The 60,948-nt window shown below is 40.9% G+C and overlaps 1 protein-coding gene across 1 annotated transcript; it reads right to left on the bottom strand.

Annotated features, from left to right (window-relative positions):
• Window positions 1-200: 200 nt before the first annotated feature.
• On the bottom strand, window positions 201-57,160 carry slc7a14.S (solute carrier family 7 member 14 S homeolog). The gene is made up of 8 exons (XM_018242233.2): window positions 57,061-57,160; window positions 26,057-26,528; window positions 19,996-20,232; window positions 18,766-18,980; window positions 17,817-17,963; window positions 15,894-16,102; window positions 14,737-15,614; window positions 201-5,902 (listed from the first exon to the last, which is right to left on the bottom strand). The coding sequence occupies exons 2-8, from the start codon at window positions 26,358-26,360 to the stop codon at window positions 5,586-5,588; spliced, it is 2,307 nt and encodes a 768-aa protein (XP_018097722.1). The 5' UTR covers window positions 26,361-26,528; window positions 57,061-57,160; the 3' UTR covers window positions 201-5,585.
• Between the last annotated feature and the right edge of the window lie 3,788 nt (window positions 57,161-60,948).

Below are 60,948 nucleotides of genomic sequence, written 5' to 3'. Positions count from 1 at the left end.
TTGGGTGAGATCTGTTGTGAGAATGAGAACAACTGGGGATTATGAAATAATAACATTTGCTCCAGTTCTAGTAACCCAGAACATACTATTTTTGTTTATCAGCTTGAAAGCAAAGACAGGTTACTAGACCAACAGCACATATTGTGCCTTCTATTGCACCCAAAGACCTTCCACCACAAAAGAAAAATAAACAATATCAGTGAAGTTCTTCATTTTAATCAGTTCACATTCTTATGTGTGCCAGGTTTAATTTAATTGAGATGCAATGACTGACTTAGTATCTATGGAAAATCCCAGCTCCCATATGTGAATGCAGTTTAAGGGCTAAAGGAAAATATATTTTAAATATCCTACAATAGTACAGTGCGTTTGGGCTATCTATTTCATTAATCTATTGAAAATACCGTACCATGCCAACCAATATGGCTGCACACACAGTAATATCTTTACTAATTCATTTGTGCAGTGAAAGAACATGATGTGCACACAATCAGTTTACCATTATAATTTACTGTCATTTTAAGAGAGATAATTACTTTTTAAAAGGGTATATAGAGAAAGATTATTTTCAGGTTTTACAAAAAAAAAGACTGGCTGAACAAGTGCTACTAAAGGTAAACTCTATTTTATCTGTAAAAAATCCTAATGTTGATACGTTTATGGTGCCGCTGCTGTTGATACATTACAAACAAAAACAAAGCAGCAGCATCCTCAACCCCTATATACAGAATAAGTGCAAACATACAACACAAGAACATCAAGGACACTTGATAAGGGTTGCCCATAATTATAGTAAACTGTATAGTTTAGTAAATTAATTAGTAAAATTATTCTAAATATAAAATTCATGCTATTTATAAAAAAAGGGTAGGGTTGTTCCTTTAACTGCCTATAGGTTCTTAGTCATGTTGGTCACATAGATCTGCTTATTTGCTGCATCTTTCCCTTGCATCTAACATAATCTGGGAATACACAAACTGGTAGGCACTAGTGATGGGTGAATTTGTCCCATTTTGCTTCACTGAAACATTCGCGAAATGCATTGAAATCAATGGGCGTCAAAATTATTTGGACAGCATTAATTTTCGACAATTGTTATACGTGCGCCTATTTTGGCCAAATGCATTAAAGACAATGGGCATCAGAATAATTTTGACGTGTGACAAAGTTGATGCACGCAACAATTCTGACGCGCGGCCACATTTTTTCAAGGCGGCGTATTTTTTTTTTACGCCGAATTTTCGCGGCAGTTTCGCCCGTGGCAAAATGCAGAAATTTGCAGCAAATTGACACCTGGCGAATTTATTCGCCCATCACTAGTAGGAACATGTATGGACATATGTAAAGTATATTTGGTATTGCACTGCATCAGTTCCTTTTTAGATGTAGAAATGCAAATACATGTTCACTTTACTCTTTTGAACTGATCACATGCAAACAAGTCTTTCCACTGTAGTCTCCTCTTAGTACAGCAGATAATCAACAAGCCCGTGCTCATCCATTAATAAACATTATTTGGAATAATTTCGCTTATAGATTGTACTTATCAAATGCCCCCCCTCCAAACTACTCTCTACACAAATCAATAGCAGACAAAAACATGATACACTATGCAACAGCTCTTCTTATTGTAGGAGCCTAGTAGATCAATTTAGAAGATCTCATTATAAAAATCTTTGCATTCTTATTCCCCAGACCAAGGACAAGTTGCACAAATCACCCTTAAAATGGCTTTGCCTTAATAAGAGTCCAGTCTATTTGCATTGGAACCAAAACAAATGAGCCTAGCCTACAGGATAATGAATATCTGTTGAGGGCCATTTCTATAGACTGATGCTTGTCACACATGGGTAGACCATGATCATTCAGATCTATCATAGGGTCACTGCTTGAGTAAAATCATTGGCAAAACTGGTAAGTGAAGGAGCTCATCTGGTCTCCCACACAAAGACAAAATCACTATGGGACCCTTGAAAAATGACTGAAACACAGGCCATTGTGATCAACAGAGATACATATACTCACATGCCCAGGTTTGTTCAGATCAAAGTATTGGGTCCAAACAAGGAACAACTTGCACCGATATTGCTGGAAATAGCAGTTTTTTTAAATAACTTCCAACAACCCAATAATGACCACCCCACACGAATAAAGGCAAAAACACAACTCGACATGCAAACATTATACTTTCTGACCAGTAAAAATACATCTCCAGCTGCAGAATTGTTTAGTCTTGCTGAATGACTAAAAAGCATAAACTTGGTAACGGAACAGCAGAGTATTTTGTAAAATTCTTGAAGGGCTTAAGCAAAATGTTTCTATTTGAAGATGTAAATGATAAAAAGCTTCAGTAAGTTGCAAGATGTGTATTTTCCAGATAATTCAGCCCAGCAAGTTCTTTATTACGTGACGCAGAGAGACTATTCCTGCACAGCTCTGTGCTGACATGAGTTATTAGCAGACGTGATTTATTAGCTGAGCTTCAGTGATATCATCTATGGTTCCTTTGGGGGATGTCTGCATTCCTGTGGCATCCAGCCTATCCTTTCTAAGCAGCCCAAGATGAGATGCAGAAATCTGTAGCCAAACATATTATCTAGAAGGATGATTTCTAACAGTATCTGTGCATCCCAGCGGCTTTCAAAATAAATAGCTTTATATCTCTTACTCCAAGAAATAGATAATAGCAAAATGCTACCTAGAACAACAATATTTACAGTGCAGCTATTACATTTCCCTGTTTCAAGACATCATAGCATGATCAATTCCAAGGCAGGGATTTACAGCCTTCCATTGCAGTTAAACTTCAACTCTCAGAATCCATTGAAGGGTGTTGGGGGGTAGGGCAGCTCAGCAGTATGAAGAGAACCATAGGTTTATGCCCTATGGCCTAGGCAATTTGGCACATGGAGGATTTTAAATGTTATAGGATATTTCTACAAACACAAGCAGAATTACAGCAGCCGCACAGCTTAATTTTCCATTTGGTTAACACACACACATGTTCTTTATCTAGGATTAAAAGGCGTTTTTCATGTGCTGATTGTGTTTGTATATGCTATCTAATTTTATATTAAAGGGGACATATCAAAAAATATAAATTGGGATTTGCTTTCCCCATTTAAAAATAAACCTGTTTGCAATATAATTTAATTAGAAATTCTCAGCTATTTTTATAGAAAAGAGGTTTTTTTTTACTGTTTAAGACAGGAGAATCAGCAGCAAACAAAGGGAGAGCTTTTTATTTTATTTCATACAATATGCCCCCTTTTTTTAGTATCTGTGTGTATTTAATGTATGAATGCCATAGTTCTGGCATTGTATTTCTCTGCATAGGACACCATAAGAAAAAAGTCTCTACTAAAGCTACTAGCTTTTTTGAAAAAGATCCTTTAGGAACATTGTCCCAGTAACAACTGGTCTAGATGGAGATGAAAAAAAGGCAATTTTTGAGGGATTCTTCAAGCTATAGTAGATGAAAAGTCTGATGCTGCCACCCCTACCCCACCCCCATCCTTGTGGGATTTGGAAAAATGCTCCTTTTTGCCAATTTATTTAAATGGCCCTGATTTTGCATAAAAGGAAACAGCTTGATGAATTGTCAGAAATAGATTGTAATCATCCATTGCTGTCTTTGGGATAAGTAGGTAACATTTTTAAATTGAAGTACCATATATACATTAGATTGTAATGCAGTCTAACACCTAAATGCATGCGTTTACCCTACTGCAATTGGAATCGTCTGCTGTTTTCTTTGTAAAATGAGTGAAAAAGTCCCAGGCATCTTCGGATTTGCTGTTCCTTCATGCAGCATGGTGCAAATGAGTGTTAGAATGATAAGAACAAGAGCACATGGGATTCTAAATGATGAAACAGGGAGAAAAGTGTTGCACATTCAGGGGCATATGCTACATCTCCTCTGTGAAGTTATGTTGACTGAAGGCAGTAGGAAAACCACAGCTGTGGAGCTTGTGACTTGTTCTGTATGGATTCCCAGGAGATTGCGGATGTTTTTCTGATAATAAGAAAAAAACTGCCAATTGAATCAGAAATATAGTTTTTGTTGTCGCTAAAGGAAAATATCATCAGTCACAATTTCAGAGGCTCTGGAACATTACAAAATATTAATTTGTCAATATGCAGGAAAATATTCTATTTATAAAAATTTTATATATTTTTCTACTCTTTTCATGGCACCCTGCCACTGTCTTAGGGTATAATAATATGTGTCAGAGCCACAATTTCTAATTCAACATGCAGCTCTCCAGCTGTTACTGACCAATAACTCCCAGCAGTCCCTGTGGTTGATGAAAGCTGTAGTGGCACAACAGCTGGAGACTATAAATAGTACAAAATATTTCTTTCACCATCTTGCTTTAGTCACTATAAAAACGTGCAGCTTCTTCCAAGAAGGTAGAGAAAACTTTGGGTTGCAACAAATGTCTATAATTTAGGCCTGCATGCAACGGCTACTACAAAGACTTTTGCACCCTGCTAAAGACAGCACTAATTTGTTCCTGTGCCCACTCAAATGTTAAGACACTCTTGGTAGTAAATACTTCCATAGAGACATGGGCACCTTCTTTGGATCAACTGGAAGAGGCACATAATGTAAGGTTCATCACATTTGGAAACTGATTTTTGTGATGCCAATAGTGACACTGGGAAATGACTCTTAGCAAGACCGTGAATAATAATAAGAAGTTATAAATATGGGGAATTATTTACAATGAGTAATACAGTCTGAAACTAGCGACACACACACACACAGTCCCTTATCCTGAATTACATGTGTTTTAAATGAAACCTTGTATGCCCCTAGTTATAATAGATTATCCTCATGTTTTAGTGTATCCTGTCACCCAGACTATGAACACATGAAACAGAAAGCAGGAATGTAAGTGCTGGGCATCTAAATATGGTTGCTTGAAATACTTCTTTTAGTGAGAGTTCAAGACTTGTAAAGGATCTCAGCCATTGACCTTAACCTAAGCCATTTATATACAGTGTACAATGTTGTTGAGTGAGAGCTATCTTTATGTGTTCATAGGGCAAGACAGTTGCAAGAGGACACGTTGCCTTTGGCAGTACACACCTAAACGCATTTTGTAAAATTCACATAAATAAAATAGTTTCCTACCATGACAAAATTAGAGATCCATAAAACAGCTTGTGCTGTTTTTGAAAGTGAGAAAAACCATTTGCTCGCAGTCCTCATTTACTAGACATAGTCTATGCACAATGAGGAATGCAAAACTAAAATAATCACTAATTTCAACTACAAGCCATCGCCTGCAACCTAGCGGTCTTCCATGATGTAAAGATTAAGACACTATGCACGTATAAATATATGTGTTTCACAAAATGCTCTTTTTGGGACTGATAGTGAAGGGTAAATGTTAGGGTTATCCTTTAACGTGTATTCGAGGACAGGAAGTGGGGCACAAAACAAGATGGAAAACAGATTGAACACTTGCTTACAACTTAATAACATAAGCAGCAACGTTTGTGAGAAGAACGAGCAAAATTCTATTGATGAAGCTGTTATATTCATAGAGATGGAGCACATTATAATAGGTTTGGATTTATTCTGCACCATAGTCTAACTCGTCGTTGGCAATCAGTGCATCAGAATCCTGTTTGTGCTTCCGTTTACTTTTGGGCCTACTGTTCATCTGGCTGTTGCCTTCTGTCTCTGGGTCCTGCTGATAGTAGCTGTCTTTTGTTTCCCTGCCACCCCAGTCTTGGAAGTTTTCTTCTGAAGGATAGGACAACCCATCATCCACAGAGAAGGTGTCATCAACATCGTAGCGCTGATATGTGCTCTGATGGAGAACCTCTTCTCTGGCGCTGATTTCTAAGGTGCTGTTCCACATGCCGTAGCCAAAATAAATCAACAGGCCTGTGAGATACAGAAAAGAGATCAGAGTGCTAAGGGAATACAAATCAGTTAATTACTAATGACTGCAATAACTATTTGATCTGTTTCATGGCTTTAAAAATTACTATGATTAAATATTATTTAGTGATAGAATACATACAGGCAAACTTGATCTGTAAAAAGAAGCACTTACAACATTGAAACGGTTACATACACCAGGAAAATGTCAGTTGTGAGATAAACAGGAATATCTTATTTGGCAGAATAATATTTTTATTCTTTAACACATTTACACAATACTTTAAAGAGATTATAATTAATATCAGTATCAATCTAGTCCAGCTTATAGTCTAAAGTCCCTATCACATTCACATACACACTATACTGAATTTGATCAGGAGCCAATGCACCTGCCTGTATGTTGAAGTGTCGGAAGAAACCCACAAAAGCACAGGGAGAATAAACAAACTCTTGTGAATGGTTTCTTCTGGATTGTGTTCAAACTGTACACAAAGAATTTAAAATGTTATATTATTATTATTATTATTAACCATTAGCTCAGGTGCATACTAGGTCTATTTCTATGCCTCTAAGCATGTGTTTAGTTTTAAAAGAATTATCTGGAACACCAATGCCTAACATACCCCCCACTAGGTGTACTTTATTTGTAGTGCCACTATAAGTTATTATAAGTGTTGAAAATACTCTTCTCAGATTATATACTGTAGTTAAATTGGCTTGGAAAAAAAGTCCATCAAGGTCAACAAACATTTGAGAGTTCTCAAACATATCTATATATCCATATATATACCAATACCTATGCTAAATAACTCTATGATCTATGATCACAGTAGTCTAGTATATGAAACTTGTTCAGGAAATTGTCCAAACAACTTTAAAGGCATAAGTAGAATCTACCAACACCACAATCTCACTGACCTCACTGTGAAGAACCACCTATGCTGCATAAAATGAAAGCTATGTTCCTCTAATCTAAAGGGGTGACCTCTGTTGCACTGAACATTTTATGGGGACGAACAGGGTGTTTGCAGTTGGGGCTTGATGGATTTGTGGCTGGAGCAGTGCGGGCACATTTGCAGCTGCAAGAAGTTACGTGTGGGGGGGGTTTATTTGGGTCGGGCCTGGTGGAGGTTTGCGGCTTGGCCCCAGTCCGACGCTGGGTTAAAAGATCCCCTGCTATTTGTCAATAATGCCCTCTACTGTGTTTGTAAAGAATAATTATGTCCCCTCTTAAGCAATATTTCTCCAGAGAAATTAATCATCATTGTTTGAATAATCCATTCCTATTGCCAGTTTAGTTACACTACTCTGAACTCCCTCCAGCTCATAAATATCCTTCTAAAGTACTGAAGCCCAAAACTGTACTGCATAGTCAATGTATAACCTTACCTGGGACCTATGAAAAAGCAAAATTAAGGTGATCCCTTGATTTGCCGTTTTTATGCAAGAAAGTTCTTTATTTGCTTTTGTACCCCGTGTTTGACACTTCCTAGAGTAACACAGCCCTAACTTGCATTTACAGTATTTTTACCAAAGTGCATAACCTTCAACATTGAAACTAATGTTTCAGTTTACTACTTAGTTTTCCAGTTTAGTCAAATTACTCTGCAGTGGCAGTATCCTGAATAGTTTTGCACAGTTTATTATTATCAGCAAAAATGGAGACAGTACTTTCAATGCCCACCTCAAGGTCTTTAATAAACAAGCATACTGCCAAGTACAGACCCCTACAATACTTCACTAATAACATTGGTCCAATTAGAATCTATTCTTGAGCTACTTCTCTGTCCAAGGACAAATACTGTGTTCCAGGCCAGTATTCCTTAATTTACGGTAACCTTTTTTGTGCGGTACAGTAGCAAATGCTTTAGCAAAGTCTAAGTAGATCACTTCCACTGCCATTCCAGAGTATAGGTTCCTGCTCACCTCCTTATAGCTTAACTTATTTATTCTGGCAAGATCTACTGTATTATACATAAAACCATGTTGGCACAAATTCATAGTTTTTTTATTTGAAATGTTGCGCAAAGCACCGTCAGCATACCTCCCAACATTTTGCAAATAGAAAGAGGGACAAAAAGATTGTGACCATGCCCATTCTGTGGCCACACCCCTTAATTACCATATTAATTTTATAAAATTTGGCAGGTTATGAAAGTTTGAACATATATATTTGGTTTCTATGTGCTATTACAGTTTTGCTAATGAAAGTGAATTGCCATTTAAGCTGTAGGTCACAGTTTCCCCAAGAGACTTGCTTATCTTAAATTGTTACACTTGTTTCTTTGCTTATCTTAAATTGTTACAAACTGATCAAAGTGCACCTGCCACATATTCCTGGCTCTCTGCCAAAAGCCAATTAGTTTCGGAAGCATTGTATCATTTTCTGGCTGTTTGGTGCAGGAGATCAAAGAGAAAGTCAGGACATTTCAGTAACAATCCGGGACTGCGGTTTGACTGAAAAATGGGACAGTTGGGAGGTATGCGTCAGTCCTTCTTGCCTTTCGTTCTGAATTGAGAGCTGCTGCACCTTTTGTCATGTCCCATTAAGTGAACCCTGGAGCCACTCAGGGTTCCCTCAGCACCCTATATCAATCACCTCAGTGCAGTTGGGAAATAAAGAATTTGGGTGCAGGGGTCACTTGCATGTTGAACACTGTAAATGAGGCAAGGCAGACTTCTCAAATATTCATCACAACTGCGCATGATTTGCAAAGAAGCACAAGCACAGATATCTTCTTTTTAACCAAATCAGATGCAGCTGAGTTGAGTTACACACAACTGATTTAATGCCCACATTGCACATGACGGCGCATGAATGTTGTGATAAACAGTGCATTATGGGCAAAAAACATGGCAATTGCATGCGTAATTGTGCTTTACTCATTGTGTCAGGGTAAGTAAATGCACCCTCTATTCACCTTCCATTCATGAATAGTTATATAATTACAACTAGGTATATTAGCATTAATTAGCATCCCTCACTTGTGTAGACAGATGAAAAATAACAGTTAAAAATTTCTGCTTTTTCCTTGAGCTTATCAATGACCTCCCTGTGATAATATTGGTCAAACCCCTTCTTACCTCATTTTTTTTACTATTTACATATTAAAAAGAAAACATTTTCTTTTTGCTGCCATAGCCTTTTCCATCTCTATTTCAGCTTCTCCAATGGCTTTTTTCGTATGCTTTACTAGGCTCATTACACCTGATAAAAGTTTCAGGCTTCCACTAATTTGAATACCTTAAAACAGGGGTCCCCTTTTATTTACATGTCAGCCACGTAAATGGCATGTAAAAAGAGTTGAAGCATGAAAAAAGTTCCCGGAGCTGCCAAATAAAGCATATGATTGCCTATTTGGTAACCCTATTTAGACTGACAGCCTATAGCCTGTTTGGCAGTACAACTGTTTTTTATTCAACCAAAACTTGCCTCAGGAATTGAAAAATAAGCACCTGCTTTGAGGCCACTGGGAGCAACATCCAAGGGGTTGGTGAACAAGATGTTGCTCCTGAGCCACTGGTTGGAAACAACTGCCTTAAAGCACATTTTTTTCTTACCAACCTCAACACCACACACTATCAAACCATAAAGGTTTTGGTTTGCGACATAGTTTCTTTCAAGGGGATACACATGACATATTTAATAAGCAGCATTTTAAAGACATTCCATTTTTACTGACTTGGCCATCTCAAAAAAATGCACCCACCGGACTGCAAAAATGTATGCAACATTAAACAGTGGTTAACATGTAGGGTTGCCACCTGGCTGGGATTTTACCGGCCTGGCCGGTAAAAATGATGGCTGATCCCAATCTTATTAATAAGGGAAAAAAATACAATAATTTATATAAAAATTATATAAATATAAAGAAAAGGTGACAACCCTATGAACATATTAACCCATAATAAAACCTTCTTTAGAACCTTGACCTGGAGAAGATATACTGTAGTTACAAGTGCTCCTCTCCGAAATTATTTATGTGTGAGTGCGCTTATGCACAAAACAGATGTATTTTTGAAGTTGTGTATAAAAGTGGAAATATGGTGGATGTATCATTATGACAACGTGCCTTCTAGCAATATATAGTGAATAAAGTACCCCCTCTTGTAAAATATAAGGATATTATAAGTTACCGAGGAGTTTCATGACCATATAAAAATGCGAGGCCGAAGGCCGAGTGTTTTTATACAGGTCATGGAACTCCGAGGTAACTTATAATATCCTCATATTTTACAACTGGGGGTACTTTATTAATAATACACAAATTTTAGTGAGTCATGTGACAGAAATTACATCACTACTCACCGTTTATAACTGATGACATCACTACTCACCGTTTATAAGAATATAATTTACAAGATATTCATGGCTTTTGTGTATTATAATATAATATTTCTTTAACTATACTTGTTTATAATGTTCTTCTGCATTCTATTATTCAACTTTTGTTTCTAACCAATAATGAAATGTTACATTTAGATGCTCTCTGACCTAGCAATTTCACCCTTGTTATGGGAATCAGACCCCCAGGGCTTTCATTAGGCATGGTTACTAAAGTCATTTTCTTCCGCATCAGGTTTCTAAATGTGCATGGAATGAAAGATCCTCTGCAACTTGTCCTGTCTCTGAACTGCTGCGAGGAAATGAACCAGAATAACTTAATAATCTTACTTGGCAATGCATTCCCACTCTCCTCTATCGTGAATTTGTGGTTTTACGTCTGCTTGTACACTAGCCCCTAGATTATATTTTCCCTGAAATTGTCACTTATCAGCAAGATTTCATTTTATTTGTGATGCTAATTTATTTTCTTACAGACAGCTTCACCTATAAAAAATGCATGACAAGTGTTACAGGAATCTCTTGATATGGATACAAGCCTCTGGACTCACAGAGCCAGATGGTGAATGTGTATAGTTCTGCTCATAAAATTTTCATTACTTTCCAGCATATCTCATCCTCCCTACACAGGCCCAATTAATACTTTAACTTTATGCTGTGACCGGCTGAGGGGCTCATCAAACAGTTCAATTTAACCTGTTGATATTACAAACATAATAAACAATTGAGGGAAACATTTTAATTGCTTTCATATATACTGTCCACCATCCTTTGATGTAGCATGATATACAGTCATATGAAAAAGTTTGGGAACCCCTCTCAGCCTCCATAATAATTTACTCCACTTTCAAAAAAAATGATAACAGTGGTATGTCTTTCATTTCCCAGGAACATCTGAGTACTGGGCTGTTTTGTGGACAAAGATTTTTAGTGAAGCAGTATTCAGTAATTTGCTAATTTGAATGCATGTAACTGCTCAATACTGATCACTGGCAACAAACCAAATTGGTTGGATTAGCATGTTAAACCTTGAACTTCATAGGCAGGTGTGTCCAATCATGAGAAAAGGTATTTAAGGTGGCCAATTGCAAGTTGTGCTTCTGTTTGACTCTCCTCTGAAGAGTGACAGCATGGAATCCTCAAAGCAACTCTCAAAAGATCTGAAAACAAAGATTGTTCAGTATCATAGTTTAGGGGAAGGCTACAAAAAGCTATCTCAGAGGTTTAAACTGTCAATTTCAACTGTAAGGAATGTAATCAGGAAATGGAAGGCCACAGGCACATTTGATGTAAAACCCAGGTCTGGCAGGCAAAGAAAAATACAGGAGCAGCATATGCGGAGGATTGTGAGAATGGTTACAGACAACCCAAAGATCACCTCCAAAGACCTGCAAGAACATCTTGCTGCAGATGGTGTATCTGTACATTGTTCTACAAATCAGAGCAATTTGCACAAAGAACATCTGTATGGCAGGGAGATGAGAAAGAAGCCCTTTCTGCACTCACACCACAAACAGAGTCGCTTGTTGTATGCAAAAGCTCATTTAGACAAGCCACAGTCATTTTGGAACAAACTGCTTTGGACTGATGAGACAAAAATTTAGTTATCTGGTCATAACAAAAAGAGCTTTGCATGGTGGAAGAAGAACACCACATTCCAAGAAAAATACTTGAAATTTGGTGAAGGTTCCATCATGCTGTGGGGCTGTGTGACTAGTTCAGGGACTGGGGCCCTTGTTAAAGTCCAGGGTCGGATGAATTCAATCCAATATCAACAAATTCTTCAGAATAATGTTCAAGCATCAGTCAAAAAGTTGAAGTTACGCAGGGGTTGAATATTTCAACAAAACAATGACCCTAAACACACTTCAAAATCTACAAAGGCATTTATGCAGAGGAAGAAGTACAATATTCTGGAATGGCCATCACAGTCCCGACTTGAATATCATCGAAAATCTACGGGATGATTTGAAGCCATCAAATTTAACTGAACTGGAGAGATTTTGTATGGACAAATGGTCAAAAATACCACCATCCAGAATCCAGACACTCATCAAAGGCTATAGGAGGCGTCTAGAGGCTGTTACATTTGCAAAAGGAGGCTCAACTAAGTATTGATGAAATATCTCTGTTGGGGTGCCAAAATTTATGCACCTGTCTAATTTTGTTATGATGCATATTGCATATTTTCTGTTAATCCAATAAACTTTATGCCACTGCTGAAATACTACTGTTTCCATAAGGCATGTTATATATTAAAAGGAAGTTGTTAATTTGAAAGCTCAGACAGTGATAAACAAAACTCCAAAGAATTAAGAGGGGCTCCCAAACTTTTTTTATATGACTGTACAATGCACTTTGAGGCACAGTAACAGGGTTGGTATACAGTAAGTAGCTGTTTGCATTCAGGGCAGGATTTACCCCTAGGCCCACTGCCATTGGTTGCTCCTGTCCAGGGGTGATCCTGGCCCCTCCGCCACCTGAGGCAGCAGCAGTTGCTGCTGCCCCCCCTACCCCGGAAATTCACTCTTAAAGTACCAGGAGCAGCATTTTTGCTGCCCCTGGTACCTAGTGGGGCGCTGCTGCCTGAGGCGACAGCCTCAACTCGCCTCATTGGCGAAGCACCCCTGCTCCTGTCCCCTCCCCTTTATTTGTGCAAATTTTCATCATCTGGATTGGAGCATTGGTGATTGGCACACAGGAAATTTAAAAAATGATTGTATCTGCCCCCCTAAAATCCTGCCGCCCTAGGCTCGGGCCTAGGTGGCCTTTCCACAAATCCGGGCCTGTTTGCATTTCCACCAGGTTTCTATTAATACAGATATGGGAATCGTTATTTGGAAACCTGTTATCAGAAAGCTTTGAATTACAGAATGGCTGACTCCCATAGATTCCATTTTCTCTGAATAATCAAAATCCTTAAAAATGATTTCCTTTTTCTCTGTGATAATAAAACATATCTTGTACTTGATCCAAACTAAGATATAATTAATCCTTATTGGAGACAAGGCCAGCCTATTGGGTTTATTTATTTATTTCATTTATTTTATCATATGTTTATATGATTTTCTATAAACTTACGGTAAGAAGAGTCAAGTTAGATCTATCTGGAAGATCACATTTCCTGAGCATTCTTGATAACAGGTCCCATACCTGTACTCCAAGGTGATATATTCTAATTCATTTTCAGAAGTCGCCCGAAGTTTCCTCGTGATGCAACGTTGGGCGACATCGGAAAACAACATTTACCCTTAAACTTTATGTTTCAAAAAATTTTATTTTAATTAAAGGAGAACTAATTCTCTAAAAAGGGTTAGTCTAGACATTTTAAATTTATCCCATAATTCTTTGGCTTTTGTACCAGCCCTGGTCCATCACAGCCCTATAGCAGGACATGCTTATAGGACATGCTTTCAGTAGCTCCACAGCCTTTTTTCTGCTGATGCCCAGTACATGCTCTGGACTGCTATCAGTTACCTGAACTTAGAATATTACTTAATATATATATATATATATATATATATATATATATATATATATATATATATATATATATATATATACATATATATATATATATATATATACATATATATATATATATATATATACATTATATTTATATACATTATACGGTACATACAGTATGCAATTCATGCTTTTATTGTTAATAGTTATTTAGATTCACATTATATAGGATATGTATGCATTCTATAGCAAAACTGATTATTAATCACCCCTGCAGTATCAGCTCCTATGGCAGATGTAAATTCACATTCAGATAAGGTTTTGATCATGTGCCACTAGGATTAAAAATATAACTAAAATGAGCAAAAGTAGGAAATTGCTGTGGACACCTCTAAAAACATATAACTGCAGAATTATAGAATGCTCAGTTAGACACCTTTAAAAAATATATACCCCCACCTGTAAAAAAAGGCACTAAATTTACTGAAGAGCAGAGATCCATGGCAACCAATAACTGATGACTATTAAATGGTACCAGCTGATTGGCTGCTATAAGTTTGCACCTGGGCAAACTTACTAGGGGTCATTTATGTAAACCAAAGGAACAAGTGCTAGAGCATCAAAGGGCAATAAATACTAATCTAGGAAGCACTTCAGCCTCTGGATCTGTTGTAGCCACCTTATCAAAAACCCGCCAGTTGGTAGAGATGATTAGAAAACTCACACAGGGTTTCCTTTATGATTGCCTGAACAAGAAAGCTTGGCAATCATAAATGGGCCACTAAATATGCATTTTTCCCTGAAAAATGTTCAGAGGTTAATTTAAAAAAAAGTAGCCGATATAGTGACTTGTTTAGCTGGATTCATAGTCTCCATTAAAACATAAAACCATTTTCAGAGTCACATTCACATTCACATTTTATAAAATGCTGTTCCTTTAAGTACAAATTATATTTCTAAACTTAGTGAAGCTGTTATTGTGCCAAAAAATGCAATAAAAAATTAAAAAAGAAAAACTTACCAACAAAACACCAAATAGCAAATCGAATCCATGTAATTGATGACAGTTTCAGCATGAGATACACATTTACCAGCATTGCAAAAGCAGGGACAAATGGGACACATGGTGCCATATATGGCAGCTTTTTGGGGTTTTCTGGTTGTTGTAGGATTACAAACACCAAGGCAATGAGCAGCAGGACCATCAAGACAACCAGGAGGATAGCCCACCATGTTTGTTCATAGATATAGTCCGCAGCAAAGATAGTAAAAGAGCAGAAGATTAATATGAGAAGGAAAAGCAGCATGACACATATGGTGACTGTACGGCCAGTTGCAGCAGTTGGCCGATCCATTTTTCCAGGCAAACCAAGGCGGATTCTTAAGGTATAATATCGTGGGCCTATAAATTTTTTCAGTTTAAAAAGGTACATATTTTCAGATTCATCTGCTTCAATCCCAGATGTCATATCAACTGTGCCATAATTGGGGTGGTTTACGTTGTAGTGGGACTTATCAGATTTGCCAATAAGCATTTCATTGTCTCCGAGAGAAGGCAGATTCTTTGCACCACAGGTATTTGTGGCTGGGCCACTGAATTCCTCTCCATCACTCATAGGAGAGAATGCATCCTTCTCACACTCAGCCAGGATTCCTTCCTTCTTTTTGGTGTTTTCTTCTGAGATAAATTTAACAAAACCATCAATGTCACTCTCAGGCTGGTAACGCAGTAGTAGGACACAAACAGACACCAGTGTGTATGCTAATAGAGTGCCTATTGACATCATTTCTATAAGATCACGAAGGCTGACCAACAAAGACAGAAGGCCGGCAAGGAATCCTGAGACAACACAGGCCAAGACTGGAGTTTCTGTATAGGAACTGACATTGGCCAAAAACCTAAGAAACACAAAATAATTGTCATGTGTTAATGGCAAACGTGCTAGCATTTTGCATTGTAAAATTTAATTAAAGGCTATGACTTGCCCAAGTCCTTGATCTACTGTATCTGCCAATACTGAAATTGTACCTGTGATACTATTTATAGTGGAATTGATTGTGGTTGTATTTTTGTAAAACCATTTTTTTGAATTATGGTTTAAATTCCACAATTTTTTAGCTGTAGGTATGCTTGTTAAACATGAGCATGAATGATGGTTTCATAGAGCAGGGACTCACCTGAACAAAAGCCCATCACCAGCCATTGCATAAATAACCCTAGGCATAGGGAACAGAGAGCCAAATAGACTCACAGTGAGTCCTGCTACAGAGCCAACAGCAACAACAAATTTGGCAGCATAAAATCCGTGAATTACAAACATCTCCATCAGTGGGGATTCTGTGTCGATCATGTTGTATGGCACTGTCAAAGTTAATATAACACTCACCTGGAATAAAACAAAGATATATTGTTCAGCTAAATATCATGTTGCTTTAATGCCTAGATTGTAATGTCAAGCAGAAATCAGTGGCTGTAAAATAAATTACAAGTGGCATTTTTTTTTCAGATGTTGTTGCCACAGGCAACAAAGCAGACTGCGGAGACATTAGAGAGTATTTCCATGACATAAGATATAAAATAAAGTCTCATTTATTATCAAAGATGGAAGTCTTGCATTCACAGATTCACCAAAAGTGCCACCTGCCACCTCTTCCATGGTTGCCATCACTTGTGCCTGGCATTCATAGGCAACTACTTACACTTTCTACCGGGTGGCAAAGTAGTTGTTCCTGGAAGCCTTGGTTACATGATTATGACTTCTGTCAGCTATGCCTTTATAAGTGATTATAAGATAATTTAGCACCAATGAAATATCCTTGCTTTTGATGGTTAATGTCATATCAGGCAATTGCCCAGGTAAATACTAAAACCAGGGGCTATTAAAACCAAATGGAAAGCCACCCAAAAGGTGAAGATCATTATGGAAAGCATAATAATGATGAGTTACAAGCACTGCAGCAGAATGCATAGGGTGGGAAAGGGTCAGGCCCTGATTTTTTGAAAGGCCACAAAGGCCCAGGCCTAGAGCGGCAGAATTTTAGGGGCAGTATGTGACCTAGTTGCATCACAATGGGTTTGGAAGCACTGGGGACAGGTGGGAGATTTACTCCTATGAACCAATCCCTGTGCTCAGATATGACGTTATAAAGCTTGCACATGCATGTGTATATGAAGGGTGGAGGCAGGAAGGGAGAAATGGGGGCAAGGGGGTGACAAGCGGCACCTTGTGTATAAATCCGATCCGACCCTGGCAAGGATCATAAGTTGAGTGATCTCAGCTGTTGTCCTGACTATATTCAATATATTACTTGCTAATCTCCAGCACTGGGCTAAGGCTGCCTATGTGCATTTGCAGTAAAGAGTTTCCGAAGCAGCAAGCAAATGTCTCCAGCAAAACTCAATGCAATGTTAACAAACCAGGTTTTAAGCTGTCACTTGCTATCTAAAGTTCTATTGGTAGCTTTGTCTTATTTTATTCATATTGTCATTGTTTCCTATAAAGGTATGGAAACTGTTATCCAGAAACCCATTATCCAGAAAGCTCTGAATTACAGCAAGGCCATCTCCCATGGACTCCATTTTCAGCAAATTATTAACATTTTTAAAATAAAAATTGAAAAAAAAAATTGTTCTCAGCTACTATATAATGAATCATTTTTGGTGGTATTATTATTAGGGTTATTTAATGCTTCAGAGATTTTTTTTAGCAGACTTAAGGTATAGAGAACCAAATTACAGAAAAGTCCAGAGCATTCTGGATAACCCTCCTTCTCACCCCTACTACCATCCAATACATGTTTGGCTTCTTTCTCAGCTATATAACTAAGATGGGAGTATATAGATACTCACAAACCAAGGCAAAACTAAAAATGCAATCTAGTTAAATGCAATTTACTGTGCAATAAGTTAAATATGAACTTTTTCAAAGTGTAATTACTGCAAACCATGAGTTTATAAAACATTTTACCTGACAGTTCATCATCTTTTCTGTTTTGTACAGATGGGACAATTTAGCAAGCATTTGGGGTCCCAGATTTAAAAAGAAACAGCAGTCTTTTTTTAACAGTACAAAAAAAGCTAGAATAGTGTGCTATACTTACAGACACATAAGCAGTTAAACAGGTGATTAAAGAAGCAGTAATGGCATATGGGATAGAGGTGTTGGGACTCTTGGCTTCTTCCCCGGTGGTAGCAATGATATCAAAGCCAATAAAGGCATAGAAGCAGGTTGCTGCGCCCGTCATCACCTGTAAAACAAAAACTAATCTATTAAAAGATATCAAAAAGCTATTAAATAATAGCACAGTATTTAGTAGCCTCAATACACAGAAATGCAATAATGAGTCAGGAAACAGAAGAGTACAGGGCAGATTATTGCTGTTCTTTTCAGTTGTGTTTGATATTCCTTCTCATGTGGGATAATCTGCCATTAACAGGAGTAGTGACCTGGGATTTCCCAAAGAAATAATATGGGCATCAGAAACTGCTCCATATCACCGTCTGCCTGCCTCCCTGTTTGTTTAAGCAGCTGCCAAGGGAATTTTCTGAATGAGTCATTTGGGGCACATAAGGGCAGCCCATTGAAAATACTCCAATGTAGAATCACTCACTTTACTAAAACTTCCTCATACAGAAGCAGAATGATGCAAAGTAGTGATGGGCCAATTTCTCCCATTTCTCGAAATTTAGCATGAATTTTGAACGTGAGTCTGAAAAGTCGTTTGAGTTAATTTTGACGCCGGTGTTAAAGTCAACGGGCGTCCGAATAGTGTTACCGCGCAACGATTTTCAGGCAAGCGTCTCTTCGAACGTGCGGCAAAATTTTTTGACACAGGTGAATTTTCGCAGGAGTTTTGCAAATTGTTTCGTCGGTGGTGAAATGCAGAAATTTGCTGCGAATTCGCACCAGGTGGATTTATTCGCCAATCACTATTGCATAGTCATAAAGCCCCCTTTTTACTGCCTTCATTCATGTGACCCACCCACACAAAATGCTTTTGTTGTATAAACAATAGTTTATTACAGAAATAAATAATACAAAGTACCTACCCCAGACCATCCATAGGGGAGAAAATCTCCAGACCAGTTCTTCCCATTTACATAAAAAAGACCAGCTATCATAATAAAGATCCACACTAAGATGTTAATAACATTGAGCACATTATTAAATCCAACTGAGTTTTTCACCCCAAGAGCTACAATAATTGTCACGATGATAGCAATAATCAAAGCTATAAAATCTGGATAGGAATCTTCTCCTTTGCCTAGAAAAAAAGAGGAAAATTGAGTAACGTTATGCGCAACAAATTGTATGGGGCATTTCAGCAGCAACAATAGCAATCAAGTTTTCTAAGCTATAGCATCTCTTCTTAAAAGGCCTAGTATGCCAATTGTAGTGATTAATGAAGAATGAGCCTCTTATTGTATGGTGGTTACAAATTTTTAGAGGCTGAGATGTTTCTCTGGACAGTATAGTTGGTTTTGCAATTTAATTAATTAATCTCAAACAGAGACCAATTATATATTCAGAGAAGGAATGAGACTAACCCCCATACTTTACTGAAAAGTAGTTGGGAATTAATTATATTACTTATGTAGAATGTATCACTGCAGATTATGGCTTCTTCATTGACATAGATGCTTATCGTCCTTAATATGCAATCATTTACTAGTGGCTACCATTATAACAGCTCTCCAGACTCTTGAGTCAACCAGTGGCTTAAAACATTCTTATTGTTTCATTCCTGGCTTGGAGGCAAGATTTGGTTGCATAAAAACCAGGTTTACTGCTTAAAAGACATTCCTGGAAGCCTCCATTCCACATAGGGTCTACCAACAAAACAATTACAGCCCTTATTTGGCGCCCCAGGAACTTTTTCATGCTTGTGTTGCTCCCCAACTTTTTTTTTACATTTGAATGGGACTCACTGGTAAAAAAATAAAAAGGTTGCGGAACTCTGCTCTAAGGTATATTGACTGATAAATCCCAAAGAATGTAACAGAAATCTTGCTTCTCAAGCAGGGTCGGAGTTAAAGATGAATGTGCTTCAGTGGGAAGTCTGAAGGGAAAAACATACCTAACTTTTAACTGTTTTTGAACTACAACTGACAGAAACCCCCAATAGCCTTCAGCTGTCACTGGGCTGCTGAAAGTAGTAGATCAAGTACCGTAGATCTTGATTTATGTGTATAATATTCTTGTTTTTATTTGCTACATGGAAGAAAATGACAGTAGAAATGCATAAGAAGCTTGGGACAAGATGACTTCTTTTTCCTTACCCAGTCCATTTAATGTTCCCACATTGGTAATCATCCAGTGGCTGATTGTATGATTGGCCAGGGAATCAAACATGCTGCTCAGAGCACTGGCTCCTGACGCTGTACCAATCAGATATTCTAATAATAAATTCCATCCAATAAAGAAAGCCACAAATTCCCCCACAGTCACATAGCTGTAAGTATAAGCAGAGCCTGAGGTTTTCGGTACACGCACTCCAAATTCAGCATAGCAAACACCTACAGAGACAAAAACAGATATAAACATTGAGCGCTGGCACAGTGAATTTAAATATTTTACTAGCTGCTTCATCTTTCTGTGCACATTTTTCCACTGAGTAAACCAATGACAGCTCCAGAATGATTGATTGATTGATTGATTGATGCTGCTGGAGTATCACTAGTAGCACATCCCCACATCCCAGTTCTATTTGCTAAGTTGTAACTGAGTCTACTGTAAGGATCTGTAACTACTTAATGCTACAAATAGTTTCTATTTCGTTACAAAAATGTGAGTGCCATATGGAGCCAGCCATCGTCACGTTCTGACTTGGAGCAAGGCAGTATTGCTCACAAATAAAATGAATGGTTGTGCAGATAAAGCATACTCTTGCAAGAGTTCAATGCGGTTACTGCAACTCTGAGAAATATACAATGACGTCAAGCCTTCCAGTGCTGCTCAAGGGGAAATAATAGCTGAGGGTCACCTGGTGACTGTAATATTGCAGAGTTATATTGGAGTTTCACTGCATGAATTAGGTAATTCACTTACAGAACATTCTGTGGATATCAAGAACGAACTTGAAATTTCTGCGAAGTAATGAGAATTATAAAGCAGCAATGCATTAAAATTCTTACATCCTGACCAGCTGAAGCCTTCCAACTGGTCTTCAGTTTTAATTACTGTGCTTTCCTTTTATTTTTATTTGTACTGCAGCTCTCAGGTTTTGAATTTGATTTATCTGACTGCTAAGTGTTAATCATGCTAGCCGCCAGAGAGCAGATTTAAAATCAAAATGCAAGATGAAAAGTCTTATAGGCTTGAAAGGCCTTACAGGCAACCTGTTCTTTTGATTGTTAGGATCAGTGACCCACAAAAACAATAGAGAATTTTCAGATTTAGGCTGGAAAGAAACCGTATTGGAAGACGAGTACAGTAAAACCTCAATTTAACATCCCCTGGTATTAAAATGTGGGTTCTACTGTTATTCAAAGACTATACAAAATAAATGATGAAAAGGTGCAGGCAAAGCTAAACCTCTCCTTTATAGCTGAGACTAGTTTCCCAGTCCCTGGCACCCAAATTACCCTCTGGAAATCGTGCAAGAAAGTGGGAACAGGACAAAAGCTGAATCACAGCTTAAAGTACGAGTTTATTGTAGTCCAACACATTTTGAGCATCAAATGTGTGTCTTAAAAAGGGCCTGTGAAACTCAAATTATGTTGGGCACACTACAGATGTGATAGAACTGATACAATATAATATTTTAAGTAAAACTAAGACTAGAGGCAGCAATAATATGGGGTGTCATGGGAAGTTAGGGGGATATAATCATCCCCCATTTCAGCCTTTGTCTCCCTATTTTGTGTCTTATCCAACCCACCTTTAACAGCATTGATATAATTTCACATTTCATTTTATTTAAACTGAACCAATATTAAGTAACTTCAATAGACTTATTGAAACTGTTGACTATGGGTTACTGTTCCCTGTGGAAAAGAAAAGCCAATTTTATCCAACCCTCTAGATCACTTCTAAGTAGTGGTTTCAAACACAGTTTCTTTTCGGCTACCGATTATAACTGAAATCTGTAATTATAAAGAGAAGCAATATGTTTAATCTTCAATTAAATTGATTGGCTGACTAAGAGAGACTGGTTCTATCAGGCAGGAAATCTGCCACATTTGGAGAGAGATCTTAGTGGGTTGCCTAGAGACTGATGACATATAGTACATTGTGACCATGAACATCTTTTTGTTGCTTCTCCCACACACTAAACTAAAAACCTGCAAACAATAACTGGCATTCAAAGGAAATATTTGTATATTGACATACTAGATCATTTGCCCTCCAAGAAATCTTTGGTCTCATTCAGTTTTTCTTCCGGGCTACTTAAGTAGAAATCCTGCACCCAAACTATTTCACACATACATTATTTTTTGCATGTACAGTTTTTTCCATGGGGTACAAATAATAGTTCCAGCACAGCCAGGGGTGTTTTAAGGCCTTGGTGGGTACTGGTCAAAGAACCCATTGGTGGGCGCCTCTCACCAAACACCCTTCGCAGACAACACACACCCCGACATCTCACCTAAAAATGTTTAAAGTACCCCTGCACAGAGTGTGGCTTTCCTTGTTTACTAACACTGGTAAAATACCTGCCAATCAGCAAGTAGCTGATCATTAGATCAATTTGTAAATCATCTACTGCAAGAAAGAATAATGGAAGCTCTTGATTGTTATGGTTACTGCACGGTTTAGTAAATGAGCTCCAATTCTTTCCTCGGTGTGTTGTTGACTGGTACATTGATCAACACAGTTTTTGGTGAGATGGGTTGTTAACTTGAGTTTACTAAAACTACTGAAATGAAGACTTTTTTGAAAAAGCCCTCTAAATCAATTCACATGTACAAATTGCCTTGGTAACTATCAGTCTGGCAACATAAATCTGAGGCTCCTCATTCTCACTAACACAAAAGTCAATGATTTTCCAAGTTTATAATGTATAAACAATCTGTCATATTCAAAATGAAAATATTCTGGTCTAAGGATTTAGGATATACTGTAAATACATTTCACTCTTAATATCTGGTATGTTAAGATACAGACTTGGCCAGAGCTGGGTCAAAATGCTTTAGCACAATAATCTGAACCGCTCATGATACTGTCACACCACACCTAGGGGGTGTCCAAATGCCAAAAAGTGAGTTACTTTAAAATGCGAATTTTGATTGGGGAAAAAAAAACTAGAATTTTTTGAGATTTATGATACCACGAGGCTGCAAAAAGATAGAACCCGAAAAGCCACCATCTAAGACCTGCTGAGGTTGTATATAAGTCAATGGGAGAGGTCCCTATCCTACTTGGAATTTCTGGGGTCTGCGCTGGATTTAGTCTGAACTATTTCGGGCAAAAATTGGAAAAATTCAGGATTTTCGGGAAAAACCCAGACAAAATCGAACATTTTGTGGAAAAAATCTTACAATTTGGATTTTCGCTCGATTTTTTGATGCTCCGCCCTGCTCCTGATGCAAGATTTTATATCCTAATGAGATGCACTGCCTCTGCTGCACTTTCAAAATGAATTTCTACGTCCTGAACGTGTGGCAGGGGCAGAAATAGATGAGCCTTAATATCTTTATCCTGAAATTGCAGATATTTGGGAACCGTAATTTTCTGTGATTCTCAAATAAAACACATCACTAGTTCAAGAGCAGACATTTTATTCAGCAAGAAAAAAAGCACATCAAATCTTATTTTAACATCTGAATGGAATAATTCAGAAGCTCTGAGTTGCAGATTTTGACAGGTGAAAGAAATCTAGATGATTATAAAGGTCACTGTTTTAGAGCTGACTCTTATTCTTTGATTTCTGCCTCTGTTTGTGGCATATATTGAATACTGTCAAAACAAATTCTTTTTGGCCTCCACAATGTTATATTAGGCGCCTATAAGTAATGACAGGGAGTCTTGGAAGATTTTAGAGATTCTGTCAGCCTTATGTGCTCTTCTGTAAGGGCAACTCCACACACATGTAACTCTCTGAAGCAGAAGGAAAGTAAAAAACCTAAATGTTTGGTAACATGAGGGAGCTTATTGTGAATAAAACAGTAGGGCATAGGAAACCGAATTCTGGTTTGAGGAACTCTGTTCTAAAGTACAGCAGCTTGCTAATTTTATGTCTCCAATACCAATGTATTGGGTATTATAAATAATAACGACTTAAATGTCCTTCCATTCCCAATTTGGTTTTGAGCTGGTAAGCAACATACATTTTCTGTAATTACATTGGCAATTTACACCAAGCTGCATAAACACTGAAGGTGACACATTCAATGGAGTGTCATGGAGTTCCACCAATTGTAAGTCTTGTTTTCCTTCTTTTCTTACTATATACTTTCATTGAAGACCCATCTGTGTTTAAAGGTTCTCTTTAAGCACATCATATCCATTGAGCAGTCTTAAAGGTGCCAGGCAATGGAAAGTAGAGCAAGCTTAGGTGTAAGAGATCCCTGACCACTTAATAGGTACAAAGTTCAAACCACATCTTGTGCCTATGTTGGACCCCTTCACTCTATGCAATTAATGATTTGATGCACACCCAGTTTCTGTCCATGTACAAACACGAAAAACAAAGAAACAGCTAAGAAAGAGGTTAAACATTCCCCTCAAGTGTGTGGACTTCAGACTAAGAAGGTAATTTGCTGAAACGGTTCTATTTGTAATAAACAAGCTGATTTTATGCTATGTTCCTAGCAAAAATGTGCATGCAGTTTTTACACAGTTTTGACTGTACAAAAGAATAGATGCCACCTCTGCCATATCACAAATGTGCAATATACACATTAATACTATTATTTACAAAAAAAAAATTCCAAGTTCATGTGAATGCATTTAAAGAGACTCTAAGGATCATTTAATACATGCAGGGTAGGGTGTAAAGTGCAGACAATGAACGCAATCCACCATGTTTTTGAGAACTCCAAAACAGAGCTCAGAGGCCCATGGATACATCACCTCCTGCGTTCGGCAGTGCTGTATTTATGAGAGGCATGTGGGGAAGGCACATAGAATCCCTCCTGTCTACCTCCTAACTTGCCCCCTAGCTGTCTCCTAAATGCAAATTAAAAAGTAACATGATTTATTTACCAGTAGGTCTTTCCAGCTGACACGAGGTCACCCATTCCGATTAGAAGAAAAGAGGTTCTGCCTAAATATTCGGAAGGGGTTTTTTACAGCGAGAGCTGTGAAGATGTGGAATTCTCTCCCTGAATCAGTTGTACAGGCTGATACATTAGATAGCTTTAAGAAGGGGTTGGATAACTTTTTCGCAAGTAAGGGAATACAGGGTTATGGGAAATAGCTCATGGTCCAAGTTGATCCAGGGACTAGTCCAATTGCCATTTTGGAGTCAGGAAGGAATTTTTTCCCCCTCTGGGGCAAATTGGAGAGGCTTCAGGTGGGTTTTTTTTGCCTTCCTCTGGATCAACTGGCAGATAGGTAGTTAAAAAAGAAAAAAAAAAGGTTGAACTCGATGGACATGTGTCTTTTTTCAACCTTACTTACTATGTTACTATGTTACAGGGGAGATCCTAGCCCCTTTGCCTCCTTAGGTGGCTTGCTGCTGCCACCACCCCCTATCCATGCTCAACATTTTTGGCTCTGGAGGTGGTCCAGGGTGCTAGCACAGAAAAACCACAAAAAATAAAGCTACATGGCTATTTGTAATGCACCCTATTGGGAGGTAACCTGCAGCAAGTTACAGTGTTTTGCTATACTACTACAGGTATGGGACCTGTTATCCAGAATGCTCTGGACCTGGAGTTTTCCAGATAACAGATCTTTCCATAATTTGGATCTTCGTACCTTAAGTATACTACAATATCATGTAAACATTAAATAAACCCAAAAGGCTGGTTTTGCCTTCAATAATGATTAATTACAGTATATCTTAGTCTGGATCACAAGCTAGTGTTTTATTATTATAGAGAACATTGAAATCATTTTTAAAGATTCGGATTATTTGATTAATATGGGTGATAGCCTTTCTGTAATTCATAACTTTCAGGATAACGGGTTTTCGGATAACAGATCCCATACCTGTACAAGTATTAAAAATGTGAGTGTAGTTGGCCATAGCCCTAACTGGTCTATTCTGCTTTAGACAAAGACAAGAAATGGAGGAATCATTATTATTATTATTATTGTATTATTGCATTATTGAAAAACAAGTGGAAGATCTAACTATAAGTAATGTAACTTAAAGTCCATTCTCTTAGGTTAATTAGCATTTTAAGAATGCATTTTAGAGCACTGAAGTAGAGAAAGATAGAAAGCACTTACCAGACAAGATTGATGCCACTGCTGCAATAATGAATGACACAATTACTCCCGGTCCAGCCATTTCTTTAGCAACCATTCCAGAGACAACATACATTCCAGTTCCAACACAACTTCCAACTCCAAGTGAGACCAGATCCAACGTAGTCAGCACCCTAGCCAGTTTAGTTCCATGGACAGAAGTTCCGGCAGTGCCTTCCAGCATTGACTCTACCGGCTTGGTGCGTAAAACCCTTGAACCAAATGCATGCCCAGTGGCTCTCCACGGAATCCTCTGTGGGTCCAGGTAGGGAAGGAACCCACTCATAATTTCAGCAGTGTAGTAAAAATGTTGAGGGTAAGATCAGGTTCCTGCAGGCTCCTCCTAGCATTCAGTTAAATAGTTTATGTTCAATTGTATCACTTGTTTTTATAATTTAATGAAATGCCACATGATTTAAAATCCCTTCTCCCTCTTCAGTTAGTACTTGAAAAACTGTAACAAAAAAAAAACCATGATGACAGAACATAACATATGTACATAACAATACAGAATAAAGGTTTTCAGCTTAGGTTTTTGGGAATGTATTTCTTTAAAAGCAAATTCTATTTTCTCTCCTAAGAATCTTATATAGTGGAATAGATGATGGAGGACCTCCCCCTCTGGAAAGTTTATAAGTCTGTATTACAATTTTGGTATGTCACATTTTATATTGCCTGAATGTCCATCCCCAGTTCACCAGCCAACCAACCACCCAAACCCATAGCCCTCTCCCTTATTGGAATCAAAACTTTAATTCAGCCCCCAACCCATGCTACGTCCTCACCTGCAACTGCTACATGCGCTACAGTGGTACATGTAATAAATACTTGACAATAAAAAAACTGGTGTAAAGAAGTAAAGTTAATAATACTTGGTAATATTTATATTAAATATAATGAATGTTTATTTATACTAGTAAGTAAATAATTGGACCATAAAATGAAAGTTACAATTTTGCACCAAACCCAGTAACCCACAGCAAGCAACCACCAGTCAATTCTGCTTGCTAATTGGTGGCTATGTGTTACTAGTCCTGGTGCTACCTATACATTGTGAGTTATCTGGGGAATTGCTGCTTAGACACAACTGATACAAATCAGAAATAGGAGCCATAAGTAGGTTTGTAAATGTCACATCCATATTTGTGCAACTCTGTTACATGTACCATCGTTTCCATAAGGGTTTCCATTTGGCATCTCAGTAGTACAACTGGGACCAAAAGTGTGCGTGAACTAAACAGAAGGTCTTGATGCAGCAGTCACATAAGCTGAAATATTTTATATTCAAGCATCAGTTGACGGTTTTTAATACAATACTCTGAGAAGAAGAATTCAGATTATTCTCATCCCATTATTGCCAGTTGTAAAAAGTGCTTAGAGGTAACCGAGCGTCTGTGGTTCACAGTCTTACAATTTAGCACTGTATATACAGTAACATATATATTTCTTTTACGTTTCTAAACCTTGTAATAAAGCAGGTTTATATTTTAAAAGCAATTTAGATTTTGAATTAAATGCACAGATTTCAGAGTCTCGAGCAATCTTTGTTTTGCACTTTTCTTAAAAGAGGCATCTTTATCCATAAAAAGTTCCCCAATTTGAAAAATCACACTGAAAAAAGTAAATCTGTCATATGTCAATTAAAATAAATATATAGTGTTGTTCGATAATAATTTTAATTTTAAAGTTATGTTGAGGTGCATATTTTACACTGGAGCAATGAATTTTTCTACATTGTTTATTTTTAATTTTCTTTTTCCTTTGTAAAGCTTGTGTTTTTATAGAATTTATATGTTTGCTTTTCTTACTCATACTGATTTTGTTTACTTTTCTTATCACTCTCACACAGTAAATTAAATCTCCCCAGGGAACATCTTACTAGACTGCCCTAGCCAATAATGTGTGCCTGCATCTATGTGAGATCCAGTAAAGCTGGCCATAGATGTAAAGATTTTTAAAAGATCCAATCGTCATCGTGAGACCACGATTATCGCGAAACGATCGTACGATCATACGAATTGTCCATCAACTAAAAAGACCATTTCAGGCTATATTGCCAGGAAAACAAAGGGGAGCTGCCTGCTTGTCCCTGCAGACATAGATAGATTGCACTGGGACTGATAAAGATTTTCTAACCTGGCCGATAAATTTTCTGACAGATGACGGCCGAAAAATCGTAAGATGTTTCGAAGGATTGGTCAGGCTTTCGCTAAAATCGGTCATTCAGCAAGAGAAATCGTTGCGTCTATGGGGACCTTAACAGGGACTAAAGGTCCCCATAGACGCAAAGATTTCTCTTGCCGAATGAACGATTTTAGCGAAGTACGGCCAATCCTTTGAAATTATCATGCGGTTAGTGGGATTCGAACGATCGTACATCTTACAAATTTTCGGCCGACATCTGTCAGGAAATTGATCGGCCAGGTCAAAAAATCTTTGTCGGTCCCAGTGCAATCTATCTATGTTTGCAGGGCCAAGCAGGCAGCTCCCCTTTGTTTTCCTGGCAAATTGGTCTTTTTAGTTGATGGACAATTCGTACGATCGTACGATCATTCCGAGATAATCGCGGTCTCACAATGACAATCGGATCTTTTAAAAATCTCAACATCTTTGGCCAGCTTAACAAAGGTGTTTCAGGGAAAAGCTATTGCTTGAAGTTCATCTCAAGGCAACTTCAAGCAATTTTTGGAGACCGACGCAAAACATATGAGTACGATTCACATTATTGCCGAGGGGAAAGCTTTATGATGACAAACACTACTAGTAGCAACTACTTGTCATGACAACAAAGAGCTAGAAAGTACCCTGCCATAGACAATACTGAAAACTGCCTCTGCTAAAACACATGTAGAGACAATTATCGGTAACAGGTAGCCTGGTGTATCTTTACCCTATAGGCCAGGGCACACGCTGCTGTTTTGGGTGATTAGTCGGTGATTAGTCGCCCAGCGACAAATCGCTTCTTCTTCAGGTGACTAATCTCCCCGAACTGTCAGTCTTGTGTAAGGATCTGCTGTCACGTCCTTTCCGGCGCAGGCGCAGGCGCGCCCCTAGGGGAACCGATGCGCGTCGGTGCGCAGCGTTGGACGCCGGCGACGGTCGCCGACGCATGGGCGTCAGCGACGGACGCCGATGACGGACGCACTGACGTCAGCTGTGCGACGCCAGCGTGATGACGCCAGTTTGGCGCCAAATAAGCGCTATTTAATCCTAACTTGAACTGTGACTCTTTGCCTGGTTATTAGGTTGTTTGACTGAAACCCTAGCATTGAATTCTACTGATCTTTTGTGTTTGACCTCAGCCTGTTCCCGGATTGCCTATTGCCGCCTGCCTTGATCTTCTTGCCTGACTTCGTTACGACTCTTCGCTGCCTGCCCCGACCTCGGCCTGTCTGACTTCGCTTTGCCTGAACCCTCTGTACTTCGCTTCGGTTAGTCTCATTGGCTACTCGTCACTTCACTTCTCCCTGTTCCACTCCAGGTGGGTTAGTGTTGTGCGAGGCGCTTGTGGGTTCGTACGCTACAAGTTCCGGCTCCTTCCTCGTTGGATCAGACGGTAAGCCTGACAGTATAACCAGGCCATGGATCCAACTGAAGGGGCTTCTCCATTTGCTGTCCTGACGCAACAACTGTCATCTTTAACTCAAGCCGTTCGAGAGCTACAGAGCGGTTACGCCCAGCTTCAGGAACACGTCAGAGCACATCCTCCGGCTGCAACCCCTTCCTCCGATGCAGCATCCTCTTCTTCTGCTCCAGCTGAAGTACAGGTGATCACTTCCGAAATTTCGGAGCCGAAAGTCGCTTTCCCTGAAAAGTTTGCTGGGGACCGGAAGTTATTTCGCAATTTCAGGAGCAGCTGCAAGTTGTTATTTTCGCTTAAACCCCACACCTATCCAAATGAACAGACACGAGTGGGGGTTGTCATTTCCTTCCTGACTGGCGAGCCCCAGACGTGGGCCTTCCGTCTGTTGGATCGGCAAAGTCCTGTTTTGGCCACAGTGGACTCTTTCTTTGATGCCATGGCAGTGGTCTATGATGACCCACACAGAACCTCTACTGCCGAAGCCGCCTTGCATGCCCTGAAGCAAGGTACCCGTCCTGTCGAGGACTACACTCTGGAGTTTCGCCAGTGGGCTGAGGATACGGAATGGAATCCTGCAGCTCTGAAGAACCGCTATCGTCTGGGCCTTTCGGCTGAATTAAAGAATGAGTTGGCCCGTATAGGCATTCCTGACACCTTGGAAGAGCTTATCCTTATATCCATTCAGTTGGATCAAAGACTGAGAGAACGTAGGGAGGAGGAAAAGGCTGAAAAGGCTGGTCTTGTGTCACCTACTTGGCTCTTACCTTCTGCTCCACCTCCGATCCGTATGCCTCCTATGATGTCATCTACGGTCCCTACAGCCACTATCAGTACTGCCCCAGAGCCGATGCAGATTGGAGCCATTAGGTCTGCTTTAACCCCTGAAGAACGTCTCCGACGCCGCAGGCTTAATCTTTGCCTATACTGTGGTCAAGCGGGCCATCTTCTTCGGAATTGTCCGACCCGTCCCTCGGGTAAGGAGACTTATGAAAAAGACTCTAATAGTTGCAACTTTTCTGTGTCTCTACTCACAATTTCTCTATCCTTGCAGTGGGGAGACAAGGTGGTGGATCTCCAGGCAATACTTGATTCCGGGGCAAGTGGGTGCTTCTTGGACCGAGAAGTTGCTCTTCAGTTCCAAATTCCTCTCCAATCCAAGAAGAACCCCATAGCACTTCGTGTGGCGGATGGTTCACTAATCACTTCGGGTCCTGTGGTTCAAGAGACTGCTGCACTTTTTGTTGTAATTAATAAAATTCATGCTGAAGTAATGAATTTTGATGTGGTGACGTCTCCATTATTCCCTATCATTTTAGGGTTACCCTGGCTACAGAGACATAATCCTTTTATCAATTGGGCCACGGGCGGTGTAACATTTTCTTCTGAATTGTGCCTTTCTAAATGTACATTAGAGAATGCGTCTTCTTCAATCAAGGTTTGTTCCCTTTCTCCTTCTTCTGAAATTCATGATCTACTTCCTCTGGCGTATTGGGAATTCTCTGATGTCTTCAACAAGAGAGGGGGCCGATAGGCTTCCACCCCATCGCATTTATGATTGTCCCATTAATCTTCTTCCAGGAGCTCAAATCCCCTTTGGACGTATTTATCCTTTAACTGAGCCTGAACTCTTGGAATTACGCAGTTATTTAGATGAAAATTTAGCCAAGGGATTTATCCGACAATCTTCTTCTCCTGCCGGAGCTGGGATATTCTTTGTTGAAAGAAAGATCGTTCTTTGAGACCGTGTATCGATTATAGAGACTTAAATAAGATCACGGTCAAGAATCGTTACCCTCTTCCTCTTATTCCAGAGTTGTTCCAACGATTTAAGGAGGCCAAGATTTTCTCTAAGCTTGATCTTCGAGGGGCCTATAACTTAGTTAGAATTCGGGAAGGGGACGAATGGAAGACGGCGTTCCGTACCCGTTATGGTCACTTTGAATATCTCGTCATGCCATTCGGACTTTGTAATGCCCCCGCAACGTTCCAGCATTTTGTCAACGATGTCTTTCGAGACTTTCTTGATATTTTCGTCATCATTTATCTGGACGATATTCTAATTTTTTCTAATTCTTTGGAAGAGCATAGATTACATGTGAAGAAAGTTCTTGCCCGCCTCCGTACTCACCAGCTCTATGCCAAGGTCGAGAAATGTGTTTTTGAACAGACATCTGTGGACTTTTTGGGATTTTTTATTTCCCCTTTAGGAAGTCAAATGGATTCTAAGAAGATCTCTGCAATTATTGATTGGCCGATTCCCTCCTCTAAGAAAGCTGTTCAACGCTTCATTGGATTCGCAAACTTTTATAGGAAATTCATTAAGAATTTTTCTCGAATTATTTTACCAATAACGGAACTCACACGTTGTAATCAAAGATTCTCTTGGTCACCAGAGGCTCAGATGGCTTTTGAGAGATTGAAAGAAACTCTTCACGTCGGCTCCAATTCTTCGTCATCCAGACTTGGCTCTTCCATTTACGTTAGAGGTCGATGCCTCGGAAAATGCTGTGGGCGCTGTCTTATCACAGAGGTCTGGGATTCAAGAAGAACTCCATCCAGTTGCTTTCTTTTCACGTAAATTGACTAAATGTGAATGTAACTATGATGTGGCAGATCGTGAATTACTTGCTATTAAACTGGCATTAGAAGAGTGGAGGTATCTCCTCGAAGGGTCCAAACACCCAATTCTCATCGTTACTGATCATAGGAATTTGGAGTACCTGCGTTCCGCCAAGAGACTAAGACCTAGACAAGCAAGATGGGCCCTTTTCTTCATGCGATTTAACTTCCACCTCACCTACCGGCCCGGGTCAAAGAATGTCAAGGCAGATGCTCTTTCCCGCATGTTCTCCTCTGACGATGAGATTCTCTCTTCTCCTGAGACAATTCTAAACTCAAATAACTTTCTTTTATTACAGTCTGTTCTTGTGGATCAAATTAAAGATGCATCTAGAACTGTTTGTGAACCCTCTCTCGTGCCCAAAGAAGGGTTTCTTCTTCACGAAGGGAAAATCTTTGTTCCTGAACAGATGCGGTTGGAGGTTCTTAAGAGCATTCACGATTCTAAACTGGCAGGTCACCCAGGTATTAAGAAGACTATTATTTCTGCTAAAAGACTGTTTTGGTGGCCTGGGATGACTAAGGACTGTTCGAAATTTGTCTCTTCCTGTGAAGTCTGTACCAGGTCCAAGGATTCTCATGTTTGTCCTATTGGCCTCCTGCAACCCCTTCCAGTTCCTTCTCGTCCTTGGGGCTCAGTGTCTATGGACTTTATTTCTGACTTACCACCCTCCTCTGATTGCTCCGCTATTGTTGTTTTCATTGACCGCCTGACCAAGATGGCTCATTTTAAATCCCTGCCTGGACTTCCTTCTGCCCCTGAGACAGCTGATTGTTTTATCAAGGAAGTAGTAAGACTTCATGGCCTTCCAGATGAGGTAGTATCCGATCGTGGTCCACAGTTTACATCTCAATTTTGGAAAGCTTTATGTGGTGCTCTTAAAATTTCTGTGTCACTTTCATCGGCTTTTCATCCTCAAACCAATGGCCAGACGGAGCGAACAAATCAGACTCTTGAGCAGTATCTGAGATGTTACTCATCGTATCTCCAGGATGATTGGGTTAATCTCCTTCCTCTTGCGGAATTTGCCTATAATAATGCCCAACATTCCTCAATCAATCAGTCCCCCTTCTTCGCAAATTACGGTCTACATCCTGTCACCTTCCCTTCTTCCATTGTTTCCGATATTCTTGTTCCTGCAGTCAAGGATCGGTTAAACTTCCTGGCGGATAATTTTTTGAAACTCCAGAGGAACATGAGGAGAGCGCAACAGAATTTCAAGAGCTATGCAGACAAGAAGCGAAGAAGTGATCCAGAGTTTAAGGTGGGGGACCGCGTTTGGTTATCTACTATTAATCTCAAGTTGTCTTGCCCCAGTAAGAAGTTGGGCCAACGGTTCTTGGGTCCTTTTCTTATTACTCGGCAGATTAATCCTGTGGCCTTTCAACTCAAACTCCCAGCTACCTGGCGTATTCATCCAGTTTTTCATTCTGCTCTACTAAAACCAGCCTCCACATTTCACTTTCCTGGCCGTACAACTCCACCTCCTCTTCCTGTTGTTGTGGACGGTCAAGAGGAATTCGAGGTTGAGAAGGTCCTGGATTCCCGTGTTAGGGGCAAGCATCTGCAATATCTGGTCAGTTGGAAGGGCTTTGGTCCGGAAGAGAATTCTTGGGAACCAGTTTCGAACATTCATGCTGCTGAGCTATTGAAGAATTTTCACAAGAGCTACCCTGATAAACCTTCTGCCAGTTGCGTCCTGAGGCCGCTCCTTGACGGGGGGCAATGTAAGGATCTGCTGTCACGTCCTTTCCGGCGCAGGCGCAGGCGCGCCCATCGGGGAACTGATGCGCGTCGGTGCGCAGCGTTGGACGCCGGCGACGGACGCCGGCGCGAAGGCGCCGGCGACGGTCGCCGACGCATGGGCGTCAGCGACGGACGCCGATGACGGACGCACTGACGTCAGCTGTGCAACGCCAGTGTGATGACGCCAGTTTGGCGCCAAATAAGCGCTATTTAATCCTAACTTGAACTGTGACTCTTTGCCTGGTTATTAGGTTGTTTGACTGAAACCCTAGCATTGAATTCTACTGATCTTTTGTGTTTGACCTCAGCCTGTTCCCGGATTGCCTATTGCCGCCTGCCTTGATCTTCTTGCCTGACTTCGTTACGACTCTTCGCTGCCTGCCCCGACCTCGGCCTGTCTGACTTCGCTTTGCCTGAACCCTCTGTACTTCGCTTCGGTTAGTCTCATTGGCTACTCGTCACTTCACTTCTCCCTGTTCCACTCCAGGTGGGTTAGTGTTGTGCGAGGCGCTTGTGGGTTCGTACGCTACAAGTTCCGGCTCCTTCCTCGTTGGATCAGACGGTAAGCCTGACATCTTGCCTGACTGTATGCAGTGAAATTCGCCCTTCATTTACTGCTGTGGAAAGGAATTGTCAGATGGTCCCTAACTGCTCTGCAGGGAAACAATCATACAGGAACAGGGGGAGCCCCCGCCTTACTTCCCAGCCATGCAGAAGTCAAGCAGCTTTGTTTATGATGATCCCTAAGCAGCCCAGACCACACTGAACATGTGCACAGTCTTAGTCTTGCAAAGATGTTTAACAAAATTAAAAGATGGTGACCCCCTGTAGCCACCTTTGAAAGTATAAATTATTTGTTTCATTAGGCTTGTGGTGCAGTAAGTTCATGTTTATGTTTAGTATACAAAATACAGAATTTCTAGCCTTATTCTATTTTAGACTTTACATGCCCTTTAAGGAATCACTGTGCCTGGAGGTGAGTTTGAGCAAACTACCTGCCTCAGTACTAGATTTGGGCAAGGCTGTAGGTTGCCAAGTGATAGGCCAGAACAATAAGCCACTCGAAACCTAGTGCTGAGGTTTGAGCTTATTATGGTGGTTGTCTAATTACTCAAGTTGCCATCCATTTAACTGACAATGTGAAACTGATTAATTTACTGTTGATTACTTCCCTGCTGCTGTTAAACGTTTACTTCTATGTTGTACTTTGGGCAACATCTTTAATGGGCTTTGCTTTAAGCTAACCCTGTATTGTATCAATCTTTGGGCACTCACAAGTGAAATCATATGTGATTTGGCCGTACTGTGCTAATAGGTATTTTTTTATTAAATAAATGCTTACAATAAAGAAACAAACCATAATACAATTCTTAAATGACCATAAAATTAATGACAGGTTAAAATAAGTCCACTTAAGATACCCACCACCAGAAGACTCCCTCCCCATTCCACCCATATGAGGACGGACAACTATCAAAGCCCACCCCTTTGTCCATATTGACCGCCTCCCCTCACCACACCCTCACCAACTCCAACAACACCCAATGGATAGCCAGTTTAAAAGTCTTATCTCTGTCCAATCTGGCTTCCATTCCCCTCCACCAAACCAAAATATCCAGAGCTCACCACAAAAAAAAAAACACAAAAGAATCATGTTCTTGAAATAAAAATATGACAGCAATAATAAAAGAGATTCCTTATAGAAAGAAAACTGCCATGGCTCGATGGCTACAGAGTAAAGCCCCTCCATAATGAATCAGTGTCCCAGGAGTGAGCTGACTCTAAAGATTTTATATACCATAACTCTCCCATGATGGATTTAACAATGCTCTCAGGAGTCACATCTGAACCAAAAGTATAACGACATCGCCCGTGCCATAGATGGTACTTATATACTGTGATCACCAGGTACAGCGTCTCGTGGTCGTGACTGCGCTGTCTGGCTGACACTCCATAGTCCACTTCAGCATAGCCCAGGGTGTGCAGGAGCGGAGCATTTAGAGCTTGGGAGACCTGAGAACGCACCCTCTTTGCCAAGGGACAATGCTGCAGAAAATGCTCCTGGGTCTCCTCCACACCACACCGCCAGGGGCAGTTTCGACAAATACTTGACATTCTCCCTGATTAAGAGCTTTCCCTGAAGGGAGAGCCAGGATAGGTCAAATAGCTTGAGTGGCAGCCTTTTGCTATTGAGGAAGCGCAAGCTCCTGACCAAAAAAGGTAATACCCAGGCCCTGACACTGCCTTCCCACGGAAAATCAGTTCTTTGACCCAGATGCCCAAAGTTAACCTTTAGGAAGATGGTGCCAAAGAAGGCCACTGGACACAACATGTCCAACCCTCCCACTTTTGTCCGCAGGTAAATAATCCCTCTTTTTACATGGTTTAGCCTGTTCCCCCAGAGCATCTGGAAAAATAGGCTGTGGATCCTCGCATAGAAAGCTTCTGGCAAAGGATAAACAAAAGACACATACAGAAGTACAGGGACCAGGTAGGTTTTAATGAGCTTCACCCTTTCCCTATAGGACAGCTTCCACTTTTTCCCATTCACGACATCCAATTTTGACTCCCAATTGAGCCTGGCATTGTCTTCCCTCCCAAATTTGACCCCAAGGATGCTAATCTCTTTGGAGGCATGCTGGAAATCAGGAAGAGAGAAATCTGGCTCCCCGTCCAGAAGACTACTGACTTGTCAGCGCTGACCAGCGATCCAGAGGCCGCTGAGCAACTTTCGATGGCATCAGTCAATAAACTCACCTCCTCAGGACATGAAACAATGACCATAACATCGTCCGCGTAGGCTACCCGCCTCAGGGGCAGGCATGAAGGGGCCTGAAAGCCCTCCAAGTCCAATCGTACTGTGCTAATAGGGTTTAGTAAAATGCTATTCTATATATATAGTATTCACATATAAAAAAGCAGTGGTGGTACACAGTTGTTTTGTTTTTCTAGCACTGAGTGGCATTTACATAATGGTGGTATGTAAAGTAGGTTTTGATCCTAATGTGAATATTAACAGCCTTTCATTATTACTGATCTAGACATTGAGTCATTTCTCTGCTACTTTTCTAGTGTATGGTTTATTTACTTTTTACAAAAGTTATTTTTGATTACCTAAAATCTATATTTCTTGACTTTGTTCCTCAAAATTAATTTCAACATTTTAAGTCAGCTGTGGATTCCCAAGAAAAATGAAAACAGGATTCCATGAAGCGACTAAATGAAACCATTATGACACTGAGAATTTATCACCAGGTCTTGCTTTAGAAGAAAGAACACATTCTCTGAAACAAGTAAATAAGTTATTGATTTGATTTAGAAAAATGTGTTGTCTGAAAACCAATGCCCAATTATATTCTTCCTGGCCTTTTATCTATACACGTCTTCCATAGATTAATGCGTATATGATGAAAAACCTATGCTTTTACACAATTAAAGCAATTAAATATCTAACCTATTCCTTTTGATGTTCTTTAGGTTAAACTTAAAGAAAGGCGTGGTTTATATACTGTATAACCATTTACACTGGGTTGGGGTCCTCACACCATAGGTTAGAGAGGAAAAGAAGCATTTAGTCTTTCTCTGCATTTGCCATCTAAATAGACACATGCTATTGGGCCAATTGGCTAATGATGACTAATTCTCACTTTACTGAAGGGAACAAAAGGCAGTGTTTTAGCTTCACAGAACTAGTGGCAGGTAGAGCAGTTCAGAAGTAGGGATGTAGCGAACGTCGGAAAAAAAGTTCGCGAACATATTCGCGAACTTGCGCAAAAATGCGAGCGGTTCGCGAACGGTTCGCGAACCCCATAGACTTCAATGGGAAGGCGAACTTTAACATCTAGAAAAGACATTTCTGGCCAGAAAAATGATTTTAAAGTTGTTTAAAGGGTGCAACAACCTGGACAGTGGCATGCCAGAGGGGGATCAAGGGCAAAAATGTATCTGAAAAATCTGCCTGTGTGTGCTTGGAAGAGATAGTGTAGGGGGAGAGCTGTTAGTGATTTCAGGGACAGATGATAGTAAGTTTGCTGGCTAGTAATCTGCTTGATACTGCTCTGTATTGGAGGGACAGAAGTCTGCAGGGATTTGAGGGACATTTTAGCTTAGGTAGCTTTGCTGGCTAGTAATCTACTGTTCTCTTTAAACAACTGCCATACGTTGACCTTGTAGGCATTGTTTGCCCAGTTTTTTTGGACGCAGCCACTGAAGCACAGTTGCCATAAAAAATATGCCATATAAATGCTGAAAATAGTAATTTTTCGCCATACGTTGACCTTGTAGACATTGTTTGCCCAGTTTTTTTGGTTGCAGCCACTGAAGCACAGTTGCCAGAAAAAATATGCCATATAAATGCTGAAAATAGTCATTTTTTGCCATACGTTGACCTTGTAGGCATTGTTTGCCCAGTTTTTTTGGTCGCAGCCACTGAAGCACAGTTGCCAGAAAAAATATGCCATATAAATGCTGAAAATAGTAATTTTTTGCCATATACGTTGAGTCAACGTATGGCAAAAAATGACTATTTTCAGCATTTATATGGCATATTTTTTCTGGCCTCTGTGCTTCAGTGGCTGCGGCCAAAAAAACTGGGCAAACAATGCCTACAAGGTCAACGTCGTTGACCTTGTAGGCATTGTTTGCCCAGTTTTTTTGGCCGCAGCCACTGAAGCACAGAGGCCAGAAAAAATATGCCATATAAATGCTGAAAATAGTCATTTTTTTGGTCGCAGCCACTGAAGCACAGTTGCCAGAAAAATTATGCCATATAAATGCTGAAAATATGCATTTTTTTGGTTGCAGCCACTGAAGCACAGAGGCCAGAAAAATTATGCCATATAAATGCTGAAAATATAAATTTTTTTGGTTGCAGCCACTGAAGCACAGAGGCCAGAAAAATTATGCCATATAAATGCTGAAAATATGCATTTTTTTGGTCGCAGCCACTGAAGCACAGTTGCCAGAAAAATTATGCCATATAAATGCTGAAAATATGCATTTTTTTGGTTGCAGCCACTGAAGCACAGAGGCCAGAAAAATTATGCCATATAAATGCTGAAAATATAAATTTTTTTGGTTGCAGCCACTGAAGCACAGAGGCCAGAAAAATTATGCCATATAAATGCAGAAAATATGCATTTTTTTGGTCGCAGCCACTGAAGCACAGTTGCCAGAAAAATTATGCCATATAAATGCTGAAAATATAAATTTTTTTGGTTGCAGCCACTGAAGCACAGAGGCCAGAAAAATTATGCCATATAAATGCTGAAAATAGTCATTTTTTGCCATACGTTGACCTTGTAGACATTGTTTGCCCAGTTTTTTTGGTTGCAGCCACTGAAGCACAGAGGCCAGAAAAAATTAAACCAGTAGGGTTTGCACCCTAGTTTGTAACGGTGGCGGAGGGAGGAGGAGGACGCTAAAGGACAGCTGTGTGTGGAGTCATGAGGCTTGAAGAGAAGGACAGCTGCATAGAAGTCAGAACAAGTCTTCCGGCGTGCAGTAACCCTCCGAGATCCACCCCTCATTCATTTTAATAAAGGTCAGGTAATCGACACTTTTGTGACCTAGGCGAGTTCTCTTCTCAGTTACAATCCCTCCTGCTGCACTGAAGGTCCTTTCTGAGAGCACACTTGAGGCTGGGCAAGACAAGAGGTTCATGGCAAATTGTGACAGCTCTGGCCACAGATCAAGCCTGCGCACCCAGTAGTCCAGGGGTTCATCGCTCCTCAGAGTGTCGATATCTGCAGTTAATGCCAGGTAGTCCGCTACCTGCCGGTCGAGGCGTTCTTTGAGGGTGGATCCAGAAGGGTTGTGGCGCTGCCTTGGACAGAAAAACATTTGCATGTCTGACGTTACAGACTGGCCAAAGGGCTTTGTCCTTGCAGGTGTGCTCGTGGCAGGATTACTGGCACCTCTGCCCCTGGAATGTTGATGAGTTCCTGAAGTGACATCACCCTTAAAAGCATTGTACAACATGTTTTGCAGGCTGGTTTGTAAATGCCGCATCTTTTCGGACTTGTGGTATGTTGGTAACATTTCTGACACTTTATGCTTGTACCGAGGGTCTAGTAGCGTTGCGACCCAGTACAGGTCCTTCTCCTTAAGCCTCTTGATACGGGGGTCCTTCAACAGGCATGACAGCATGAAAGACCCCATTCTCACAAGGTTGGATGCAGAGCTATCCATCTCCGCTTCCTCATTATCAAGGACTGCATCATCCACGGTCTCCTCCCCCCAGCCACGTACAAGACCAGGGGTCCCCAAAAGGTCACCACTAGCCCCCTGGGAAGCCTGCTCCTGTTGGTCCTCCTCCTCCACAAAGCCACCTTCCTCCTCTGACTCCACTTCTGGCACCTCTCCCTGCGTTGCAGCAGGTGCCTGGGTTCGTTCTGGTGATTCCGACCAGAAATCGTGCGCTTCCAGCTCCTCGTCACGCTGGTCTACAGCCTCATCTGTCACTCGTCGCACGGCACGCTCCAGGAAGAAAGCGAAGGGTATTAGGTCGCTGATGGTGCCTTCGGTGCGACTGACCATATTTGTCACCTCTTCAAAAGGTCGCATGAGCCTGCAGGCATCGCGCATAAGCACCCAGTAACGGGGGAAAAAAATCCCCAGCTGTGCAGATCCAGTCCTACCACCCAGTTCAAAAAGGTACTCGTTGACGGCCCTTTGTTGTTGCAGCAGACGTTCCAACATAAGGAGCGTTGAATTCCAGCGAGTCTGGCTGTCAGAAATCAAACGCCTGACTGGCATGTTGTAGCGCTGCTGAATGTCAGCAAGGCGTGCCATGGCTGTGTAGGAACGTCTGAAATGGGCCGACACCTTTCTGGACTGGGTGAGAACGTCCTGGAATCCTGGGTACTTGGAGACAAAACGTTGGACTATTAAATTTAACACATGTGCCATGCAGGGCACATGTGTTAAATTGCCTAGTCTCAACGCTGCCAACAGATTGCTTCCATTGTCACACACCACTTTTCCGATCTGCAGTTGGTGTGGGGTCAGCCACCGATCGGCCTGTGACTGCAGAGATGACAGGAGTACAGATCCGGTATGGTTTTTGCTTTCCAGGCACGTCATCCCCAAGACAGCGTGACAACGGCGTACCTGGCACGTCGAATAGCCTAGGGGGAGCTGGGGGTGCACAGGTGTGGAGGAGGAGAAGGAGGACCCAGCAGCAGAGTAAGAAGAAGAAGAAGACGAGGTAGAGAGCGATGGAGGAGTAGAGGTGGTGGCAGAACCGCGTGCAATCCGTGGCGGTGACACCAACTCCACTGTTGTTGTTGAGCTACCCATTCCCTGCTTCCCAGCCATTACCAAGTTCACCCAGTGGGCAGTGTAGGTGACATACCTGCCCTGACCATGCTTGGAGGACCATGCGTCAGTAGTCATATGGACCTTTGGCCCAACACTAAGTGACAGAGATGCGGTAACTTGGCTCTGCACATGTTGGTACAGGTGTGGTATTCCCTTTTTAGAAAAAAAATTGCGGCTGGGTACCTTCCACTGCGGTGTCCCAATTGCTACAAATTTGCGGAAGGCCTCAGAGTCCACCAGCTGGTATGGTAAAAGCTGGCGGGCTAAGAGTGCAGACAAGCCAGCTGTCAGACGCCGGGCAAGGGGTGACAGTCAGACATTGGCTTCTTACGCTCAAACATGGCCTTCACAGAAACTTGGCTGGTGGCAGATGACTGGAATGGGAACAGGTGGTCAAGGTGGAAGGCGGAGTGGAGGGTGGTTCAGACGGGTCAAGGAGAGCAGAGGTAGAGCAGTAAGATGCTGGACCAGAAGGAGTGTGGCTTTTAGTTTGCCTGTTGCCTTTGAGGTGTTGCTCCCAAAGTGCTTTGTGCTTGCCGCTCATGTGCCTTCGCATAGAAGTTGTACCTATGTGGCTGTTGGGCTTACCAAGGCTCAGTTTCTGACTGCACTCATTGCAAATTACAATGCTTTTGTCAGAGGCACACACATTAAAAAAATCCCACACTGCTGACTTTTTGGAAGTGTGCGATCTGGCGGTAACAGTAGAAGTTGGCGGCATTGGCGGCAATGGCGGGTGCGTTGGCCGGCTGAACACAGGTGCCGATACATGTTGTTGCCCTACTGATCCCTGCGGGCTGTCCTCCCTGCTTCTTCTAAGTCTTATTCTCCTACTGCCTCTCTGACTCTCCGTCTCTCCATCTGAACTACCCTCCTCTTGCTCTCTTCTACTAGGCACCCACAAAACATCAATCTCCTCATCATCATTCTCCTCAGATGCATCAATTTCTTCTGACACATCACAGAAGGAAGCAGCAGCGGGGACCTCCTCCTCATCACTCATTATGTCCATCTCTATCGTGTTCTCTGCCAGAATTAAATCTGGTGTAAGGTCCTCATCTCCTTCATCTTCTTCTGGCAATAATGGTTGCGCATTACTCAGTTCAAGAAACTCATGGGAAAATAACTCCTCTGACCCCAGTGAAGAAGGGGCACCGGTGGTGGAGGAAGTGTTACGTGGGGTGGCCATAGCAGTGGAGGATGAGGAGGATGTTGTGGTAAAGTTAGAAACGGTAGAGGATGGGGTGTGCTGTGTAAGCCAGTCAACTACCTCTTCAGCATTTTGGGAGTTCAGGGTCATTGGCTTTTTAAAACTGGGCAATTTGCTAGGGCCACAGGATTGCATAGCAGCACGGCCCCTAGCACGGCCTCTGCGTGGCGGCCTGCCTTTGCCTGGCATTATTTTTAAAAAAAACAACAACAAACAACAAAAACTCAGTTGGTTTTTCTGGAAACGATAATACACACAGCTAGATGGCGGGTTGAAGAAAACAGTGTGCAAATAATGCCTACAAGGTCAACGTATACACTACTACAGCAGTGGATACGGATTACGTAAAATATATGAATGCTGCTTGAAAAAAAGTAACTCAAGTGGTTTTTCTAGAGACGATAATATTATCAATATTTAGACAAAATGTGAACAAGCTCACACAGCTAGATGGCGGGTTGAAGAAAACAGTGTGCAAATAATGCCTACAAGGTCAACGTATACACTACTACAGCGGTGGATACGGATTACGTAAAATATATGAATGCTGCTTGAAAAAAAGCAACTCAAGTGGTTTTTCTAGAGACGATAATATTATCAATATTTAGACAAAATGTGAACAAGCTCACACAGCTAGATGGCGGGTTGAAGAAAACAGTGTGCAAATAATGCCTACAAGGTCAACGTATACACTACTACAGCGGTGGATACGGATTACGTAAAATATATTATGGCTGCTTGAAAAAAGTCACTCCGGTGTTTTTTCTGGAGACGGTAATATTATGGATATTTAGACAGAATGTGAACAAGGTCACACAGCTAGATGGCGGGTTGAAGAAAACAGTGTGCAAATAATGCCTACAAGGTCAACGTATACACTACTACAGCGGTGGATACGGATTACGTAAAATATATGAATGCTGCTTGAAAAAAGTCACTCCGGTGTTTTTTCTGGAGACGGTAATATTATGGATATTTAGACAGAATGTGAACAAGGTCACACAGCTAGATGGCGGGTTGAAGAAAACAGTGTGCAAATAATGCCTACAAGGTCAACGTATACACTACTACAGCGGTGGATACGGATTACGTAAAATATATTATGGCTGCTTGAAAAAAGTCACTCCGGTGTTTTTTCTGGAGACGGTAATATTATGGATATTTAGACAGAATGTGAACAAGGTCACACAGCTAGATGGCGGGTTGAAGAAAACAGTGTGCAAATAATGCCTACAAGGTCAACGTATACACTACTACAGCGGTGGATACGGATTACGTAAAATATATGAATGCTGCTTGAAAAAAGTCACTCCGGTGTTTTTTCTGGAGACGGTAATATTATGGATATTTAGACAGAATGTGAACAAGGTCACACAGCTAGATGGCGGGTTGAAGAAAACAGTGTGCAAATAATGCCTACAAGGTCAACGTATACACTACTACAGCGGTGGATACGGATTACGTAAAATATATGAATGCTGCTTGAAAAAGTCACTCCGGTGTTTTTTCTGGAGACGGTAATATTATGGATATTTAGACAGAATGTGAACAAGGTCACACAGCTAGATGGCGGGTTGAAGAAAACAGTGTGCAAATAATGCCTACAGGGCAAATAATGCCTAAAAGGTCAACTTATACACTACTACAGCGGTAGTAAAATAAAAAAAAGTAAAATAAAAAAAAAATGAATATTAAAAAAAAAAATTAAAGTTGGTGCTGCTGAACTACTAGGAGCAGCAGATTAGCACACCAGTCCCACTCCCCAACACTGCTAGACTAATAGCACTGGGCTCTTATAGTAGTAGTAGTAGTAGTAGTAAAACAACAAAAAAATAAATAAAAGCAGTCCTTACAAGGACTACTGTTATTGCAGCAGTCAGCAGATGAGATCAGAAGCAGGACAGCTGCCCACTGCAGCTACATACAGAGCACTGCAGTAGAAGGTAGATTACTAGCCAGCAAAGCTACCTAAGCTTAAATGTCCCTCAAACCCCTGCAGACTTCTGTCCCTCCAATAACAGAGCAGTATCAAAACGATTACTAGCCAGCAAACTTTCAACTGTCCCTGAAATCACTAACAGGCAGCAGCTCTCTCCCTACACTATCTCTTCAGCACACACAGGCAGAGTGAAAAAACGCTGCAGGGCTTCGGTTTTTATAGGGAAGGGGAGTGGTCCAGGGGAGAGCTTCCTGATTGGCTGCCATGTACCTGCTGGTCTGGGGTGAGAGGGCAAAAAAAAGCGCCAACAATGGCGAACCCAAAATGGCGAACGTCGCGCGACGTTCGCGAACTTCCGGCGAGCGCGAACACCCGATGTTCGCGCGAACAAGTTCGCCGGCGAACAGTTCGCGACATCTCTATTCAGAAGTAATACAAGACATACCCTTTAGAATAAAAGGCAAAATGTGTGCCTAGATGTAGTAACCCACAGCACCTGGTCGAATTTGTGTTTTTTTATTACATAATGATAATAATGATATTTTTGAGCAATGAAATATATACATAAACACACACACACACATACAGTATGATCCCACATGGGTATCTTTGTCAGGAGATTACAGGCAAACAACCTGTTATCTCCTGACGAAGATCCCCGTGTGGGATCGAAACGTTGCCTATTTTTTAAAATTTTTTTTAAACCCCCCCACCCTCCGCCATGGATTTCCATAAGAAATTCGGTGACAGAGCTGAGGGGGTGAGGTGCAGGTGGGCAGAGGAAGTGATGTCACGTGCATGGCGCACTGAAGTCACTTCCACTGCATGCGACGCATGATGTCATAAGCAAGGCATGCTGATGTCACGAGCACAAGAACATTATTAGACACCAGACCATTTCACCTTTTAATCTCTGAAGCTGGCGCTGTAAAGCAGGCAATAGATGCAAAGATAAAGTTGAACCAATCGAAGGTTCGTATGATTTTTCGAACCGTGTGTGGATCATCCCGACATTTTTTGTAGCATGGTGATCAGTTGTTTAGTTGATCAGACAGGTTAAAAGATTTCTGTTGGGTACTGATAATATCTCTGCATGTGTTGCCTATCTGCAGAACCGGGCCAGAGGAACAGACGTATGCGTGCGCGAACAGACACACAGATGCTGGTGAGCATGCGCCAATGGATGCGCAAGCGCGAGCCGACAGTCTAGAGAAGAGAGGGGACTGGACTAGGGGTAGGCAGGTGGCAGAGAAGGTACGTGCCTGGCACCCCCCCCCCAGTGTTGCGCCATAGGCATGTGCCTACTCTGCCTTCCCCTAGTTCCGGCCCTGCCTATCTCATAATATTAATGCGTGACTGTCACTATAATTTGTTGGACATTTTTTACCATTGCTGTCATGGCCAGAACATTGTCTGATCTGTTCTTTTACTACTTTATTTAATCTGAATGGTTAGTGGTAGGTCGGATACAAGGCTAAAATCTGCATGTCTATGGCCAGCTTAAATCAAATTCATTGCCAAATGATATCCCCTCCCACAGTACTGTCAATGTATGAACAATTAGCAAATAAGTTACAAAAAGTGTTATATATACAGTATATATATATATATATATATATATATATATATATATATATATATATATATATATATATATATATATATATATATATATACTCGTGTATAAGCCGAGTTTTTCAGCCCCCAAAATATGCTGAAAAACGATACCTCGGCTTATACTCGGGTCAAGCGCAGAAACGGTCGCCGGCGTCTAAGAATAGTCGCAAGCGTCCAAGAATAGTCTCCAAGAATATACGCCGGCGTCCAAGAATGTACTTCCATTCTTTCTTCTAAAACTGTTATAATAAAATAAAATACATAAAAATCATCTTAGACATTTTGAATGGGGGTATTTAGCACACTACTGCACATGTCCCATCAATAAAACTGTACATACTCTTTATGAGCAGAAACAAAGCACAAAAAGATAATGACAACAACTGGGTTAATATCTCATAAATCACCTCAAATGTCTCTGATTATATATCATTGCAGTAGCCTGACAGAATAATGCACAACACCCTTTGAATCATTTGTTAACCAATAAGCTTAAATTCTGGGAAATATGGCATGAACCATTCCCATTAAAATGATTAATGTATATTGATTCGGATTCGGATGAGTTGTCTTAAAAGCAAGTGAAATACTGCAATGAGACTGATTAATTAAAATGGATTGTTTTCTGCTGATCAGATATTGAAGGCTGCTAATTCCAGGGTTGAGTGGGCTGTGGTCCAGTTAACTGTTGAGTCTGGAAAACCTTCATACACTGTCTGGCCCAGGAGCCAGATGTAGCCTTTTGTGGGATTTCTGTTTCTCCCAGGCAGATTAAGCTGGAAATAATAATAATAAATGGGAATGTAAACTCTCACTAATTCATGTTTGTTTGCATTTTAAAGAGCTATTATTATTGTAGAAGTGACACAGTTATTACATATACGTTCATCAAGTGTTCATATTCCATATATCATCAAGTATATTATATATTTGATGAATTAGTATGAATTTCAGAAACTTTCACAGATTAGTCATTGTGTTATAGTATAATAATCAAACAGCTAGGATGGCAAATACATATCCACACCAAATCTCACACCAACTACCTTTAAAAGCTGAGCTTCTATGAGTATATATACGCAAGCCTTCAATCACCTATAGGGAAGCCAGGATAATATAAAAGGAAACAGTAGTTTAATTACCATTAGTATGTTACCCTTGTGAACACTCAGTTATATAGTAGTACATATTACACTTTAAATTAACTTTTAGTAGGGTGTAGAGAGTGATATTCTGAGACAATCTGCATTTGCTTCTCATTTTTTATCATTTCTGGTTTTTGAGTTATTTAGCTTTTTTTTCAGCAACTCATCAGTTTGCAATTTCTTGGATTTTCCCAAGGGACATGTTATCTTATATTGTTACAATTACTTATTTGCTTATCTAGAAATTGTTACAAAACTATCTCATCTGCTGCTGTGGCTGTTCTGGGCTCTCTGCCAAAATCCAATTAAGTTAGAAACTTTGTTTCTTTGTCAGGCTGTTCAGTACAGAGAAAAACAGGACTTTCCAGTACAAATGAGGGACTACGGAGCTGTCAAAAGAGGGACTGTCCCTCTAAAAACAGGACAGTTGGGAGGAATGCTTTCAGAAATGTCACAATAGAACTTCTTTCTCATAAGCTATTGTTTCTCCTACTCAATGTAACTGGAGTAGTCACAGTGGGACATTTTTTTACTACTGAGTGCTATTCTCATATGTAGACCTTACATTGCAGGTGTCGGGGAGCAGTTATCTGACAGCAGCACAGACCAATATTTATATATACAATATATAAATACAGTATATATATATATATATATATATATATATATATATATATATATATATATATATACAGTATATCTAGATATATATAGATATATATATGTAAAATGTTTTTAAATTCCAGTCCTGCAGCCTTCTGGTCCTTCCTAGTACTCTCCACCCTCATTTCCATTGGGTTTACTATTCTCATGTTTGCTAGGTGAGTTTTCATACGTTCTCTGTGCACACACTGCACTGTGCTCTTATAATTCACTGTCCAACAGATTCCAGACTAGCCTCCTGCAATATATTCCAGTAAGTAGAAACTATTGGGTTAAAATCAGAGGAGAAACATAGCCTTAATAGATATGTTCACTTTGCCTGTATCTTGATCTTAAAGGTATTTTTAGCCTAACATAAAGTATCAGAAATCTACAGTTTAATGGAAGCTTGCATTATTCTAATTGCACAATATATACTAATTATCAATTAGAAATAATCTGATTAACATAAATTATATGTTATTTTTAACCTATCTGATATATCCAGCTTTTTGCTTTGTATGGTGCCCACAGCTTCAAAGCTAAGTAATTAAATTGTAGATGATAGAAAAGAGAAACACATTTCCATATACCATTAATTATTCCTTATGCTATCACACACTGAGATAATTTAAGATACTGCTGGTTTAGATCATCTGTTAGTAAGAAAAGCAATTAGAGGAACAATTTTATTTTTCTGCGGTTTTCCACAAGGCGAATATGATTCAGTAGCTAAAATCAGCAGTGTTTATGATCATCCCATTTTTATTCCCAGAATCCCTTAAAACAACAAGCTGAAGAAAAGTCAAAGGACGTTTAACTTCTGCCATATTGTTAAACTGGGATATTCAGGGTCCCCCCAAAGCCATTGTGAACTGCAGACTAACAAAAAGAGGAGAGCAGCTTGTTGGACCTCCCCTGGTCTCTATTTCATTTGTACATTTTGAATATATGAAACCACAGTTAATTCGGATGTACTGTAATTGTGCTTGACACATGTAAGTTTAAGGATTTGCACAAGTCAGTAGCTGGCCTATAAATGGATGCCAGTTGCAACTATGAAGGATAGGGTGGCACATTAAATACAAAGAATTGTGCCTCCACAATTCAATATGTTTGTCCTACCTAAACAACTCAGCCATCCTGTGAGTCAGTAGAGCATTGCAAATTGCAGCACAATAAAACCAAACTATCACAGTCAATCTATCTATCTTTTGGTTGTTGGGGGTTAATGACCCTGGCAACCAGGTAGTGTTTTTGGTTTTCAGTTACATGTTACACTATGGGACCTTGAACTTGCTTCTAAGGATGCCATGAAAGGCATAAATAATAAGGTTTGACTACAATATCTTGGTTTTGTATTGATATGGTACTAATAAATGCTATTTTTAAAATCAGACACCCTGCTGTTTTGTGGTATAACATATTAGAAATACACAGAATAGAAAGGATAGTTATTAAAAAAACTATACAAAATAAATTATAGAGGTCAGCTGAAAAGCTGTTAAAATAAGTCAATTTATTATGTACAAACATTTAATTCAAAGGTAGACTTCCCTTTCAACCTTTTGATCTTTTTTTGTTTTGTCATTCAGGGTAAGATTTAATTTGATTAGATAAATGATCGAATCTTATTTTTTGAAATCCACAATGGACTCCATGCGGGAACCTGGAACGGAATAAGGATGTAAGTCTTTCTCGTCAAATTGAATTGAGCCCTTAATGTTGTGAATGATCTAACCTAGCACAACACAAAAATCAACTGCAGTGGAATGTCAGCCAGTGACTGGTTTGTTCTGAATTAACTGCATTGCTGCTTTTCTGAGAATATATTACAATACCACTATGCTGTGCCACCACATTCAACAGATCTCAGTGATGGTCATTTATCAACACTGGGCATATTTGTCTATGGGCAGTAACCCATGGCAACCAATCAGATTGCTGCTTTCATTGTTATACTTGCAACTGGCTTTAAAAAGCTAATCACTGATTGGTTGCTATAGGTAACTGCCCATGGGCAAATTTGCCCAGTGTTGATAAATGAGCCTGAAAGTCTCAGCAGCTTGGGATGAAACTAAACAATACCAACAAACATTGGAAGCACATATACACATATACATGGTAACGGCAGCAGTCTGTTTTGACCACCTCATATGTATCAGATGCAAATACACCCACTCACAAACTTACTAAACACTAATTCTGAAATTGTCATTCATCTTTAAGTGTGGATGATAAACACAAGCAAACAATATGGTTACGCGATGAACTACAAATAGGCTTTATCCTTTTGGATACCAATCTGCTGACAAATACTCTTTAGTGTAATAGAAGAAAAACCGGCACTCAGAGCTCAATGCATGTGGGCAAAGCCCTGCGTGTTTATTCCAATGTAACGTTTCGGGGGCGGGCCCCTTCATCGCTGTCTGACGAAGGGGCCCGCCCCCGAAACGTTACATTGGAATAAACACGCAGGGCTTTGCCCGCATGCATTGAGCTCCGAGTGCCAGTTTTTCTTCTATTACGCTTACTACAATTAGGGTTGCCGATCCCTTGTAACTGTGCACCGGGCCAGCTTGTGCTTGAGAGGCGAGGGTGTGCTGGTGGGTTCTGGAATAAATACTCTTTAGTGCCCAGAGGGTTAACAGTGACAACCCACTTGCTGTGCCACCTAAGCCACTGCTGAGTGAGTTAAGCTGGAAACATATTACAGGAAATTGATCTCATTACATCTTGACGTCAATGAGGCATTTTACAATGTCCAATGCACAATTAAGCCTGAATCAGACTGTAAATATTGTCTGATTGCTTGAAAGGAGACTCGCTAATGTGATCGCACCCTGCTCTTCATATATTTAATTTTTAGCATAGTCTAGAAACATTAAACTCATTAGAATGATGTAATAAAAGTTTGTCCCCGTCTAGTAACCCACAGCAACCAATCAGAGGCCTGTTTTCAAACAGCCTACCAGTAAATGTTACTGCTGGTTTGTTGCTATGGTTTATTGGACAAATAGCAAACCTATGACCATGTATTACATTGTTACATATAGGGGAATATTTATTAACATTGTAGACCAACATCACCTTTAATGGGGGATTACCTATAGCAATCAATCAGATCTTTGCTTTTGGTTTCTAACTTGTAGGTGACTGTTAAGATCTAATTGCTGACTGGTTGCTATGGGCAACATGACTGGTGATGATTTGCATAACACCTTATGTGAGTGTTAAACTCTTACTTTGCAGTGCAGTGCTTTTTATATGGCACAAGGCTTTTTGGTTCCTTTTAGCCTCTCTCACCCTAACCAGGTTAGGTTCTCTGCTTCTCCAGTTAATAAACATGTCCCATAGTCTTCAAGAACTAAAACTAGCAGAACCGTCTTGCTGCAGGTACTGGGAGTTCACAGCAGATGGAAGGTTATGAATTTGATGCCCTTGGATTTATCTGCTATAATGCCTACATTAGTCTAAATCTGGGGGAGGGGTGAGTGAATTTGCAAACATTTATACACACACATATATATATGTAGTACACTTATACTTTCACGAGAACTATAGAGAAGGGTACTTCAGCGGATATTATTAGTTATACTGCTTGCTGTCTGTATTGATTTCCTACTTCTCTCTGTCCTTTCTCTTCTAGCGTCCAAATATAAAAAGACTATCTGGTAAATGCCCCAAGCCTACATTTCTTAAGCTGGCCATAGACGCAAAAATCTGATCGTAACAATCGAGGATTCCTACGATATACGGACCATGTGTGGAGAGTCTCGACATTTTTCATCCGGCGGAGATCGGTCGTTTGGTCGGATAGGTTAAAAGATTTCTGTCGGCTGCCGATAATATCTCTGCATGTATTGCCGATTGTACGATTTTCAGAGGGAGACTGTCACTAGCTTTGGTCGGACATAACTTTCGTACGATTGCTGTCAGGGGCAGAACATCGGCTGATCTGTTCTTTTCTACTTTATTTGATTGGAATGGTTAATGGCAGGTCGTGAGATGGGGAAGTCCAATCGTACGTTGATTCATACGATCGGATCTTTGCATCTGTGGCCAGCTTTACATTCTGACCTGGGTTGACCAACTGTTATTAGGCATAATGTGTTGTAAGCGTTTATGCTTAATACTATATACTGTACATTCAATGTGTACAAGACAGCCAGAAAGGCTCAGCAGTCAGTCTCCTCTCCGTAGTGATCTCGTTAGTGATGAATGGGGAAAGAAAGTTGAGTGCAGGGTTGTTGACAATCTACACAAAAGAGCAGAGCTCAGGTTACCAACCCTTTAGTCCAACCACCTGCCATGACTGCAGTTATCAACCACTCTGTTAAAATGATTATTATAGTTTTCAGCAATCGTACAAAAGGGAAAGAAAGCCTGGATTTATTACACTAAATTGGACTACAACAAACCGATCACTTGAGAACTAAGGGGATAATCCCCGGTGCCAAATGTCCAGGTGAGAACCGGGGGTCATTTCAAACCATATCAAGACAAGATTGTAATAACAGCCCCTGGGTACTTTTTTCTTTCATGTTAATAACATGTCATATTTGCACACATATGAATTTGCTTTAGCAGCTGCTCTTTATTTAACCAACAATTATTTTAACCATACAGCAAACCCCTTAATGGTCTGGGCCCTCTGTAGATATTGTGTCTGAGTTATGGTAGTTAGGCCACTCAATTTTAAATATAATTACCACTATAATTACCACTATAACTATAACCTATAACCACTATAACTATAACCCTCTAGTTATAACTAGAGGGTTATAGGCTCCAGGGTACCACCTTTCTACTGCGCCCCCCCCCATAACACAAATTCCAGCCATAACAGAGCTCGCTGGGCTCCAGCAGGTTTCTTGCCTCAGTTCTTTCGGTCTCCCAATGGATTTCACTGGCTTACAGGTCCTGCGCAGCTGCACCCACTGCTCACCCAGTAGTTATGCCACTGCTAATAGCATATGTTATTCTATGCATATTTATTACACATAGGTGTCTCTGTTACACCTATAAGTACATGAACAAGTTCAAAGCTAACTAGGAATTTGCTTAAGTGAGCTCTAACCAATAGCAGCTTGCTGTCAAAAGAACTACTGGCTTAACCCCATAAGTGCTAAATGCCAGGAGTAATACCTTTTTCAATCCCCACTAGAGCTGTGGAGCCTGCACATAAATTCTTTGAATTCGAGGCCACAGTTTATGGTACCTCCGATGCTGACTCCAACTCCACTCTGTTTTAAAGGAACAGTGACACCAAAAACTGAAAGTGTATCTAATTAATTTAAATATAATGTACTGTTGCTCTGCACTGGTAAAACTGGCCTGTTTGATTTAGAAAGATCAGTATACTTGATATAAACAAGCTGCTGTGTAGCCATTGGGGCAGTCATTCAAGCAGGGAAATGGGAGAAGGCACAGGTTGCATAGCACATAACAGATAAAACATTAGACATTGGTCATACAATGGGTGTGGCCAAAGAATTTCGTCCCACACAGCACAGCAAATCTTGTTATCCCTCTTTCCATTTTTTAAATGTTGGGAGGTATGGGATTCGTTGAATCCAAAATGCTACAATTAGTAGCTGCTGACTACAGTCTTAGTCAAGAAAAGAAAATCTATCCTGTGAAATAATTTGGGAAGCCAAGCACTCCATCTAAATGTGACAGAACAGTGATGAGGGCACTGTCTGAGGATTAATGTTGGATATCCTAAATGTCAGCTTATGTATGACATAACAGCTTAAAAATTTTAAGCTAAATTCTGCTTGGGGACTATGGGTTACAGCACCTGGAAAATTTAGCACCTATGCTAGCAAATAAGCCCCACTAATAATCAGAGAATTAAGATTCTCATAGGCACTGCTTGTATTTTTTAACAACTATTGCAGATAGACATTCCTACTATTCATCCTGTGCTCACCATTTTAGGTATTTTGGTTAGTGGCATTGCATGAAAATGTACTGTAACATCCCAGAACCGTTACACATTCTATATATGCTTTAAAGCAGGGCTCCTCAACCTTTTTTACCTGTGAGCCACATTCAAATGTAAAAAGAGTTGGGGAGCAACAGAAGCATGAAAAACTCCCTTCGGCTGCCAAAAAAGGGCTGTAATTGGTTATTTGATAGCCCCTGTGTGGACTAGCAGCCTACGAGAGACTCCACTTTGCATTATACTTTGTTTTTATGCAATTAAAACATGCTTCCAAGCCCGGAATTAAAAAATAAGCACATGCTTTGAGGACACATCCAAGGGGTTGGAGAGCAACATGTTGCTCACGAGCTACTGGTTGGGGATCACTGCTTTAAAGTGTGAGAAAGCAGATAGACTTAGTGGCCTAAATTTCAGTTTGATTGGAGTGACAATCTATAATTTTTCTTATGAATCAAATAAATATACATGAAGAAAGTGTATGTGCTGAATCAGAAGTAAGACAGTAGTTATGTAATACTGAGCTTGAGTACAACATTACCCAAGAGAGTTTAACATGACACTAATGTATAACAATTTTACACAGATTTGGTTTTAATTCTGGATTCCTTCTGGGCCAGTGTTTGGCTTTTAAAGTGCCACTTAAAAATCTAAAAATAGGTTTGTTAGCTCTCCTGCGTCAGTTCCAGTAACCAGTGAGCCCATAATTTATTTGCCTAGCTAGTCCCAAAATGGTCACATAATTAAGATAAATATGCTCTAATAAAGAACTCCATTGATGTGCTTTTATAATCTTCTTTGGACACTGATTCACCATGTGCATATGTTCCTACATGCAAACACATGTATATACATACTGTTGGAAATGACCCAAAGAATCTGATGCAGAATATATATATATATATATATATATATATATATATATATATATATATATATATATATATACAGTATATATATATATATATATATAAATATATATATATTATTTAGAGACACAATCATAATTGGCCAAGCTAGAATAAACTGGAATCTTAACTTGATATTAACTGGAAACTTTGGTGTGAATACTGGGTAAATACTAGGGCTTTATGGTGAAACACCAGACGTGGCGTTTTTGCAGCGTTTTTACGTTGCGTTTTTAAAAAAGAACAGCCAGGCATACATACGCATAAACTGCACTACCACTGAAACTAATGGAAAACACACTATGGCAATTCGCACAGGGCGCTTGCAAGCTGATATCCGCCACAGGACGCAAGTATTGGCGTTTTTTAGCAGAAACGCCAATACGTCAAAAAACTACCAAATCAATAGACTCTATGGGATCTGCACGTTTGAAACCACACTTTGAGTAAATACGCAGCGTATTTTAAATATTGCGTCCAAATTCTCAATGAGAATAATGAAAACAATCAGAAGTGCATGTTGGGAAAAGAATTCTACGTGCTGAAAAACGCATGAAAAACGCATGTTGACGGTCGCATGTGGTTTTAGTGGCATATTTATGCCTGGCTGTTCTTTTTTAAAAACGCAACGTAAAAACGCTGCAAAAACGCCACGTCTGGCCTTGCCAAAGGGTAAGTTCACACGAGGAGATTCGGGGAGATTTTGTTGCCTCGTTTTCTGAACGACAATCTCCCCAAACTGCCAAAGCGTGTTTTCCCATAGGCTATAATGAAAAGTCGTCTGCGCTAAAGCACACACGGCGATGCGTTTTCCACAGTCGCCCCAAACGCCTTCCCTCACTCTGCGCTGGCTAAAATGAAAAAAAAAAAAACGCCGGCGCTAATCACACGTGGCGATTCATTTTCCGAAGTCACCCGAAGTTTCCTCGTGAGGCAACTTCGGAAAACGCAGAGTGAGGGAAGGTGTTTAGGGAGACTGGTCGCCGCAAAAATGAGGCGATTAGTCGCCAGCCGAAGTTTCCTTGTGAGGCAACTTCGGGGCACCTTTGGAAAACGCATAGTGAGGGAAGGCGTTTGGGGAGATTGGTCGCCGCAAAAATGAGGTGATTAGTCACCAGGCGAACAAATCTCTGCAACACGCCTTCGCTGCACTAGGAACACGGTGTTTGTTCGCCTGTACTGGGAAGCGAAAGGCGATTCAGCACGTCGGACAGCGACTGAACACTCACAGCTGAGTGCCACGGGTCACGAGTTCCCTTCATCTGATCAACAGGCAGAGAGCACACAGGAAATGACAGTTGCACCCAGCGTTACTGATAAACACATGCCGATAATAACATGTATGATAAAGTGACCGGTGCCAGAAAGCGGTGCCCTAATCCCTAGTGATCGCGTCTCTGCGGCGGCTCAGCGCACAACAGCGCTAGTTAACCCTTAGTGAGAGCGGATCACAGAAACACAACAAACCCAAGGCAAACACTGCAATGAAAGACATAGGTGTACTGAGGTCTGACTTACTCAATGGACTGCACAGCATTTCCCCTAGTCCCTCATCATTCACCTTTCCCCTGTGAGTGGCTACACCAGAGACACAGGATGGTATCGATTTATTTGCAATCCAATCATCCCAGCACATAGAGACATATGGCAACACCATTTCCTCAAGGCAATAAATATTTATAGCAAATAATGACACGTGACGGCTGAACAGTTTCCAACCAGGCTGCTGCCCGAAACGCTGATAATAAGCAAAAGGGGCAAAGGTCGGGCACAGAGACAGCGCTATAATATTTACCCATAATTAACAATGCTTATTATCAGACTGAGCTCCTCTCTCCCACTTACAACTGTCTCTTCTCTGCAAATACTATCAGCCTTGCCACCAACTAAACACCCAATAGCCAACAGTGAGGCTTATTATTACTACAGACGAGAAGATGCCCCAGATCCATTGCACTTGCCTTACCGCTAATAGACTCAATCCTTAGCAGCTGGTAGGCTCACTACACCCGACTCCCTTTGATTTTATAAGAAAACATCGGCAGCAGCCGCCCTTCCACTGAGCTCTGGGAACCTAATGTGCTGTGTAGCTGGAACATCAGATAGAAGCAGCGGCACAAACAGCAGCACAAGCAGCGGCACAAACAGCAGCATAAGCAGCAGCACAAGCAGCAGGCAGCTCATGGGAGCTCTAGATGGGAGGCAGGGGCTGAGGATGTGTAAAGCAGCAGGGGGTTATCAGAGGAGAACATGTAGCTCAACTTAAACCAGATGATGAATGAAAAAAGGAAGCAGAAGAAGCAACTCACCAAGTATTGATGTAGATCAGCAGCAGCAGTAGCAGTAGGCAGCGCTGGCAGTTGTAAGGTCCATGTCTCCTGTCTATGCGGCTGGCAGAGAGGAGGAGGAGGAGTCAGGATGTAATAACACAGGTCCTGAATCATTCAGACTCAACCTGGGTCACGTGAGCTCAGTCCCTTGCATAATTCAGCATCTTGCCCTGGGGAAGGGGTTTAGGAGTGAATTTGGCTGCTTTGGGAAAAATGTCGGGACAACCTGAAAGATGGACAATGAGGAAAGCAGCTTCATGACTGCAAGAGCATATGATGCAGTAAAACACACAAATAAGTCATCTGATTAGCAAATATGTTCACATAACAGTCTCTCCCATGCTGCTTGCCAACACAAAGGCAATAGTGAAAGTACAGCAGTGCCTCTGAGCTGGATAGTGGTGTTTACAGCATTGGGGCCAATAAGAGTATTCTGTTCTTAACCCTTTCATTGCCAGTCGGTTATGGTACCAATAAGAGTATTCTGTTCTTAACCCTTTCATTGACAGTCGGTTATGGTACCAATAAGAGTATTCTGTTCTTAACCCTTTCATTGACAGTCTGTTATGATGCTTTTAGTGCTTTTTCGCATTAGAAGTTTTTCCTGTCGGAAATAGTTATTTTACCAATATTAAACTGTTGTTTTTCCAGGACACCGAAAGCTTTCAAATCTGAATTAGTGTATAATTCCATTTCTCTAACAATATACTATAGATGGTTCTAAATCCATTAGACAAAAACACAGTTTTCATCATGTAGCTAATAATCTATTATAATAATCTATTGTTTTAAATATTTTGTATATGCATGAAAACAAATTCTTCTCTGTACTGAAAAAGGAGACTTTCTTTTCTTCTCTCTAACTCTCGTCTGCTCTGGATTGAGATCAGGAAAGGAGGGGCATGAATATTGTCAGCATATAGGTGGTATTAGGAAACAGGTCCGGACTGAGAATTAAAATAGGCCCTGGCATTTGAGGTACACAGAGGCCCAATCAGCCCACACAGAGGCCCAAACAGCCCCCACCAACCCACTAAATACTGACTTTCTATGGGACCTTGTAGCAGACCCTCTGGCATTTGCCAGAACCCACAGATTGCCAGTCCGGGCCTGTTAGGAAACCATATGAGTTGATTTTGTCATAGAGAGAAAATCGAGAGAATCAAGAGAAAATAATAAGGGGCCCAAAACAGAGCCTTGAGGAACCACAACAGAAAGAGGCAGGCTAATGAAGTTATTCCATTGTAAGAGACACAGACGGAACAATCTATGAGGTAAGAAGAGAACCAGGACAGGGCCATGCCATGAATGCCAAGCAAATGGAGGGACTGGAGGAGGAGAGGGTGAGCCACAGTGTGAAAAGCAGCTGATAGATCAAGCAGTATTAGTAGTTAAAAGTGACTTTAGCTGTTAAGTGGTCATTGGTTAATTGGGTTAGACAGTTTCAGAAAATCTTTGAAGGGGCCTTGTGCAAACTGCAACTTCCGTGGCTCTGCCTGGCTCTCCTCACCCACTTAAGCATATGCACTCCGCCATCGCAGACAACAGATGCACAAATCTGCAAAAAAGTTCATCCCCCACAAAACTGCCGGGTCTACTTCCTCTATAGTTACGCCACTGATTAAATAGATGAGTTAAGGCTCATCTATTCGGGAGACACAGAACACACCGGCACAGCATGGGTATTACTAGCAGGTATAACCTTGGTTGTTTATTGTGGATGCAACGTTTCGGGGCGTGACCCCTTTCTCAAGCATCCGCAATAAACGAGCAAGGTTATACCTGCCAGTAATACCCATGCTGTGCCGGTGTGTTCTGTGTCTACGCTGCTTTTGAGGTTGTCCAATTCCTCTATCATCGAGCACCTGGGATCCGTTTGTTTCTGGACGGCCAGGGTGTGCGAGTGTAAGTCTGTTTTTTTCATCTATTCGGGAGCCCAGTGTAGGGTCCCAGAAGGGATTCGCACCACCGGAAGTCCAGAACCAGCTGTGGGAGCCCAAGGCAGGGTCCCAGGTATCTTGGGGAGAGAAGCCAGCAGCCTAGCATCTTAGTTCCTGCCAAGTGATGCCCCTCTTGGGAAGTCATGGACAGGTTCCCTTGAGCTTAGGGACAGTGTCGGACTGGCCCACCGGGATACCAGGAAAACTCCCGGTGGGCCCAGGTGTCAGTGGGCCCTCATGCTGCTATTTATATGAGAACAAAGAGGCCAAATAGATGGAATAATAGATTACAGTATGTAAAGAAAAGAGACTAGGAGAATAGAGGTGGAGTGAGGAGAGGAAGAATATTAGTACTGAGAGTGGCCCCCATGGTCTAAGGTTTTTCTTGGTGGGCCCCTAATCTAAGGCTTTTGGCTTTTTGCTTAGGGAGAGAAGTCAGCAACCCGACCTAATGGTTCCCACCATGGGATGCCCCTCTCCAGAAGTCACCAGGTGACGTAACCAGTCAAAGGCCAGAGAATGTTCCCAGGATGCTTGGGGAGCGAACCAGCAGCCCAGCCTCTCGGTTTCTGATAGGGTATGCCCCTTTCTGGAAGATACCAGAAGCCTAGGGCTGGGTCCCAGGAGCCTCAGTGAGAGAAGCCTGCAGCCTGTCCCTGTCCCTTTTTGGAAGTCCCCAGTGGGAGAAACCAGTTGTGGGAGCCAAGGGCAAGGTCAGGAGCCTTGGGGAGGGAAGCTAGCAGCCGGCTTCTGAGTTCCAGCCAGGGTACACACCTATATGGAATTCCCTGGGGGTGGAGTAACCAGTCGTGGGAGACAAGGCAGCGTCCCAGGAATCTTGGGGAGAGAAGTCAGCAGCCAAGCCTCTAGTTCCCAGCAGGAGATGCCCCTCTCAGGTAGGGTTGCCACCTGGCCGGTATTTTACCGGCCTGGCTGGAAAAAATTATGCTTGATGCCAAGTTATTAATAGGAAAAAATTACAATAATATAGGAAGGCCCGTATTTTTTTCCAGAAAAGGTGGCATCCCAACTCTCAGGAAGACACCAGGTGAAGGAACCAGCCATTGGGGCCCAGGGTAGGGTTCCCAGAAACCTTGGGGAGAGAAGTCAGCAGCCCAGCCTCTCGGTTCCCAGGAGCATTTGCTGTTCTCTGGAAGACCCCATGTTTAGGAACGGGCTGCTCAAGCCCAGGGCAAAGTCTCAGGCAGAGAAGCCAGGAGTTCAGCTTCTTGGTTCCCACCAGGGGATGCTCAACTATGGAAGCTACCAGGGGGTAGAATCCAGCCACCAGAGCCCCCGGGCAGGGTCACCATATACCTGGGTGTGTTAGAAGGACAAAGTAAAGGCAAGGTAAGGGCAAGAAAAGGGTACGGTCTTGATAGAGAACCACCCAATACCCAGGATGAGGAACTGGCTGCGAGAGCCCAGGGTCGAGGGTCCCAGGAACCTTGGGAAGAGAACCCGGCAGCCCAACCTCCTGGTTCGGCCAGGGAACTCTCTCTCTCTCTCTCTCTCTCTGGAAGTCATCATAGTGGGAGGCCAGGGCCAGGTACCAGGATAGGTTATAAGGGCAAGATAAGGGCAATATAAAAGGAAGGTCTTGATGCTGAAACACCATTCACTCAGGGTTAGTAACCAGCTGCAAAAGATCAAGGCAGGGTCCCCAGGACCTGTAAGGAACGCTAACACAAAAAAATTAATGTGCTTTAAAATAATGACAATATACTGTACTGTTGCTCTGCCCTGATTAAAATGGTATGTTTGCTTTTCAACTATAGTTTATATAAATAGGCTGCTGTGTAGGGGGCAGCCATTCAAGCACAGGAAACACAGTAGATAACAGATATTCCCATTATTTACTACAGAGCTTATCTGTTATCTGCTGCGTATCCTGTGCCTTTTCTCCTTTTCCAGCTTTGAATGGCTG

The sequence above is a fragment of the Xenopus laevis genome, chromosome 5S (assembly GCF_017654675.1).
Source record: "Xenopus laevis strain J_2021 chromosome 5S, Xenopus_laevis_v10.1, whole genome shotgun sequence".
Lineage (NCBI taxonomy): Eukaryota > Metazoa > Chordata > Amphibia > Anura > Pipidae > Xenopus > Xenopus laevis.
This window is presented reverse-complemented; position numbering and strand designations above follow the sequence as displayed.

What these genes read in the sequence shown, in the direction of transcription:
- slc7a14.S (XM_018242233.2), bottom strand. Translation starts at nt 26,360, where the DNA reads ATGAGTGGGTTCCTTCCCTACCTGGACCCACAGAGGATTCCGTGGAGA. An exon ending in GGGAACATTAAATGGACTGG is followed by an intron (nt 18,981 to 19,995) that starts GTAAGGAAAAAG and finishes CTTTTTTTCTAG; the next exon opens with GCAAAGGAGAAGATTCCTAT. An exon ending in TGCTATTTGGTGTTTTGTTG is followed by an intron (nt 5,903 to 14,736) that starts GTAAGTTTTTCT and finishes TGTATCTCACAG; the next exon opens with GCCTGTTGATTTATTTTGGC.